The sequence below is a fragment of the Coffea arabica genome, chromosome 10e (genome assembly GCF_036785885.1).
Source record: "Coffea arabica cultivar ET-39 chromosome 10e, Coffea Arabica ET-39 HiFi, whole genome shotgun sequence".
Taxonomy (NCBI): Eukaryota; Viridiplantae; Streptophyta; class Magnoliopsida; order Gentianales; family Rubiaceae; genus Coffea; species Coffea arabica.
The window spans coordinates 9934283-10005675 of NC_092328.1; the positions used below are offsets into that span (position 1 = coordinate 9934283).

General features: G+C 36.0%; 5 protein-coding genes, 2 long non-coding RNA genes and 2 pseudogenes across 9 annotated transcripts in view; 1 reads left to right on the forward strand and 8 right to left on the reverse strand.

Moving 5' to 3' along the window:
• Positions 1-2183: 2183 nt before the first annotated feature.
• On the reverse strand, positions 2184-2973 carry LOC113711249 (protein NRT1/ PTR FAMILY 5.10-like; annotated as a pseudogene).
• A 1955-nt stretch (positions 2974-4928) lies between these two features.
• Positions 4929-10607, reverse strand: LOC140015525 (uncharacterized). Its single transcript, XR_011822168.1, has 3 exons — positions 10059-10607; positions 5839-8076; positions 4929-5763 (listed from the first exon to the last, which is right to left on the reverse strand). It is a non-coding gene; the product is annotated as an uncharacterized lncRNA (long non-coding RNA).
• A 198-nt stretch (positions 10608-10805) lies between these two features.
• On the reverse strand, positions 10806-11766 carry LOC140015526 (uncharacterized). Its single transcript, XR_011822169.1, has 2 exons — positions 11327-11766; positions 10806-11119 (listed from the first exon to the last, which is right to left on the reverse strand). It is a non-coding gene; the product is annotated as an uncharacterized lncRNA (long non-coding RNA).
• Positions 11767-12280: 514 nt separating this feature from the next.
• On the reverse strand, positions 12281-15895 carry LOC113712693 (protein NRT1/ PTR FAMILY 5.10-like). Its single transcript, XM_027236209.2, has 4 exons — positions 14948-15895; positions 14551-14768; positions 13777-14333; positions 12281-13297 (listed from the first exon to the last, which is right to left on the reverse strand). Exons 1-4 carry the CDS (start codon positions 15069-15071, stop codon positions 12484-12486), a joined length of 1713 nt encoding a protein of 570 aa, XP_027092010.1. The 5' UTR covers positions 15072-15895; the 3' UTR covers positions 12281-12483.
• A 3293-nt stretch (positions 15896-19188) lies between these two features.
• LOC113711250 (protein NRT1/ PTR FAMILY 5.10-like) lies at positions 19189-22457 on the reverse strand (annotated as a pseudogene).
• Positions 22458-25346: 2889 nt separating this feature from the next.
• On the reverse strand, positions 25347-29254 carry LOC113711251 (protein NRT1/ PTR FAMILY 5.10). Of its 2 annotated transcripts, XM_072068181.1 has the most exons (5): positions 29060-29254; positions 28360-28975; positions 27961-28178; positions 27194-27750; positions 25347-26701 (listed from the first exon to the last, which is right to left on the reverse strand). In XM_072068181.1, exons 2-5 carry the CDS (start codon positions 28454-28456, stop codon positions 25852-25854), a joined length of 1722 nt encoding a protein of 573 aa, XP_071924282.1. In that variant the 5' UTR covers positions 28457-28975; positions 29060-29254; the 3' UTR covers positions 25347-25851. The 2 variants fall into 2 exon arrangements, with proteins under 2 accessions (XP_071924282.1, XP_027090217.1); XM_027234416.2 differs by having other exon boundaries at positions 28360-29254.
• A 3708-nt stretch (positions 29255-32962) lies between these two features.
• On the reverse strand, positions 32963-35156 carry LOC113711252 (protein NRT1/ PTR FAMILY 5.10-like). The gene is made up of 3 exons (XM_027234417.1): positions 35064-35156; positions 33839-34593; positions 32963-33236 (listed from the first exon to the last, which is right to left on the reverse strand). The coding sequence occupies exons 1-3, from the start codon at positions 35154-35156 to the stop codon at positions 32963-32965; spliced, it is 1122 nt and encodes a 373-aa protein (XP_027090218.1).
• A 24665-nt stretch (positions 35157-59821) lies between these two features.
• Positions 59822-63312, reverse strand: LOC113711763 (protein NRT1/ PTR FAMILY 5.10-like). 2 transcript variants are annotated; one of them, XM_027234958.2, is made up of 4 exons: positions 62835-63312; positions 62382-62599; positions 61773-62311; positions 59822-60725 (listed from the first exon to the last, which is right to left on the reverse strand). In XM_027234958.2, exons 1-4 carry the CDS (start codon positions 62974-62976, stop codon positions 59894-59896), a joined length of 1731 nt encoding a protein of 576 aa, XP_027090759.1. In that variant the 5' UTR covers positions 62977-63312; the 3' UTR covers positions 59822-59893. The 2 variants fall into 2 exon arrangements, with proteins under 2 accessions (XP_027090759.1, XP_071924081.1); XM_072067980.1 differs by having other exon boundaries at positions 61773-62268; positions 62835-62975.
• A 5316-nt stretch (positions 63313-68628) lies between these two features.
• LOC140015021 (uncharacterized) overlaps positions 68629-71393 on the forward strand; it is a 5326-nt gene continuing 2561 nt past the window's right edge. Inside the window, exon 1 of the mRNA XM_072066820.1 lies at positions 68629-70046. Coding sequence (XP_071922921.1) covers positions 68853-70046 — 1194 coding nt within the window. The 5' untranslated portion in view covers positions 68629-68852. The remainder of the gene's footprint in view (positions 70047-71393) is intronic.

Consider the following 71393-nt stretch of genomic DNA (forward strand, 5'->3'; position numbering starts at 1 on the left):
CTTTAGAGCTGGTGGTAGGTAGGATGGAAGCAGATATTTTAATTTGAAGAGGTGAAATACATGTATATATAAACTTCTGAAATAATATATAATTTTTTTTTGGGAAAATGACCTGTTTCATCCCTCACATTTCGTAAAAATATTCTTTTCGTCCCTCACATTTAGAACGAAGCAAATTGGTCCTTCACATTTAAAAATCCAAGCTTTTACATCCTAGAAATAAACTCTCGGTTGTGAATCAAACCATCTAACAATCCAGTTACAAATTTTGGGGGTAGAATTGGTAGATCACTCGCAAAAACATATTTCCAACAAATAAATTAAAATAATTAAAAAATCTTAATTAAAACCCATTTGCTTCTTCAAAAGAACGAAATAGTGCTAAAGCTCTCAAGCACTAAACCCTAGCACTATTTCGTTCTTTTGAAGAAGCAAATGGGTTTTAATTGAGATTTTTTTCTTGCTTTAATTTATTTGTTGGAAATATATTTTTGCAAGTGATCTATCAATTTTATCCCCAAAATTTGTAATCGGATTGTTAGATGGTTTGATTCACAGTTGAGAGTTTATTTCTAGGATGTAAAAGTTTGGGTTTTTAAATGTGAAGAACCAATTTGCTTCGTTTTAAATGTGAGGGACGAAAAGAATATTTTTACAAAATGTAAGGGATAAAACAGGTCATTTTCTCTTTTTTTTTTTTAAAAAATAATTTTGGGGGCAGATAGTATAAAATTCGTAAGAAGTACTTTTCAAAATTTCTAAAATTTTAAGAAGAAAAATTGTAAATATCTAAAACTTGGGGGCGGGGCCCTTCCTGTCCCTCTAGTAGATTGGATCAATTGGATATCTGATATAATTCCATTATTCATTTTTAATTTTTATTTTGTAGGTCTTAAAAACTAGAATGAGACCATAAGAGTATAGGCATACCCCAAAAATTATGTAAATGATTTGTTACTAATAATATGGATTTTACTGGTCCAATTGAATTAACCAAATTTTTGTCAAAATGCAAAGCATTTTTAATATATATTTTTTGTTTTTTTTCACAGAGTTGTATTCCAATTCAAAACAAATAAAAATGAATACTTCGTTTATGATTTTTATGGCAATATTTACAAATTAACTTAATCCCTCACACAAAAATGCTAGCATAGAAAGAAAATTTAGACATAAGCAATGATAGCAAAGTGATAAAGCTAGTATAGATTAATGAGTATTAACGTTAAAATTTTATTGTATAAAATAAAAAAAATAATAATTAAGAGAATTGGATTCGATATCCAAGTATCCAATCATGTAAGCTTGCCATCCATATGTGATCCAATCCCATGAATTGAATATCCGTATGGAATAGACTGAATTATGTAGACTGTGATTTTACTCTAAAGAGACTAGATGCATAACATGGTATTTTTATTCAATATTCATCAAAATCCATTTATGTTAAAAAGTTTTAAACTAAAAGAATTAATCAATGTGTTTATTGGAAGTTGTCAAGAACAGATAAAAAGGAGATGTTGGAATTGACTTTGCTGCCATCATTCGTTCGACCTGGATCTTTCTCCAATCTCCAACTCTTTCAATTCTAGATGAAGAGCCAGCCAGCTTTGCCTCTCAAAATTTGAGGCTTCAGATGGATAAAGTTATGAGAATATCATAGCAAAATTGGCTGCTTTTCTCTTTTTGATAGAAAAGATCATTTCATATAAACAGATCATGCTGTTGAAAAACGCAAAATTTGTACTTGAGCGTTCCTTTTTGGTTATACGATGATCAAATGGTTGAATCTTGCCCCATAACAGATCATGCTGTACCGCAGTGGTAACCTTGATAACAGCATTTCACGGTTGCCTAAATAGAGCAGTGTCCAGAACTCCAAATTTACAATCATTTCTTGTTTTCCAAAGCTCAACCGCATTTGGGGATATAGCCAACCTTCTAACTTGACAATTATATTGTTTGAACAATGATGACCATACCATTGAATCTCCTAGTGCCAAGCAGACGATCCGCTGGACTGCAGCAGAAATCGATTGAAGAATAAGCACTGCAAAGATTGTGCTGCAGCTCCAGAGTAAACACATTGAGGACCGGTATTAGACATAATCCTCAATGCAGCAATCTATCTATCCTTTCTGCATAGTCTACTTTAATACATCTACCATTATTGAATTGAACTCCTAAGAGTCACCGATTGGCCTACCCACTAAACCTGCTTGAGAAAACTTCTCGCCATCATTTTGCCCCACATAGCTGTAAAATTTTGATAGACGGACAAAGACAATTAGAGTCATTGCACCTATTCCAGCAAGCAGCCGGTGGAAGTAATCAAGATGTGCATGGTTCAGGTTATCTGTGAACCAAATTTCTCTTCCTCTGTCTTGTAGCTTTGTCAATCATTGAGACTAGAAAACTGCTCAAGAAGTTCCCTATGCCCAAGGCACCAGAATAATATGATAGGCCTACACTTCTAGTTTCATCAGGGAACTGATCATAGCAAAACTCTTGCATGCCTACCTAATTGAATACATCTGCAAGTCCAAATAGTATGCATTGAGGTACCAACCACCAGAAGCTCATAGGAAGTGTTGCATTGGGAATATCTACAAAACCATGACCTTGAGCAGTTTTGAGTCTTTTCATTTCGACTAGAGCTCCAACAACCATGTTAATAACTGATACGCCCATCCCAGCTCCTATTCGTTGCAGCATCGTTATACCAGTGGGGTATTTTGTAATCTTTTTGGCAATTGGGACGAAAACTTGGTCATAAATGTTGGATTGAATTGTAATTGGTATCAGATAAGATTCGTGAATATTCTTAATGTTTGAATGTATATCAATTAGAGATATGATAGGAATGATTGTTATCTATTAGTGGTTGATAGATATCTGTTAGTGATTGATAGGTGATAGGATAATCAATGACCTTCTTGTGTAAAGCCTATAAATAGGCATCGGTACCATCATTAGTCTGCATCAGAGAAATAAAGAAAATCTTCCCAAAACTCTCTCTCTCTAAATTTCGTTCCTTCAAACATGGTATCAGAGCAGGGATTCTAGGATCTCTGCTCCAAAGTGTTACTCTGATAATTTCTTCAACAACCAGCCATGGCCGAATCGTCTACGCTCACGGACGGTGGGAAAGGACAAGCTGATGTAGTTCTAGAGGATTTTGCCACTCGGATGGTGGAAGTCCTGAATAGCTGCCAGAAGTCTACACCGAGCATGGATTCGTCTTCGGCTCAGATCGGCATCAAGTTGGATGATACCAACTATGCCTTATGGTCCCAAATTGTCGAGATGTATATCTCAGGGAAGGACAAATTGGGGTATATTAATGGTGAACTCCCTCAGCCGTCACCAACAGATCCAGCGTATCGACGGTGGCGAACTGAAGACTCTATCGTGAAAGGGTGGTTGATAAATAATATGGCTCCATCCTTGATCGGTACCTTCGTTCGTTTTCCCACAGCAAAAGCGGTATGGGATGCTATTGCTACCACATACTTTGATGGAACCGATACATCCCAACTGTATGATCTGAGGCGGAAGGTGACTAGACTGAGACAAGCTGGTAGGCTGATCGAAAAGTACTACAACGATTTGCAAGGTTTGTGGAGGGAGATTGATTTTCGTCGGCCGAACCCGATGGAATGTGCTGCCGATATCAGCAGGTATAATTCTCTCATACAGGAAGAGAGAGTCTACACTTTCCTCGATGGGTTAGATGACCGACTGGACCAGATTCGCAGTGATGTTCTGCGGATGAAACCATTTCCAACAGTAGAAGAGGCATATGCCTATGTCCGACGAGAAGACAGCAGACAATCGGTGATGATGACAGGGGGAGACCACTCAATCGGCTCTGTCATGGCTTCCAAGGGAAGGAAGAATGAGCCGATTTTAGTACCCCGAGCCGAGATGCCAACTGAGGAAGTTAATTGTGCCCACTGCAATAAGAAAGGGCACACACAAGATACGTGCTTCAAGCTGCACGGATATCCAACATGGTGGAAAGAGCGCAAAGGGCGAAATTGGCAAGCTGATCGACTGAATGTTGCTGGTCAGAACGGAAAGGTGGCCGTTGCAGTTGCTGATATCAATATTGCCCAGGTGCACTCTACGTCTTCTACCAATCAGCATCAAGGTATGAACTCCTCACATCGACGCGATAGTAATTGGATTGTCGATTCAGGAGCCACTGATCATATGACCTATGATCCAACTGACTTCTCATCCGTAACTCAACCACGACGGTCGAAAATTTCCAATGCTAATGGTGTGCAGTATCCAGTTACAGGAGCTGGAACTGTTACTTTATCTCCGTCTTTATCTCTACCGAATACTTTATTGATTCCCTCACTGTCAAATAAGTTACTATCAGTAAGTCAAATAACTACTGATCTTAACTGTATGGTACTGATGTATCCAACCTTCTGTCTTCTTCAGGAAATTCTCACAAAGGAGATAATTGGTCGTGGTACTAGGAGGGGGGGATCTATATTACATTGATGATTTCAGTATCGGTAGAGCCAATCAGACAAGGAGTACCGATAACACCAAAGAACGAGAGATTCGACTGTGGCATCAGCGACTAGGACATCATTCTTTTGGGTATATGAAGCACCTTTTTCCAGCACTTTTTTTCGAGTATCAAAACTGCCGATTTAAAATGTGAGACCTGTGTATTAGCCAAAAGTCATAGGGCCTCATATCCTGTCAGTTTGAATAAGTCGAATACACCTTTTGCTTTAGTACATTCTGATGTTTGGGGACCATCCTCGATCACTTCATCTACTGGAGTCCGTTGGTTTGTAACTTTCGTAGATGACTGTACTCGAATGACTTGGTTGTATTTGTTGAAACATAAGAATGAAGTTCTTGATATTTTCAAGTCATTTTGTTCCATGATTCATACACAGTTTTCAGCAACAGTCAAGATTCTTCGATCTGATAATGGTGGTGAGTATGTTAATCGGCCACTACAAGAGTTCTTTAATATCAATGGTCTTATACATGAAACATCATGCACCCAAACTCCACAGCAAAATGGAGTAGCTGAAAGGAAAATTCGACATATCCTTGAAATAGCAAGAGCATTACTGATTGGTGCCCATGTTCCTCGCCGATATTGGAATGATGCAGTCACAACAGCAGTCTATTTATTGAATAGACTGCCTTCAAAAGTGATCAACTTCCAGACACCGCTGCAAGCACTGTCTCAACATTTCACTCTACCATCGGTTCTAATGCTTCCGGCACGGGCGTTTGGTTGTGTAGCATTTGTTCATCGGCACAAGAATCAACGAAGTAAGCTTGATCCCTGTGCTGTTTGTTGTGTCTTCGTGGGGTATGCAGTGCACAAGAAGGGCTATCGGTGCTATGATCCAACCACTAGCAAGATGTATGAAACCATGGATGTTACATTCTTGGAGTCGGACACATTTTTCTCCTCGGCATCCAATTCTTCCCTTCAGGGGGAGATAAGGGATACAGAAGAAAAGAATTGGCCAGGATTAGCATGGCCGTGCTGTCCCACTGATTCTGTCGGTGAAGCTACTGTTTCTCCCATTGCCGAGCCCACGGAGCCCACTGCCGATGGAACCGATAAAGCTGCTGATGAAAGTACGGTTGCTAGCTGTCCTATTGATTTTGTCCGTGGAGCCGTCGATGGAGGAGCTGTCGATGGAAATGCTGATGCTACTGATGAAATTGTTGATATAATCCCTCCCTCTTCAGTACCTAACTGCATGTCTCCTGAGAATGTTCCTGAGGTAAGTACTCCTGCTGATTCTAATGTTATGTTAGATACTACTGCAAGATATGTATTACCTGACAGATCCAATCGAGGTAAGCCACCGACTCGGTACTCTCCAGAAAGTCATGCAAAGCGATCAAAGTATTCCATTGCCAATTATATGTCCACTCACAGGCTATCTGAACCTCTTGAAGCCTTTGTGAATAATGTGTCGTCAACTGACATTCCAAAAGATGTGCATGCTGCTTTCAAAGATCCAAACTGGACTCAAGCAATTAAGGATGAGATGTCGGCATTGCAAAAAAATGACACGTGGACTTTGGTCCCATTACCAGATGGGAAGAGGACGGTGGGATGCAAATGGGTTTTCACAATCAAGTATAAGGCTGATGGATCAATCGATAGATATAAAGCTCGTCTCGTGGCTAAAGGATACACTCAGACCTATGGCATCGATTACCAAGAAACTTTTTCACCAGTGGCTAAATTGGATACGGTCAGAGTACTGATATCTCTTGCGGCAAATTTGGATTGGCCGTTGCATCAGTTTGATGTGAAGAACGCTTTCCTGCATGGGAATCTGGAGGAGGAAGTCTACATGGATATCCCACCAGGGTGTTCTACAGTATCGAAAACAAATACTGTGTGCCGATTACAGAAAGCATTGTATGGACTCAAACAGTCACCACGTGCTTGGTTCGGCCGTTTTACGCTAGCTATGAAGAAGTATGGTTTTCAGCAGAGTAATGCCGACCATACTCTTTTCCTAAAACATCGGCATGGAAAGGTAACTGCCTTAATAATTTACGTCGATGATATGATTATCACAGGCAATGATGAAGAGGAAATCTCCAAACTACAAAACCAGCTGGCGGCTGAATTTGAAATGAAGAGTTTAGGGAATCTCAAGTATTTCCTGGGAATTGAAGTGGCAAGATCGGCACAAGGCATCGTCCTATCCCAGAGGAAGTATGTACTTGATCTGTTGGCAGAGGTTGGGCTCCTGGATTGCAAACCTGCTGACACGCCAATTATGCTAAGCCACAAGTTAGGAGAATATCCATATCAGAAACCAACTGACAAAGAGAGATATCAAAGATTGGTCGGTAAGCTGATCTACTTGTCACATACTCGGCCCGATATTGCCTATTCTGTCAGTGTGGTCAGTCGATTTATGCATTCACCCAGTAATCGGCACATGGAAGCTGTGATGAGAATTCTTCGGTACTTAAAGGGTTCTCCTGGGAAGGGTCTCTTATTTTCCAAAAATGGTCATCTTAATATTGATGGTTACACTGATGCCGATTGGGCAGGAGATGCTACCAATCGAAAGTCAACCTCAGGTTACTTTACATTCGTCGGTGGTAATCTAGTTACTTGGAGAAGCAAGAGACAAAAGGTGGTAGCATTATCAAGTGCAGAAGCTGAATTTAGAGGCATGGCTAGAGGTATGTGTGAGCTTCTGTGGCTCAAACGGCTGATGGCCGATATCGGTTTTTCTCCTAGATCTGAGATGAACTTATTTTGTGACAACAAAGCTGCTATCGATATCAGCCATAACCCAGTTCAACATGATCGCACTAAGCATGTTGAGGTCGATCGGCACTTTATCAAGCAGAATCTTGAAGAAAAAATAATACGGCTTCCGTTTGTGAGATCTGAAGATCAACTAGCTGATATACTCACAAAAGCCGTGCCGACTAAGGACTTTTACAACTCACTCGGCAAGTTGGGCATGCATGACATCTATGCACCAACTTGAGGGGGAGTGTTGGATTGAATTGTAATTGGTATCAGATAAGATTCGTGAATATTCTTAATGTTTGAATGTATATCAATTAGAGATATGATAGGAATGATTGTTATCTATTAGTGGTTGATAGATATCTGTTAGTGATTGATAGGTGATAGGATAATCAATGACCTTCTTGTGTAAAGCCTATAAATAGGCATCGGTACCATCATTAGTCTGCATCAGAGAAATAAAGAAAATCTTCCCAAAACTCTCTCTCTCTAAATTTCGTTCCTTCAAACAATAAATTGGAATACAGAACATTATGGTGAGGGGGGGGGGGGGTGAAAGTATTAAGTGTGGCAGCTGGACGAAAATTTTTGCCCTATTGATTTGTCCAAGGTTGTTGCTTGCTTGAGAAATAATGTAGTGGCTTGAGCATACGCAATTGTATATGCTAAACAAGTGATCCATATAGGTAGCAGGCTCAGAACACTCTTTTGCTCTTTTGTCTTGCTAGGGAGTGCCATAATATCAGTTGAACAGTCAATCTGCCCCAGGCAATACATCCTTCAGAAACCTGTTGAACAAGCATCAGCAAATTTGACCAGAAATTGTAGGAATTAGCAACCGATAATTTTGTTGTCAGTAAGGCACTATTACAGACACTCAAATTGTAACGCATCCTTAAAATTGTGGTATGTAAGAAATTTGCATTTTAGAACTTTAACGGCTTCTCTATGTAATCATTTGTTGAATGACATAATTGAATGTGAAATACTAAAGGAAAGGAATAGAAGATTCTTGAAAAGGTTGGCTACAAAACGCAGAATTTCTGTTCACAAAAGAAATTGGACCTATTTGTTGAGATATGCAACTTTTCCTACATATTTTGCTAGATTATGTTTGATATCAAAATAATTTAGTTATTAGAAAAATAAGGATATTTGTTAACAAAAGATCATGTTGGTTTGTTAACAGATATTTTAGATAAGATTTGCTAGTAGAAGGAGATTATATTTTGTTGAGATTTCTAGGATAATTGTTAGTTGGATATTTTGCTAGTTTGTTTCATGTAATCACTATAAATAGTGAGTTGATGAATGTAGAACAAAAAGCTCATTTTCTACCTTCAATACAAGTCTCTTATAAGCTTTTTTTGCAACACTAAGGTGTTGTTTCTTAGTTTATGCCCCAAAAAACCAACAAAGTGGTATCGAGAGCATAAATCTTAAGGGCATGTTTTTTTTAGAGTGAGTGCATTGGTGAGAATCCTTTATAAGTTCAAAGCCATGACAGGAAAGAACTTTTTGTCAAATATTTCAACTTTTAGTGGTGAAACTTACCAAATTTGGGCCATAAAATTTTGGATTTATTTGGTAGTCAATGATCTACGGGATATGGTGGAGACGAATTTTGTTTTATCAGCATTTGAAGAGCTGATGGACACACAAATTAGAGACCACAGAGTTGCAGTCAGACAGATATCCAAGGCCAGCATTCACATATCAGTTTTTGATGCCGTTTTCACAAAGAAAATGGCTGATGATTTGATTGAGAATAAATTATTCTCAATTAAAATAGAAAGGAGAAGTTTCACTATGAATTGGTCAGATTTTGACAATTCTAAAGTGGAACATGATGATGAAATCAAGAATCCAGATCCTGAAAAAAATTCAGGAGGAGATCATTGATAAGTCAGGAGATATCAGATTGATTCCTGATATTTATCAAGATTATAACATTTCTGTTTTTGGGTCTACAGATTTTGATGGTGATGGCAAAATGAAGAATCATGCAAAATTTCATATTTTCTATATAGGTTCAAACATCGTCAAAAGATGTTCCATTTTAAACCTATGAGAAGGTTATTTGGAAACATTAAAAAAAAATCATCTTTTATGTGGAGTTTGGCATGAGAAGACAAAAGAAGAAGTTCATTGCAAGGCTAATCATCAATTGCAGAATTTCTTACAAAAGTCTCGTCCAAAACAAGATTCAAAGATTTGAGAAGACAATTCAAAATCTACAGCAAAAGTGGCAAGGAGGAGTGTTGATATATGCAACTTTTCCTACATATTTTGCTAGATTATGTTTGATATCAAAATAATTTAGTTATTAGAAAAATAAGGATATTTGTTAACAAAAGATCATGTTGGTTTGTTAACAGATATTTTAGATAAGATTTGCTAGTAGAAGGAGATTATATTTTGTTGAGATTTCTAGGATAATTGTTAGTTGGATATTTTGCTAGTTTGTTTCATGTAATCACTATAAATAGTGAGTTGATGAATGTAGAACAAAAAGCTCATTTTCTACCTTCAATACAAGTCTCTTATAAGCTTTTTTTGCAACACTAAGGTGTTGTTTCTTAGTTTATGCCCCAAAAAACCAACACTATTTCGTTTTCCTTTCTTAAAGGGTAAAACAATGAGTTACCTTTTCCGCTAATTGGATAAGTTATTTTGGAAGATTTATTTAAGGACTCCATAATTTATTGTATGGTCAGAAAATCCACTGATTTTAATGGATTTTCTTTCTGGTCCGGTAATATTTCCTTACCTGTAATCTTGAGATCTTTGTTGAGTTTTCGACAACAAATGTTCTTGACACTCTTCTTGACTGCTTGATGCCTGTGCACTATTGCTCAAAGCATCACCCCCTTTAGCTATGTCCCACTTGATCCTCCCATAAGGGCTCTCTTCATCACCTCTTTTAACATAAAAAAAGTAAGTTCTATGTCCAAGTAAAAAGAGAATTAGCCCAAGAATCATAACAAGACATGGAATCCCAAAACCAAGTGCCCAACTAATATTGTGTTGAATATAGTGCAAGATCAAATGTGCTACTACAGAACCAATGCATAGGCCACAGAGCCACCAATTAAAAAATGTGCTCTTGGCTTTGCTTTTTTCCTGATGTTTTCCGTTGAATTGATTAGCTCCGAAAGCTTGAACACAAGGTTTATATCCTTGAGCCAATGCAATCAAGTAAAGTGAGACAAAAAAACAAAACTTGGTTTCATGTATCCAGTCCTGATTTCTTGGTTATGGCTTGATAGCTTGAGCTGCTGAGAAATGTTGGACTAATTAATGCAGACAGACCCAAAAAACCAAGTCCCTGCAACATTCAGCATTCTAATGACCATAGAGCTCGAAGTATGTACAATTCCAAAGAGATGGAGACTTGCTATTTTCACCCCCTTATTTGTATTTGGCTCTCCGTTTGAGGTTTTGATCCTCTGAATGGAATTAAAGTACCCATATACTTCATTGCATTCACAACCACTCCCTTCTAGTCACATTGTAATTCGGGTAACAAAAATGCAGATAGTGTTATCTTTTTGTATGAGTAGAAAAGTGCACAGGAGTTACATTAACAAACAAGGAAATGCTTGTAAACTGACCAAGATAAATAAAATGGAAGCAATGATAATTGATTGATAGCGGCCAAGGAAAAATCAGGCAAATATGCTTCTAAAACTGGTACAAGTGAAACTACACCAATCCATGTATTGACATTTGCAGCAGCCGTTGCCAGGGATTCTCCAAGTGGTCCGGTAAGATAGCTAATCAGATTAGATTCTACTCCATGATAGGCAAACCTCTCCAGAGATCCTCCTGCTGCAGATTAATAAAGCCAACTCAATCAAATCACAATACAATCTTAGGAAGTTCTGAAGATGATCAGGTTGAATTCTGCATAAACTTTATTTTGCTTCTTAATAAAAACTAGTTCTTAGAACATTTGGACGAAAAGAGAGTAATGCTTGAAGAACTTTAGCAATCATTGGGAAAATACTTCAGTAGTACTTTTATATGATTACAAACCTAGCATGAAAGATGCTGATCTCCATCCACCTCAACTGCCCTTGTAAATGCTTGTATCGGTATCGGCCGATATGACGAACCATGCTTGTAATAGATATGAACCTGGACTGCTTCGTTGTTGGTCTCCAGAAATGGAGATTGAGGCTCAAAAAGTCTGCTTCCGCTCATCACAGTGGAGATGATGCCCATACCAATGAAATCTAGCAGAACATTAGGAATATAATGCCATCTTAGCCTTGTATTATTTGGTGAAGTAGATGAGCAGCATATTTGTGATAATAATTAATTCAGAATGGGCGTAACTACTCAATCTTGCATAAAACTTCAGCCTTCTTAGACTCATTTTAATTAATATGACTCAGTGTGCAACGCTAAAGATTTATAGGGAAAGGTATCGATGGTTACTTCAGTCACCATCTTAAACAAAAAAAAGTTGTATATCCTTGACCAGGGACTTTTTAGGTTTGGCTAAATTTCCTCGTGGATCAGGAGCTTGTTTCTTCTTGGTGTTAATGTTTTCCACATGAATCAGGAGTTTGTTTTGTCGTTTCTAGACTTCCTCGTGAATCAGGGGATGTTGGAAATGGAAACATAAGAGAGTTCACTCAATAAAAGATTCTCTACAAGGTTGTTTTCATATCTATGGTGAAGCTGAAAATTACCTAATAGCTTTTCAGTACATCAAATTACAATCTCATGGTGAAGCTGTGCTTTTGTTCCTATGCACAGTCTCCATTTCCTATCCCTTCAGGTAAAATTGGTCTGAGGGGCGTTCATTGCTAAGCTTCTTGAAACTAAGCCTGCAGAAATATTAACCATTTCTTGGAGTTGGCCGCCACCCATTCTTCTTTGGAAGTTAAAAACGAATGGAGCATTTAAAGGTAATAATCTGTGATATCGTTCTGGCGGAGGTGCAATAAGAGACTCAACAGGTGGCATATTACTAGTAAAAAAAAAAAAAAAGCATTGCTCATAGGAGCAATGGGATTTTAATTGATATTGATTACTGTGATTAAGTTTCATGAACAGCTAAATACAGAAGAAAGTTTTTCAATCTTGTGAAAGACTTCGCATTTGGAATGCCCTCCAAAACTATCATTAAAATTTGTAGTACAATTTCGATTTTACGGCCATGTCATGACTGCAGCAGAAACACGTTAGTCATCATTTTGCCCCACATAGCTGTAAAATCTTGATATATAGACAAAAATGATTAAACCCACAGCACCTATTCCAGCAAGTAGCCAATAGAAGTAATCAATATGTGCATGATTTAAGTTGTCTGAGAACCAACTCACTCTACCCGATTGACTTGTAGCTTTGTCAATCATTGAGACCAGAAAACTACTCAAGAAGTTCCCTATTCCCAAGGCGCCAAAGTGAAATGATAGGCCTACACTTCTTAATTCAATAGGAACCTGATCATAGAAAAACTCCTGCATCCCTACCTGAATGAACACATCTGCAAATCCGAAGAGTATGTATTGAGGAACCAACCACCAGAAGCTCATAGGAAGTGTTGCATTGGGAATGTCTACTAAACCATAATCTTCAGCAGTTTTGAGTCTTTTCATTTCGACTAGAGCTGCAACAACCAATGTAATAACTGATATGCCCATCCCAGCTCCTATTCTTTGCAGCATTGTTATACCAGTGGGGTATTTTGTAATCGCTCTGGCAACTGGGACGAAAATTTTGTCATATATTGGAATGCAGAACATTACGGTGAGGGGGATGAAAGTCTTAAGTGTGGCAGCTGGAATATTAAAATTTGTCCCTATTGATCTGTCCAAGGTTGTTGCTTGCTTGAGAAATATTGTCGAGGCTTGAGCATATGCAATTGTATATGTTAAACAAGTGATCCATACAGGTAGCAGCGTTATAACATTCTTTCGCTCTTTCCTTTTGCTAGAGTGTCCAATGTTATCAGTTGAAAAATCATCTGCTGCAGGCAATATATCCTTCAGAAGCCTGTTCAACAAGCATCAGCAAATTTGACCAGCAATGGTAGGAATTACCAACCGAAGTTTTGTGTGTGTGTGTCAGTAAGGCACTATAACAGACTCTAACTAAAGTCTGTAAAAGTATCCTTAAAATCATTATTATGTATGAAAAATTCATAGCAATGAATTTGCATTTTAGAACTTTACCTACTTCTCCATGTAATCATTTACTGAATGACATAATCGAATATATATTAATAAAGAAAAAGAAGAGAAGACTATTGAAGAGGTCTTGTAAACAATGCAGAACTGTTTTCTGCTCACAAAAAAGGAAAATAAAGGACCTATTTCATTTTGCTTTTTTAAAGGGTAAAACAGTGAGCTACCTTCTCTGGATACCAGACAAGTTAATTAGGAAGATTTATTTAAGAACTCATAGTTTATTGTATGGTCAGAAAATCCACTGATTTTGATGGATTTTTCTCTGGTCTGGTAATGTTTCCTTACCTGTAGCCTTGAGATCTTTGTGGAGTTTTCAACAACAAATATTCTTTGCACTGTCCTTGACTGCTTGATGCTAGTGGTCCATTGTGCAAGGCATCATCCACTTCTTCTCTGCCCCAATTTATCCTCCCATGATAGCTCTCTTCATCACCTCTTTTAACAGCAAAAAAGTAAGTTCTATTTCCAAGTAGAAACAGAATCAGCCCGAGAACCATAGCAAGACATGGAATCCCAAAACCAATTGCCCAATTTATGTTATCCTGAATATAGTGCAAGATCAAATGTGCTGCTATAGAACCAATACATATGCCACAAATCCACCAATTGAAAAACGAGCTCTTGGCTTTGCCCTTTTCCTGATCTTTTTCAATGAATTGATCAGCTCCAAAAGCTTGAACACATGGTTTATATCCTTGAGCCAATGCAATCAAGTAAAGTGATACAAAAAACAAAACTTGGTTTCCAGTATCCGGGTCTGATTTCTTGTTCATGCCCTGATAGGTTGAGCTGCTGGCAGATGTTGGAATAATTATTGCAGACAGGCTCAAAAGACCGAGTCCCTGCAAAATTTTCAGCCTTATCGCCAAAGAGAGTAATAGGTGGACTTCTTGTCAATATGAATTAAACAAGAATACTAGTATCGTCGCACTCACAACCACTCATAATCTCATTTTTTCTAATCAAATTGTAATTTAAATGGCAACTGAATGATAGTGCCATTAACAAACATAAGAATGCCAATAACAATTCCTAAAAAGAAAAAAATTGTAAACTAACCAAGATGTAGAGAAGGGAAGTAAAGATGATTGATCTATGGCGGCCGAGGAAAGAATCAGCCAAATATGCTCCTAAAACTGGCACAAGCGAAACAACACCAATCCATGTATTGACATTTGCAGCCGCTGTTGCCACGGATTCTCCAATTGGTCCGGTGAGATAGCTAATGAGGTTGGATTCTACTCCATAATATGCAAATCTCTCCAGGGATCCTCCAGCTGTAGATTGATTCAGTCAACTCAATCAATCCAGTTCCAAAAAACTTCTACTGGTGATCAGCTTCAGTTCTGAATACGCTTTATTTTGCTTCTTAATCATCACTAGTTCTTAGAATATTGGACTAAAGAAAAAAAAAGAATGCTTAAAAAACTTTAGCCTTCAATGATAAAATACTAACCTAGCATGAAAGATGCTGATCTCCATCCACCTGGGCTGCCCTTGTAGTCAACATAACCATGGACTGCTTCATTTTCAGTCTCCAGAAGTGGAGTTTGGGGCTCCAGAACACTGCTTCCGCTCATGACAGATGAAATCAAGAAGAAAATGAGACGGTGATGCGATCTCTGTCGTTTATTATTCAGTCAAGTTAGTGGACAAGGAATCGTTATAATGGAACTGGAGCCTCAATAATTACAATTGTACCTCACTGTTAATGCATGCTAAAAAGTTCAACCTTCTTTAAACTTATTTTAATCGGTATTCTTGGATAATATATTCCATCCATGTCCCAGTAGGCTTATTTTATTAATGCAGATTTTCATACTTTGTTAGGCCTGAATTGTGGATTCAGAAATCAGAACGGTTGGTTTCTTCTATCACTCTGTCCTGATTTTCAACGGCTTACATCAATTGTTGTAAACAAGTAGAAATTATTGATAATTTTTCCGAAAAAAACCATAAACTGGTTACTCAATTAACTAGCCAGACACCACAAACTCAACTCTACAGACCAAAAAATCATTAGAAGGCTTAGGTACTGCCAGATTGCAGAGAACAGTTCATGATCCAGATCTGGCCAACCCGAAGTCGCCGGATATTCGGCTATCATTTTTGAGAGCAAAACATTTTTTAAATTTGAATTGCATCGGATTTGGTATATGAACTGTACTCTGCAAGCAGCAAGGGAGTTGGAAATGAAGGTCGGAGGAGGGTTTTTTCCGATAGTGGATATGAGTATGGATTTATTTACGAGCTGATGGTGATCGTGGAGGTGGTGGTGCTCGCTGAGGCGGGAGTGCATTATCATTTTCTAAAGGGTTTTTTTTTTTTTTGAAGGACCGTTTTCTAAGGGTTGATGACACTTTGTGGCTTCAACCAAAGTGGGGTGTAATAACACTTTGCTGCGCTCAATGAAAACAATAGACACTTTACCCAATTGAACATATTTTATTTGGTATTTGTAGCAAGTATTTCATTCGAAAATGCAAAAAAATAGACTGCTTAAATATGTTGACAATTTTACCCTTCTGTTGTTGACTAATAACATACTGTTATACTGCTAATAAATAATGGTAATTTATAAAGACATTTATTGATAATAGAATTAGCACTAGAGGTTTTCTTTAGAAACAGCACTCATTTAGGGGTGTTCAAACTTCCAAAAAATTGAAAAATTGGCCATTCCAATCTAGATTAGATATCGAATATTAATATTTGATTACAAAATTCTCAATTACCGGCTCAATTATCGAATTTTATGTATTAATATATATTATATAACATATTACATAATAATATATATCATAGACTATTCTATTACATAATTGGTGTTATGACTTACGATTAATCTATAGAATCAATTTGACTAAAGATAAACTTACAAATTAAGGGTAGAAATGTCAACATATTTAAATAGTCTATTTTTCTGCCTTTTCAAATAGAATACTTGTTGCAAACACCGAACATAATATTTTTAAATGGGTAAAGTGTCTATTGTTTTAATTGAGGGGGCAAAATATTGTTATACCCCACTTGCAGGGTGAAGTGTTATTAACCCTTTTCTAAATCTTATTATATCCATAGAAGAAAGGGCAAAATGCCTAGTGGCTCTCAAATTATTATGAAATTGAACTTTTAACCCTCTAACTATTAACTACACAATTTTAGCCCTTCGTCTGATTAGAACGCATACTCTTAGCCCTTCTTTCCACTTGAGTTGTTGCGTCCAAAAATAGCAATTCGCACGAGGCACGAGGAGATAGATAAGGGGCTTTTTCATCTGCACATGATATGTGCTAGGTTAAAATCATTTTACTACCAAATAATAAACTAATTCACACAAACAACCCTCGACAAAAAAATTTTGGTTGCAGTTGGTTGAAGGATCAAAGATACCTCGAGTGAAACTAATGTTCGTTGATCCATGATGGATTGGATAATTAGAAGAGGGGATCATTTCTTTGACCCACATACGGTGTATGGTATGTCCTTACAAAACTCTTAAAGTATCTCTATTTAATCATTTTGTAGATTTGTATGCCAAGGTGGGAACAACTTGTAAAATGGTGTTTATTGTGGGTGGTAATGAATGTTGGGTCCGAGTGTTCTGAAAAGTGGTTGGTAGTGATTTTGATCTTGGGGTTTTGTAGTAAAAAATGACAAGTAATGCGGTTGTGACCTCTTCAAGTGAATAGGCCATAGAGTAGGGTTTAAGATAATATATTGATTCGTATATTATTAGTTGTTGATTAAAGCAGACAATTTTTAGTAGAAAAAAAATTAGAATCTAGTACAAATATAGGGTTTTTAAATTGGATTATTGATTGATTAATTAATTGATAATGGTTTGTATAAGTTTTCAAAATTTATTTTTAAATTAATTGATAATTGCTCGAGGCTTGAGCACCGAGTAGGTAAGATCATTCTTATCTATTTCATTTAAACAAAAAGAAGCACATTTGAAACAGTGTACTCAGTTCTTGTATGTCTTGAATTAGATCTGCTATCCAAATTTCCTTGTGCCTCTTTCCATTGATCTAGTTCCAGCAAGTGTTTGTTTGAGACTTCTACTTCTATATACCTCCACCTCTGTTCTGCAGCCTTCGCTAGTGCAAACTTGATAGCTTCAACTTGTTGCTCTGAGTGGCTTCTGATCACACCTTTTTTGTTATATCATAATCAAATGGTTGAATCTTGCCCCATAACAGATCATGCTGTACATTGTATAGGAATTATTTGCACAAAAATTATTTGCTTGTATTACAAATGGGCAAATTACATTTTAGCCTCCTGTGATTTTCGCAAAAACCACATAACCCCCCATGATTCAAAAAGCTATACATAAACTCTCTGTGGTTTGGATTGAACTGTCAAATATACGGAATGAAATCATCGTGACGGTTCGTGGGCAAAACGCGCTTGTACTACTGGTATCAATAAGAACCATTCCCATATTACCCTTTGACCCTGATGTGGACAGGATGCTAACTGTACACAAAAAGAATGCTAACTAGTTAAAGGTGGGAGAATGCAAGAGACAGGAGGCATATTCCAGCAAAAGGTTAAAGGTGCTATCTAGTTTGGACTGCGAATTTTCGCAGAAGAAACACACCGGAACCAACTCTCAAACGAATTAACAAGACCTGGCTCGATCTCAATCGTCCACCGGAACCAACTCTCAAATGTAGAGGAACAGGATCCAACTTCGGTTAAATCTTTACGCATGAAATTATGGTCTGATTCTTAAAGATCCAGACACACATCCCTCCCAGGCCATATGCGAATCATGAACGAATTGGAAAATGCAAGAGACAGGAGGCATTTGATGAAATGCGAAACGGGAGTCAAGAGGGGCTCGGGGCAGGGGAGGGTGGAGCCTTGAGATTGTAGCCCACCTGCGTCCACATCAGGGGTCAAAGGGCATCTCTTGTTTTGATTGACTGGTCCTTCCATTTCTGGTTCCAAGATTCACTCTCATTTCAGGGGTGGCACGAGCTTGGGTTGTCGGCGGCGTGAAGGATACGGTAGAATGTTATGGTGTGAAGACACAGAAGAAGAAGAAGAAGAAGCTGAAGCTGCTAAGTCCTCCGGCTGCGTCCTACCATATCTCCCCAGTGGCTGACAAATTCTTTTCACAACACAATTCTTCACGCTACCCATAAATAACAAACCCCTTCACAAAACTCAAAAGAAGGGAATAAAAAATAAAAGCGAAATAATACAAAAATAAGGAAAGGAGCTGTAAGAAGAAATCCTCAAAGCAGCCAAATTCCGCAAGCCAAGATCCGCACCACCCTTATCACTGCCCACCAGTCACCAAACCCTCTCCAAAGTCCGAAGGTAAAAGCCGATAACTCTCTCTTTCTCACGACAAAGGCCAGAGCAAGGGAGAGTCCGACTTCATCTGCTTCCTTTTTGTATTTATATTAGGGTAATTTGGACATTTTGCCCACGAATCGTCATGATGGGTTCTTTCCGTCTATTTGACAGTTCAACCCAAACCACAAGGAGTTTATGTATAGCTTTTTGAATCATAGGGGATTATGTGGTTTTTGCGAAAATCACAGGGGGCTAAAATGTAATTTGCCCATTACAAATACATTTTTCAACACAACTTTTTATCTGGTCTATTACCTTTTTATCTTACATACATCATATCGCAAAAAGTACTACATTAATTATTCTAAATAATATTTCAAATAATCTCCAATCCAAACACACTCGTTGATTGATAACAGCATCTCACTGTTGCCTAAGTAGAGCTGTGTTCAGAGCTCCAAATTTACAATCATTTCTTGTTCTCTAAAGCTAAACCGAATTTGGGAATAATGCCAACCTTCTGACGTGCTTACAATTGTATTGGTAGAACAATGACACTATACTATTCAATCACCTTGTGCTAAGCGGAAAACCCTCCGTACACGAGGCACGGACTTTGAACTTCACAGTGTACTGCAGCAGAAATTGGACACTTGGAGAATAAGTACTGCAAGGATTGTGCTGCAGCTCCAGATTAAACACATCCAGGGCTGGTTTAAGACATAATCTTCAATGCAGCAATCTATCCCTTGTGCATACTCTACTTTCATACATCTAGCCGAGGAGTTGAACTCCTAAGAGTCACCAATTCGCCTACCCGCTAAAACTGCTAGATAACACTTCTCGCCATCATTTTGCTCCACATAGCTGTAAGATTTTGATAGATGGACAAAGACAATGAAACCCACTGCACCTATTCCAGCAAGCATCCAGTAGAAGTAATCATTATTCAACATGTGCATGATTCAGGTTATCTGACAACCAACTTTCTCTACCACTTTGACTTGTAGCTTTGTCAATCATTGAGACCAGAAAACTGCTCAAGAAGTTCCCTATGCCCACGGCACCATAATACAATGATAGGCCTACACTTCTAATATCATCAGGGACCTGATCATAGAAAAACTCTTGCATGCCCACCTGATTGAACACGTTTTCAAGCCCGAATAGTATGTATTGAGGAACCAACCACCAGAAGCTCATAGGAAGTGTTGCATTGGGAATATCTACTAATCTTGAGCAGTTTTGAGTCTTTTCATTTCGACTAGAGCTGCAGCAACCATGTTAATAACCGATAGGCCCATCCCAGCTCCTATTCTTCGCAGCATCGTTATACCAGTGGGGTATTTTGTAATCTTTTTGGCAATTGGGACGAAAATTTGGTCATAAATTGGAATGCAGAACATTATAGTGAGGGGGATGACAGTATTAAGTGTGGCAGCTGGAATATTAAGTTTTGTCCCTATTGATTTGTCCAAGGTTGTTGCTTGCTTGAGAAATAATGTAGAGGCTTGAGAACTCGCAATTGTATATGTTAAACAAGTGATCCATATAGGTAGCAGCCTTAGAACATTCCTCTGCCCTTGCTCTTTTGTCTTGCTAGGGAGTGCCATAATATCAGTTGAATGGTCATCTGCTCCAGGCAATACATCCTTCAGACACCTGTTCAACAAGCATTGGCAAATTTGACCAGAAATTGTAGGAATTAGCAACCGATAGTTTTGTTGTCAGTAAGGCAGTATTACAGATACTAAAATTGTAACTTATCCTTAAAATTGTGATATGTAATGCAAATTTCTTACCAAGGAATTTGCTTTTTGGACTTTTAACTACTTGACATAATTGAATGTAAAATAATAAAGGGAAAAAAAAAAGATTCTTGAAAAGGTTGGCTACAAAATGCAAAATTTCGGTTCGCAAAAGAAATTGGACCAATTTCATTTTCCTTTCTTAAAGGGTAAAACGGTGAGTTACCTTCTCTGGTAACTGGATAAATTGTTCAGGAAGATTTATTTGAGGATTCCATAGTTTATTGTATGGTCAGAAAATTTCTTTCCGGTCTGGTAATATTTCCTTACCTATAATCTTGAGATCTTTGTTGAGTTTTCGACAACAAATATTCTTGGCACTCTTCTTGACTGCTTGATGCCTGTGCTTTATTGCTCAAAGCATCACCCCCTTTAGCTATGCCCCACTCGATCCTCCCATAAGGGCTCTCTTCATCACCTCTTTTAACATAAAAAAAGTAAGTTCTATGTCCAAGTAAAAAGAGAATTAGCCCAAGAATCATAACAAGACATGGAATCCAAAACCAAGTGCCCAACTAATATTGTCTTGAATATAGTGCAAGATCAAATGTGCTGCTATAGAACCAATGCATAGGCCACAGAGCCACCAATTAAAAAATGAGCTCTTGGCTTTGCTTTTTTCCTGATGTTTTCCGTTGAATTGATCAGCTCCAAAAGCTTGAACACAAGGTTTATATCCTTGAGCCAATGCAATCACATAAAGTGAGACAAAAAACAAAACTTGGTTTCCTGTATCCAGGCCTGATTTCTTGGTTATGGCTTGATAGCTTGAGCTGCTGAGAAAAGTTGGACTAATTGGTGCAGACAGGCTCAAAAAACCAAGTTCCTGCAACATTTTCAGCACCATATCACCATAGAGAGTAATAAGAGCTTGAAGTATGTACAATTCCAAAGAGATGGAGACTTGTTATTTTCACCCCCTTATTTGTATTTGGCTCTCCGTCTGAGTTTCTGATCCTCTGACTTGAATTAAAGTACCCGTATACTTCATTGCATTCACAACCACGGCCATCTAGTCAAATTTTACTTCAAGTGACAAACATGTAGACATCTTATTTTTTGTATGAGTAGAAAAGTGCACAAAAGTTACGTTAACAAACAAGGAAATGCTATAAAAGTAAAATTGTGAACTGACCAAGATATAGAGAATGGAAGCAATGATAATTGATCGATAGCGGCCAAGGAAAGAATCAGCCAAATATGCTCCTAAAACTGGTACAAGTGAAACTACACCAATCCATGTATTGACATTTGCAGCAGCTGCTGCCACGGATTCTCCAAGTGGTCCAGTAAGACAGTTAATCAGATTAGATTCTACTCCATAATAGGCAAACCTCTCCAGAGATTCTCCAGCTGTAGATTACAGCCAGTCCAGTCAAATCATAATGATCAGGTTGAATTCAGCATAAACTTTGTTTTGCTTCTAAATCATTACTAGTTCTTAGAAAATTGGACAAAAAGAAGGTAATGCTTAAAGAACTTTAGCAATCATTGGAAAATACCTTAGTAGGACTACGTATTTACTTTTATATGTTTACTAACCCAGCATGAAAGATGCTGATCTCCATCCACCTGGACTGCCCTTGTAATAGACATGAACCTGAACCGCCTCATTGTCAGTCTCTAGAAGCGGAGATTGGGGCTCAAAAATTCTGCTTCTGCTCATCCTCCACTGATGCTCATATCAATGAAACCTAGCAGAACATTAGTAGTCTTCTAGTATTTGTTCAAGTAGATGAGGAGCCATATGGGATAATAAATAATTCAAAATAGGCGCCACTAATTACTGATCTTGCTTAAAGTTCAAGCTTCTTCAACTCATTTTAATTCGGGTTAAATGCAAAAAATCCTATGAACTATATATTTTGTTGCAGTTTACCTCTCAAACTATTTTTATAGGTGCTTTGCCCCCTTTTATGATATAGTTGGACAAATCTACCCATTTTATCTTAAGCATTGTTATTTTTCTTTATTCCCTATTATTTTCTTTTTAGATTCTTCCTCTTTATTTTCTTTAAGCACTGTTTAAATCAGTATACTAGATTAATCAAAACTTATTTATTTCTTAATTTCTCATGTCAACATTTTATAAAAGAATTCTATGGTATAGAAGACTTTTTTTTTTTTTCCAAATGTTGAAGTCAATATCATTTAAGAAATTAAACTATTCAAATATATAAGAACAAAATAGAGATAATGATTAATCAATTATGAATAGTATTAATAACAAATAAAAAATGAAATACTATTGTTGTTTATTCTTATCTTTTTATTTCACTTCAAATAACAATTGTTAACTTTTCTTTCTTACGTGATATATAATAAGTAACTTTTGTTATAAATAGTTGAGTAATTGTAAACTCTAATTGGTTTATAGGTACTTAAATTATTGAATTACTGGATTAGTACACTTTACAATATAAGCTACATATATTTTATAATAACAAAGAGTTTATGATATATTATTAAGAACGAATTTAACAAATCAATGAATTAAAAAAGCAGTTCAAAAAATATTAAAAATTCTGATGTAAGTCTTTTAGCATTGGAGGGAAAAAAAATAAGAAAATAAAAGGAAAAAGAAATGGGAGAAAAGGGAAAAAAATAAAAAAAAGAATAGAGAAAAAAGAAAAAAAATTTAAGATAATAAGGGTAGTGTTGTCCAAACATATAATTCAAGGGAGCAAAATGCCTATTATTATAGTTTAGGGAGTAAATGGATCTACTAGTTTTTCAAATATTATAAAAAATTTTGAAAAATACTCTAAAAAGTATTTTAAAAAATAGTCTAAATTTTTTTAATATTCAAAAAAATCCCAAAATATATTTTAAAAACTCTACTACTCTTAAATATTCCAAAATATTGTCTAAAAATATCTCAAAATATACTCCAAAAATTCTGCTACAGTAAAATTTTTCAAAAATACTTTCAAAAACAGCTAATCTAAACAGAGCGTTCCTGGGATTTTTTTTGCATTTAACCCTTTTAATTACTATGACCATGTCTGCAATGCTAAAGATTTTGAGGGAAAGGGGTTGGTGGTTAGTCAACATCTCAAGGTAGCAAGAAAATGTATCAAAGCATGCTTACCTAAATATGATACTACTTGCCCAGGAAGGTTGAATTAAGACCATAGTATAATGATGTATTGCTGTCCTATCCTTGACCAGGGCCCTTTGAATACTTAGTTTAATTACTTAGTAGATCAAGAATTTAGTTTCTTTTTGGTGTTAATGATTTCCACATGAATCAGGAGTTTGTTTTTATCTTTTCTTGGCGTCCTCGTGAATCAGGGGATGTAGAAAATGGAAACACAAGAGAGATCACTCAATAAAAAATCTATACAAGGTTGTTTTCATATTTATGGTGAAACCATATATTACCTAATAACTTTTCAGTACATCAAATTGCAATCTTATGGTAATGGACAGGAAAACGTGCATTGCATCCATTGCTTTCGCGACAAATTTGAACGATACTAAAGGGAATGCATAAGTTTTTACCTCCTAAGGAGGGAAGCTCTGCATTTAGTGCTCAAAAAAAGCTGTGCTTTTGTTCCTTTGCAGAGTCTCCATTTCCTTTCTTTAAGGTAAAATTGTTTAGAGAGGCGTTCAGTGCTAAAGTTTCTTGATACTAAGCCTGCAGAAATATTTAATCATTTCTTGGAGTTCTCCCCCACCCATGCTTCTCTGCAAGTTAGATTCATCAAAGGTAATCCAGGATATCGTTCCCGGGGAGTTGCAATAAGAGAATCGACAGGTGGTTTATTCAGAGCCTTTACTAGTCATTACTAGTAAAATGCGGAATCGGAGCTGGTGCGGTTAAGTTAGGTGCAACCTGGACAGGTGGAGTTGGAAATTTGATGCAATTGTCCGGTTATTATATTTTTTTAGGGTAAAATACCAAAAAATTTCCTGTGATTTGTTGAATATTCAATATAACTCTCTCTGATTTGAAAACCTAGACTATAGTTCTAATTTCGAATAAATTAAAAATTGGGCCGAAAGCATTCAATCTAATGGCTGTGTGAGAAATGTCAATATGGTCTCAACTATACATGAAATGCTTGTCGTTCCATTTTCAATTTAATCGAAATTGCAGGGAGTTATAGTATAGTTTTCTAAACCAGCGGGAGTTAAATTGAATAATTGGCAAACTACGTGGAGTTCATTTATGTTGAGGTTGTATTGACATTTCACATATAACATTAGATTGGATGCTTTTCGTCTAATTTTCAATTTAGTTGAAACCACATAGAATCATAGTATAGGTTTTCAAATCAGAGGGAGTTAAATTGAATATTTAACAAACCATAGAGAAATTTTTTTTTTTTTTTTTTTTTTTTGTATTTTACCCTCTTTTTTACATAATATGATATACTTGTATGCAAGTTTATCGTGTACGACTCAATGGATTGTTATCGATGAAATACAACAACGGTACCTAACTGCTATGGTTGTGTTAGGTGGTGTTATCTACAATTGCTGTATTATGAGCATAGGAATTTTTCATTGATTTTTGATGATTGTGATTAAGTTTCAGCAATAGCGAAATATAACTCTTGCTGAAGAAAGTCTCAATCTTGTGAGGTTTGTAGTATAATTTTTCATTGATTTTGGGGTACCCTCCAAAATTATCATTAAGGTCTGTAGCATAATTTCGATTCACGTCCATGTCACGAATCTATATGTTAAACACTAAGGAGCATTAATCATTAGGTGATGGACGAGGAATCTAAACTTGTACCTGTTTATCTTGAAATCAAGTATGCCACTTTTTTTTTCTTTTGCAAAATGTCAATATATCATTAATATGAAAATATATCTGCATATTTGTACACTTAAAGGGTACATAACCTAGTAACTTTCCGTGCCTTTCTTCCAACCAAGAGGGGAAACCATATTCACACGAAAAGTTGTACATAACCTGGATTTTTTTGTAGTTGCAGAAAATGCCAACCTTCTGATTTTGTCAACAAATTTGTTGGTTGAACAATGATGGGTATATCATCGAATTCCCTCATGTATGAACCATGTAGAACCCCAAGACATAGACTTTGGACTTCACCACATTCTGCAGCAGAAACATGTTAGTCGAAGAATGAGTGCTGTAAGGATGCTGGTGCAGCTCTAGAAGAGGCACATTCAGGACTGATACTAGAAAATCGCCAGTGCAGAAGGTTATCCTTTGTGCATAATCTAACTTTAGACAGCTATCACACAAGCTAGTGATCTCCTACGGGTTACCAGTCAACCTACCTGCTAAACCTGTTTGAGAACACTTGCCACTATCATTTTGCTCGACACAGCTGTAAAATCTTGATAGATAGACAAAAATGATTAAACCCACAGCACCTATTCCAGCAAGTAGCCAATAGAAATAATCAATATGTGCATGATTTAAGTTGTCTGAGAACCAACTCTCTCTACCCCGTTGACTTGTAGCTTTGTCAATCATTGAGACCAGAAAACTACTCAAGAAGTTCCCTATTCCCAAGGCACCATAGTAAAATGACAGGCCTACACTTCTTAATTCAATGGGGACCTGATCATAGAAAAACTCCTGCATCCCTACCTGATTGAACACATCTGCAAGTCCAAATAATATGTATTGAGGCACCAACCACCAGAAGCTCATAGGAAGTGTTGCATTGGGTATATCTACCAAATGATAATCTTGAGCAGTTTTGAGTCTTTTGATTTCGATTAGAGCTGCAACAGCCATGTTAATAACCGATATGCCCATCCCTGCTCCTATTCTTTGCAGCATTGTTATACCTGTGGGGTTTTTTGTGATTGTTCTGGCAACTGGGACGAAAATTCGGTCATAGATTGGAATGCACAACATTATGGTAAGAGGGACGAAAGTCCTAAGTGTGGCAGCTGGAATATTAAAACTTAGCCCTATTGATTTGTCCAAGGTTGTTGCTTGCTTTGTAAATAATGTGGCCGCTTGAGCATATGCAACTGTATATGTTAAACAAGTTATCCATATAGGAAATAGCCTTAGAACATTCTTTGGCACTTCTGTTTTGTCAGAGACAGTTGAATAGTCATCTGCTGCAGGCGATACATTTTTCAGAAATCTGTCCAACAACATTTGACAAGAAATTGAGGGTATTAGCATGCATTGCACTTTCTATTGAGCACCAAGTTAACATGGATGCTAAACTTGTAAAGTGTTCCATAGCATAATTTATGATTTAAATCAAATCTACGAAGAAAATTCTTGTCAATGAATTTGTGTTTTGGGGTCACCCTAGTTGTCTATCTGACCATTTGCTAATGACATAATTCAAAGAGGAGTTACGATATTTAATGACCCAAAAAAACTCTTGAAAAGCTTTGATACATAATTTTGCTTTTATAAAACAAAATTAGAACTGTTTAACTTCCCTTTCTTTAAGGTTGAAACAGATAAGTTAATTAGGGTGAACTGAAACAGATGAGTAACCTTCATTCCAGTCTGGATAACTTTAATGGGATGAACTATTTAAGCACTCCATAGTTTGTATATATCATCAGAAAAATGATAAAGTTTGAGACATTTTCTTCTTAGTCTAGTGATCTTTCCTTACCTGTAGTCTTGAGATCTTTGTCGAGCATTTAACAACAAATCTTCTTGGTACTCTTCTTGACTGCTTGATGCTAGTGCTTCATGTTGTAAAGTATCATCCGCTTTATCTAAACCACACGTAATCCTTCCATATTGCCTTTCTTCATCACCTCTTTTAACAGGAAAAAAGTAAATTCTGCTTCCAAGTAAAAAAAGAGTCAGCCCAAGAATCATAGCTAGACAAGGAATCCCAAAACCAAGTGCCCAGTTTATGTTATCTTGAATATAGTGCAAGATCAAATGTGCAGCTGTAGATCCTATGCATATGCCACACAGCCACCAATTGAAAAATGAGCTCTTAGCTTTGCTCTGTTCCGGATGTTTTCCATCAAATTGATCAGCTCCAAAAGCTTGAACACAAGGTTTATATCCTTGAGCCAATGCAACCAAGTAAAGTGAGACAAAAAACAAAACTTGGAGTCCTGTTTTCGGGCCTGATTTCTTGTTCATGCCTTGATAGGTCGAGCTGCTGGTAGATGTTGGAATAATTATTGCAGACAAGCTCAAAAGACCGAGTCCCTGCAAAATTTTCAGCCTTATCGCCAAAGAGAGTAATAAGTGGACTTCTTGTCAATATGAATCAAACAAGAATACTAGTATCACAACCACTCATAATTACTCATTTTTTCTAATCAAATTGTAATTTAAATGGCAACTGAATGATAGTGCCATTAACAAACATAAGAATGCCAATAGCAATTCCTAAAAAGAAAAAAATTGTAAACTAACCAAGATGTAGAGAAGGGAACCAATGATGATTGATCTATAGCGACCAAGGACAGAGTCAGCCAAATATGCTCCTAAAACTGGTACAAGTGAAACTACACCAATCCATGTATTGACAGTTGCAGCAGCTGTTGCCACGGATTCTCCAATTGGTCCGGTGAGATAGCTAATGAGGTTGGATTCTACTCCATAATATGCAAATCTCTCCAGGGATCCTCCAGCTGTAGATTGATTCAGTCAACTCAATCAATCCAGTTCCAAAAAACTTCTACTGGTGATCAACTTCAGTTCTGAATATGCTTTATTTTGCTTCTTAATCATCACTAGTTCTTAGAATATTGGACTAAAGGAAAAAAAAAAGAATTCTTATAAAACTTTAGCCTTCAATGATAAAATACTAACCTAGCATGAAAGATGCCGATCTCCATCCACCTGGGCCTGCTTCATTTTCAGTCTCCAGAAGTGGAGTTTGGGTCTCCAGGACTCTGCTCCCGCTCATGACAGACGAAATCAAGCAGAAAATGGGACAGTGATGCGATCTCTGTTCTTTATTATACAGTCAACTTAGCGGACAAGGAATCTTTCTTTAAAATGGAACCGCAGCCTCAATAATTACATTTGTACCTCACTGTTAATGCATGCTAAAAAGTTCAACCTTCTTTAAACTTATTTTAATCGGCATTCTTGTATATTATATTCCATCCATATCCCGGTAGGCTTATTTTATTAAAGCAGATTTTCATACTTTGTTAGGCCTTAATTGTGGATTCAGAAATCAGAACGGTTGGTTTCTTCTATCAATCTGCCCTGATTTTCAACGGCTTACATCAATTGTTGTAAACAAGTTGAAATTATTGATAATTTTTCAGAAGAAAACCATAAACTGCTTACTCAATTAACTAGCAAGAACCCACAAACTCAACTATACCGACCAAAAAATCATTAGAAGGCTTAGGTACTGCCAGATTGCAGAGAACAGTTCATGATCCAGATCAGGCCGACCTGAAGTTCGTCGGATCTGCAGTCATCAATTTTGAGCGCAAGAAATTTTTAAAATTTGAATAAAATTTGAATTGTGCCAGATTTGGGCTATGAATTGTACCCTGCAAGCTGCAATTGCGAAAGCCAGTAAGGAAGCAATTAGCAATATTAGGGGTGGTTGGGAATGAAGGTTTCTCCTGGTTGTGGATATGGGCATGGAGTTAGTTATGGAGCTGCTGGTGGTGGTGGTAGTGCGGCCAGCTGCGGTGCAGCTGGTGATTTGGAAAATGAGCGTGCTGAGCTTGAAACGGGGTAAGTTACCATTTTCTCAATCTTATTATATCCATGTATTACTTTTTCCTAAGTTGGGTTTGTGACAATTATGTCACTAAAAAAGTCAAGATAGAGAATATGTTTTCATTCTAATATTGTCCATTTTAGACTCATAACAAATTTAGTTAATCCCTAAACTTTTGAAAATTTGACCGGTATGATTTTTTAATTAGGAATTACAATGTGTTAAAAAGGTTGAAAGACATATTAATAATTTTCCTTTCATTAGTCTACACAAGAAATATAATAAAATTTTGGGATTCTATTAATTTAGAAAACCCATAAAAATTATGTGAGAAATTTATAACAAGTTGCACATTAAAAACACTTCAAATAAATTTCTAAATATATAGTTAAGAATTTATAATTTTCAAGTTTTTAAGCCATTGATCTTGAGAAAGAAATAGAAAATTCAAAAAAACTTGTATATAATTCATAAATCTTTACTTCATACACAAGTACTTTTTGAATTAAAAATAATTTTTGTATTTGATAAAACCTCAAATGAGTTTGTAAACATAAACATCTTGTCTTTTATTTTTCTCATTTTCAATCCATCAATCTAAATAAGAAATTCTAAAAATTCTAAAAATTTTGAAAAACTCCTCAAATTGATTGAAAACACTTCAAAATAAAGGAATAATATTTTTGGCTTGAAAAAACTTTGAATACATTTTTAAAACTAATTCTTTTTGTACATTAAAATACCTATTGTTATATTGTGTTCATCAAAATTATACATTTGTACAATTTGTCTTCATTTTCAACCTTTTATTACATGCTTTCATTTTTTTGTTTTTTTAAAAAAAGATTAGGACAACAAATGGCACTTTTGGAACAAAAATGTGTTCTCTATTCGAAAATGAGTTTTTAAACAATATCTTTTGAAATGGGTTGACAATGTTACAAAAAGTTAAAAATAGGGGAGGCAAGTGATATTTTTTAAAGTTAAGGGGCTCTAGGTGAAACTGTCACAAACCTTAAGGAAAGTTTTTGAAATTATCCCTAAACCTCATATCCATGAAATTAGCTTTAGGAGAGAATTGTAGTTTCCGTCCCCCAATATTTAACCTATGTGTTAAATTAGTCCTTAGTGTTTCGTCTAATGTAAATTTGGTCCTTATAATTTCTGATTTTAAGCACATATAGGACAACTAATGGAATTTCAAGAAAGGCTAACTATCAACATCAAATTGCTATTAGTCAACAATTTTGAATTTGCATTTTTTGTCCCCAATATTTTGATTTTAAATAATTATATTTCCTTAAATTTTAAATCGTGATATTAAAGGTTTTAGGATGAAATTAGATGCAATTTATAACGAAATTCTATTAAATGGGTAATAAGAATTCTAATTAAATTTAATTTTTTTCCATTTTTATTTAATTTATTCTGCCATTGATATATGATATACTTATTCTTTTCTTTGAAAAATTAATCTCAATTTTGATATAATATAAGTATATTATTGTTTTATGCTATTAGTAATTAATTGACAATGAGTTCTATCATTTTTTGTAATGTTTAGTGATAGCTAAATAGTTTGGCATGTTAATGGATAGAGTTTAGATTGGATCCCTTTGATCCAGATCTAGACCCATTAAATTCAATTAGACTCAAATCCAGATACAGACCCTTATGGATTTGAAAAAATAAGTCTAAACCCAAACCTCCTGGATTTGGATATCCAATGGATATCCGTTACATTTTTCTAAACATACTAAAGTAAAAATTTATTAAAAATATGTAGATTTAAAAAAAACATAACGCTATCCAATTTTTATTTCCAAATAATAAAATTAATATTCGAGAAGTTGAATGCAATATGATGAATTCAAAAGAATAACTATTAGTGATTGCTTCTATTTATTTTTAAAACTTCAACTGTATCTACATTCAATCTTTCATTTATTTGTCTTTACTTTTTCTCCTTTTTCTAAAAAAATTTATACTGATTACAATGACAACTAAGATTAGTTTGAAAAAAAATCATGAAATCTTACTGTATTAGATCCAATGACCATAGAATATTAAAATATTTTATAAATTTACTAATATATATAATTTTAGTATATATACATGGGTCTGGATAGAATCCTGTATGGATTTGGATTTGGATATGGATATGAATAATAGAAAACCATACCCTACCCAGACCCATAACTCTTTTACAGGATCTGGATCTAGGTAGGGTCTGGGTATGAGGAATTAAATCCAAACCCTACCCAAATACATTGGGTTTAGATTGGATCTAGATAAGATCTGATCCATTGACATGTCTATAAACAACTAATGGAATACCCTTTAAAATATAGAAAAAACTATTCGTAAATTAAGTTTTTTTTATGAGTTTTTCTAATGAGTGTCGGTGCGGCACTTGTTAAGATATCTAAATTACATATAACTTATCATATGAATGCAAACACTAATAATTATTACCCTGCCATGCATTTTTAAACTTTCCCTATATAGCTTTTTATTTCTAAAATATTAAAACTTGAACTACATCTTAATGACTTGGCGCTTGTTAGATAATTTTTTGTTTTCGCATTTCAATTGGTTATCAATTGAGTTTGAAATGAATTTGGTTTCAAAAATTAATTGAATCATTAAATGATTATCTAGGTACCGGATATTAAAATAAATATTTTAAAACTATAGTAATGGAACATTTTATTTTAATTGCTAGGAAAGACAAGAAAATGGAAAACAACAGTGTTTCTAAATATTCTTAAAAGCACTTCGCGTTATTATTTACCTTGACTAGTTTTTATGATTATATTGACTAACTAGAAGAATTTGAAGCCCACATGCACAACATATATAAGAATTTATACAATAGCTACTATAATAAACTTGAGACTAATTATGCAAAAGAGAACAAGAATATGAGATTTAGTGCATGAATAAATAAATAAAAATAAAAAAGAGAAAAATAAATTTAATTAGAATTTCTATTGCCCATTTAATATAATTTCATTCTAATTTGCATTTCATTTCACTTTAAAATCTTCAATGTCACTATCTAAAATTTAGGAGAATATAATAATTTAAAATCAAAATATTGGAATCCAAAATTGTAGATTCAAAATTGTTGACTAACGGCAATGTGATGTTGACTGTTAGTCATTCTCGAGTTTTCCATTAGTTCTCGTGAATGTGCCTCCATTAGTTGTCGTGAATGTGACTAGAATAATAAACTTTAGGAGCCAGATTTGCTTTAGATGAAACATTAAGAACTAATTAGTACATAAGCCAAATATTGGGGATCAAAACTGCAATTTCCCTTTGTTCTAATGATTGATTCTTACAATTGATTATAATGATTGATTCTAGCGATTGAATACAACAAATTTCAGCACAAGTAACGGTACAGAAGTTCGGCCACAAGTTAATTTATACTTCGGAACCTTTTTCCATGCCATTTTGTTGGCTATAGGTGTAAGATTTTGCTAAATGGACAAATGAAATTAAACCCACAACACCTAATCCAGCAAGCAACGAATAGAAGTAATCAAGATGTGCTCGATTTAAGTTGTCCGAGAACCAACTTTCTCTACCGTTTTGACTTGTAGCTTTGTCAATCGCAGAGACAAGAAAACTGCTGAAGAAGCTGCCTATACCTGTGGCACCATGGTAAAAAGAGAGGCCTAAACATCTTAATTCAGTAGGCACCTGATCATAGAAGAATTAATGCATTCCTACGCGAATGAACACATCCCCTGGTCCAAGTAATAGGTATTGAGGTGCCAACCAGCAAAAGCTCATAGGAATTGTAGCAATTGGAATAGCAAGCAGACCAAAATCTTGAGCAGTTTTCAGTCGTCTCATCTCAATCAAAGCTACAATGACCATGTTTAGGAGAAATGTTGCCATGCCAATTCCTTTTCTCTGAAGCATTGTTATGCCAGAGAGATAACTTGTTATCCTTGCCGCTGGGACAAAAATTCGATCATAAATTAAACTGAAAGGAATCATGCAATGAATATCCGAAGTGCAGCAGCTGGTATAGTAAAACTTTGCACTATTGATCTGTCTAGTGTTGTTACTTGCTTGGTAAATAATGTCAAGCTTGAGCATATGCAATTGCATAGGATAAAGAAGTAATCCATATAGGGTGCAGCCTTAGGACTTGCTTTATTTCTTTGGTTATGCTAGAGGTTGCATTGTTGTCAGTTGAATCATCATCTGCAGAAGGCAATTCACCATTGAGAAACCTGTCCATAAAATGCTATTAGCAAAATTCCTAAAAATGATTGATTTGAAAACCAGAATTGTTTTGTGTACCAAGGTTATTACACAACTCTTCACAAACGAAATTTTCAATGCTTTTGTGTTAATGGTAGCATCATTTGTTGATAATTGGGTTCAATTCATTTAGATTTGATGAAAAAAACTAGTGTCTATTCGGGTTTTTGAATTCTGTGATTTTTGAATGATTTTCCTCCTGTTGTATTGTTGTTGAGCTATCTAAATCGCTTAGATGCCTGCTCCACAGTTTACAGGAGCATATCCATACAACAGAGGGGAGTAGCAAGAAAATAGAATTGAATAACTTTTTCTTACATGTAATTCTGAGAGCTTTCTCCACTGCTTGATGCTGGATCTACAATGTGCAAAGCACTGATGCCTTTCGCAAATCGCTTAGTAATCCTGCTACAAGGGCTCTCTCCTTCATCACCTATTGTGCTTGAAAATTGATAAGTTCTACGTCCCAGTAATAATAGGATGAGCCCAACAATCATGGCCAGACATGGAATCCCAGAGCCGATTTCCCAACTTATGTTGTCTTGGATGTAGTTTAAGATCAGGTGTGCTGCTATAGGACCAATGCCCATGACGCCAAGCCACCAGTTAAAAAATGAGCTCTTGGCTTTGCTTTCTTCTGGACGTTTTCCATCAAATTGATCGCCTCCAAAGGCTTGAAGAAATGTGCTATATCCTTGTGCTAGTGCAACCAAATATAATGAGCCAAAAAACAAAATTTGGATATGCATATCAGGCTCTGCTTCATTCTTGGTTCTACCAGGAGAGGTCGAACCTCTGCTCACTATTGGAGTAATGGTTGCTGAAAGGGTCAAAAACCTAAGTCCCTGAAATGTTACATTCTGTAAATTGCTGAAAAGATGTAAAGGGAAATAGAAAATTAAGGCACCAACTGAGATGTAGAGAATGGAAGCAAAGATGACTGATCTGTAGAGGCCAAGGAACGAATCGGCCAAAAATGCTCTAAAAACTGGTACAAGAGAAACTACGCCAATCCATGTATTGACAGTAGCAGCAGCTGTTGCCACAGATTCTCCAAGGAATGAGATTTGATTCTATCCCGAAATATGTAATCTCTCAAGATTTCCAGCACCTAAAATATCAATTAAGCCAGCACAATCAAAACAATTTCTAATTAAGCTTTTACTATCATCAGCTTCAATCGTGTTGACACTCAGGCAATGAATAGGAGGACAATTGTCCCGTTTGCAATGCTTAAAGTCTATAAAAGTGTTAATGTAAAAGTGTAAAAGGAGGACAATTGTCCCGTATGGTAAAAGTGTTAATATATGCGGATAGCTTTGTAAGTAGTGTTTCTCCAACTTGTACTTTCGAGAAAAGTTAATTTGGGTGGACAGCCTTGCCAAATGATCCCAGACTTCCTTTGCCGAACTGAACTTCCCTGGGTGCATGCCAATTGATGGCTTTGCAGAATTGTTTATCCAGGTAATAATTCTAGCATTAAATATATCCCACTCAGATTTTAACTTGGCATAATTTCAGTCCCTTCAGTTGGTTTCCCTACCGTTGAATCAACATACTTCCAAACTTCTTTACCTATTACCAAATTGGTGCCATCTAACTTCACCGAGATAACCTGACTTGAGTCAGAAGCCATTGCTTTGAAATGAACAGATCAGTACAATCACAAAGAAATGTGCAGATTCTTAGTTACCAATTACCAAAGTTGGCGAGCATATTGGAGAAGAGACTAATTTGTACAAAATTCTAATTCCAGAGAAAAGCATAGTTAAAGCACAAATAAGAAATAATAGTCACGGCACCAGGATCAAGTAGTCAAAGCTAATCCTTGAAGAAAACAAATTGGCTCTTGATACCATGCATGTTAATAAGATAAACGGACAGAAGCTAAAGAAACCTGGAGAGAACATCATCAAACAAGAGTTGTAGTAATACCTACATATAAATATAAACAAATAACATTTATTTTTTTCCGTACCGCCCAACTCATCCCTCCCCCTAACCAAATATCATAGATAACCCTACTTACAAAATTATATCCTAGCATATACATTAAAAAAAAAGTATTTCTTTAGAGCATCAATTGTCTAGTTAAAATTTTCCATATAGTTATCACCTACTGTGTTTTAGTGATAATGTTTGTGATTTACTGACCTAAGATCAAAGATGCTGATCTCCATCGGCCTGATTTGGACTGTATAATTGGACAGCCCTTACAATCAACGTAACCATCCGCTGCTTCATTGGCTGTAGCTAGAAGAGGATTTGTGGGTTCCATATTTCTGCTTCCACTCATCACACTGGAGTGGATGCCTAATATTCCATAAAACTAAGCATTAAAAAATTGTATGGTACAGGAAACTTGGAAAGCTTTGGAGAATTCAAATGATCTATCCTGTGCTCATATTTTGTTTGGATATGAGAAAAACTATTTTGAAGCATGTTCGTGTGTTTTTAGCTTACATACAATAAAAAGTACAAAATTATTGTCAGAATTAACTTCAGGTATATCCAGATTGCCAAAAAAAAAACCTCTTCAAGTGCCTCTTAAATCTACATTTAACCTTTCATAATCAACATAATGCTCGACTTCTTCGTTGTCAGTCTCCAAATTTTTGCTTCCGCTAGCTTATCACAATGGAGGTGATGCCAGTATGGAATGAAATCAATCAGAACAATCAGGAGTCTAAATAAACTGGAGTAGATGAAAAGCCATTTTGTACAATAAATAAAATGGGAATGGGGCCTTAATAACCAGAATGGACATCACTTCTCCAGCTTGCTTCCAAGTTCAAGATTCTTAAACTCATTTTCGCCAGTACCTCTGGTGGTTAATCACTGGCTTGCTTTGAAATTCAAGCTTCTTAAACTCATTTTAATCAGTACTTCTGGTGGTTAATCACTATCATAAGGTAACCAAAAATGTAGGAATGCATGCCTACTGTCACGGTAGAATTAATTAATACCGTAAGTATAATAATCTGTTGGTATCCTATCATTGACCAGGCCCGGTTGATTGTTTAGTTTTCCTCGTGGATTAGGAACAGGGGCGGAGGGAAGGGGGGGGGCCAGGGGGGGCAACCGCCCCCCCTCCAATTGTTAAAAAAAGAAATTTCTAAGTAAAAATTTTTTTATTACATTGTTTTGCCCCCCCAAATATTGATAAAAAATTTCACTTTGCCCCCCTCCAATTGTTATAAAAAAAATTTCTAAGTAAAAAAATTTTTATTATATTGTTTTGCCCCCCCAAAATATTGATAAAAATTTTCACTTTGCCCCCCTCTCAAGGATCCAAACAATAATATTTGAAAGTTATTTGGACTTGGTCCAAATAACAGAGACTCGCCCCCCCTAATTGCAATTCCTAGCTCCGCCACTGATTAGGAACTTATGGCTTCTTGGTTAATGTTTTCGACATGAATCAGGAGATCGTTTTCTTGACTTCCTGAATTAGGGGTTCTTTTACGGACTGAGTAAGGGGTTTGGAAAATGGGAATATAAGAGTTCAAGTAAACAATTCGCACACATGTTTTCTTATGTAAGTGTCTCTGTCATGTTTTATTATTATTATTATTACTATCATTTTTCATTCACACACATCTTATTTTAATTCTTTTTTATTTTCTTTAGTTCCAACAACTATCAGCAGAGTAAGAAATAAAATATAACAGGCTTAGGAAAAGAATATATAATAGAAAACAAAAACTACAGCAGAAAATTCTCTAGTAGATTATGACCTTGCTCTGAGTTGCTTTAGATTTTATAAAATCTGATTAAAAACACTGATTATAGAGAATAATCATAACCACAAAAGTTACTCTTTGAGTGATTATAGATTTTAGCTTTTTTGGTTATTAAAAAATCTATAATCAAAATGCAAAAACAATTGAGAATATCACAAAAATTTATTATCCAAAAATTAAAATCTATAATCAGTGAAAATAACCAAACGACAACAAGCACTATGTTCATAAGACTAGTTTCTATAATCAGTTAAAATAATCAACTGAGAACAAGCCCTATATTCGTAGAGCTAGTTTATACATCTATACCATGTGTAAAAGCAAAGTGACCTATAGTGTTTATATGTTGTGGTCAATTTTTGAATTTTCTTCTGTACCATTAGTTGAAATCCTGGAAATTTATATGATTATCTAAACAATCTTATGTGAGGACTCGTGTTTTTATTTCTTAATTTAGCTATTTTTATAATTAATTGCCCTAGTTATATTTAATAACCCTAGTAGTGCATGAATTTTTCTTAAGTTTCGATTTTTCGCGCGCACGTCTTAAGTCGCGCATTCCGCGTAAGTACGCGTGTTTCGCGTCGGAGCGGCTAAGTGGAGATTTAAGAAACTTATACTAGACTACTAAGAGTGAATAATTATAGTGTTAAAGGAAGTACACTGGAGGTTTAGTGCACAAGTATAACAAACAAGAGAGAAAACGGTGGTACGAAACCCGCGTGCGACAACTATTAAGAGTTGACTTTTTGCCCAACACTTATGGCTACTATTCCATTCTTTCTGCCCAAGTTTTAGCACACAAACCTCTCCCATCTCTCTCCATTTTTCGGCCAGCAGCCCCAAGGAAGAAGAAGGAAAGAAAACTCCATCCAATCTTGCACCATTTCACCTCTAAATCTTCACACAACTCACATACCACTTGGAGAGCAACTTTAGCTTGGAGAAGGGCTTCATCTTGCGGGTTTTCTTGGGAGTTTTTGGTACAAAATTTCTGGTTTCTTCAAAGCTAAGAGGTAGCCTTCACCCACCTTGAATCTTTCCAAATTTTTCTCAAAATTGGAGCTTTAATGGCAAGGGTTTGAAACCCAAGCATGAAACTAGGTAGAGGACTTGAGGAATCCATTTGATTTGCTTTAATCTTAGGTAGAGGTCTTGAGGTGGCCTCTAGGAAGCTGGCTTGAGGTGTAAATGCTTGAATATGATTGTTATGTGTGTAGATGAGTTAATTATGGATAGAAAATGAAGAGAAAATCGAAGGAAAGTTGGTGCATGGACTTGGCCGAATCTGTCCTGTTATTGCCTTGTCTTTATTCAAATTTTTGATGCTCAAATGACTTTGGAACTGATGTAGATATGTTGTATATGGTGTATAGAAAATTTCTACCAAAAATCATTTGATTTGGTTGAGCAAAACTTGAATTTTCGAAATTGAAAGAAATCTGGAATTGGGTTCTAGACAACCTAACAGTGCCCATTTGATCGAACATAACTCTTTGTACAAAAGTTGAAATCGAGTGCCGTTTGAGGCATTTGAAACTAGACATTCTTAGCTTTAAAACGGTATAAAAATCACTATCTAGTTCATTATTGTGTGAACTGCAGTGAACTGATAAAGTCGGATGTTCTGTTCAGCCTGTTCATTCGAATGGAAATGAGAAACTGTAACTTGAGGCCTGATTTGGAACTACTTGTGAACTGATTTTGGAAATGATTTTTTCTGATGAAATGTAGCTTTTGGACCTGATGAAATGTAGCTTTTGGAATCTAGTTTCCAAATCCACCAACCATTCTCAATTTGAGTTTGTATTGAGTGATATATGGCAAGATTTCTAAAATGCGACAAACCTGGAAAACTGGAAACTTTTCCTTTCTTCTTGGCCGAATGGTCAAATCTGATTTGAGAAGTTATATTTCGAAAATCTTGATGTTAATTACCTCTAAACTACTTATTAAGTGTTTCTGGACCCTTGGTTTCAAAATGGAATGACTTGGGACTGATTTCATAGTACTAAGCTTTCGGAAAGTAAGAAAAGGTTGAGATGGCAGATTTGCTTTGGGAATTTCACGAACTTTGATTATTTTGTTAACTGCATTTCCACGTGAGTTTTCACATGAAATTTGGTAGAGATGTAGTTCACATATGGAAGATTAAATGTACCAAATTTGATGTATTTTCAATGTCATTTCGATGACCAAATAGTACCTCAAAAATGCCTTCTCAAATCTGGAAAATGACTGGACAGGTCATGAAAGTCGACCAACTTTGAAATGATGTACCTCAATATTCAAAACTCCGAATTTAGTTTCATTTATTGTATTTGAAACCTTGTTTGGAACTCATATGGTGTTACTAATTTCGAAGGCTGATTCACTTTCTGTGAATTTTACCGAATTTCCAAACATCACCGAATAACCATGGTTGGTTCTGTCTTGTTAATAAGTCAGCGACTTTGAACTGAAAAATGAATGCTTTCTGTTTGGAATCTTGAAAAAGTGTCTTCTAGGAACTTTTAAACTTTGAACCTAGATTCCAACGGTGTAAAGTTTTCCATTTTTGGACATGCCAAATTCAAGATCTGATTTTTCTAAATTTGACGCACAAAACTGAAATTTTTCGATTTCTTGGGAAATGAGTTTTTGAAAACTCAACACCTTATCCCGATATCGATATATCGTTTTGGACCCGATTTCATGGAGGATACAAGTCTCCTTTGTGACTTTAAAATCCTCACTTTTGAAACTTACATGTCGATAGAGTAAAGCTCTTTAAGATATTTTCTTAATCCTAAACTAGTGGATATTCTTACTTGGGTGATGCATGATTGTGAATAATAGAAAATCGATATTTCTTCAGGCGCTCACGAGGACCTTCAAGAGAGTCTCGGAGCGGACATCTAAAAGCATATTTGCTCGTTTTTCACTTTTGAATTGGTGAGTGTTCCTTATAGGTGTACGTGACTTGAACAGTTTTGCTACATGTTTACTTCATAATTATTGTGTGTTTAAATGTTAAGTGCACCCTATAAATGCTCCTATGTAACTGTCCACCGTTTTAAGGCGAGTGTGTACTTTATCTCATTCGAACTACTAAAATAATAAATTTCTACCATTAACTGTGAACTACTACCATTTATCGATTTACTTGATTACTTGTGCATGTTGTAAGCTCTAACCTGAACTAGATCCTGCCCTTGGTTACTAACCTGCTCGAGCCAGGATTGGGATCGGTCGGGTAGGTTGGAACCCTGGGCCACCATTTCGGTATACTCGAGTATTACCACTGGAGGGATAAGGTGATGGACAGACAAACCGAGGGGATCATTGGAGTTATAAGGTGAAGTGGATTGAAATCGTTTCAAGTGAACAACGTATCCTTTCAATGTGTGTTTATTTCTGTACAATGATAAATGTCTCATTTTAATGTGTCAATGTGAAATCTTGAACCGTACATGTGTTATGCTCAATTTACTTGATTTATTAGAACTGCTTAGGTTTTGGAAATTCACTGGGCTGTTTAACTCATTCCACGCTTTTGTTTTCCTTAACAGAGTTCAAGACCGAGAGTGCTCGCGAATAGTACTAGATTTTTTTCTTTTGGAGACTTTAAATTGTATTATAGCATATGACTGTAGTAAATATTCTTTTGGATTGTATTTAAGTTTGAAGGTTATCTAATTTTAATTTTGAAATGTTTTGGAGTACTTTACTTATATACTGAAAATATTTGAAGTATTTCTGCCTTTTGAATTACGGATTGTAATGAGTCCCGACGAGAGTTGGGCAGGCGTTCCACCAATACCCTTGGATTCGCCCTTGGGAGAAGTGGGGGCGTCACAGGTGGTATCAGAGCCATTTCGCGTGGTCTCTGCGCGGGGTGAGTTTGGACCAAGTGGTGTTATGGTCTTTATTATGTGAATGAGTAAAGACTTAAGTACTCTTCTAAAGTGTAAACTGTGAATCATGAATATGATAGGTTTAAACCCTTTATCTTGATACTTGGGGAAATTATATATGTCTGTTGGGTAGGAATCTCAAATATGGTGATTTACTCTAAGGACTGGCCAGTTCGAGATGTGAATTATCTTATTTCGGATTCTTGTACCCGAATACTTAAGAGTTGAGGGCAATGCTAAGAACTTGAGATCTCCATTTGCAGGGAATAAGAACGAATCGATATTTCACGTGAATAGTTACAGGAAACCAATAATTGTTTGGCTAGGATGACACAACAATTAAGAGAGAGAGGTGGAGAAGATCGTGGCCCAGAGAATCCTAGTTGTAGGGAACGAGAATCATCTAGTTCCAATTAATCTAATGAAGCACTATTTTTGATCTTTTGTAATGGGACGATGAGAATAGGACTTAAGAGTTCGTGCCTTGGAGATGCATGTACTTTTGTTAATCACCTGTTTACTTTTGTTTACTGATCTTGACTTGGTATGTACTTTACTTGACTGTAACTTGTGTTATGATCTGATGAACTCTAGTTTGTGTTTGACTTGTACGGTGATAATGTTATTTGTGCAAGTGATTTCATTTTCTTTAGAATTGTTACCAGTATGTGTGTATAGTTCAGTTATGACTTAGTGTGGGGTTTATACATGTGCACATAGATTAGTTGTGAGTATGGAAACTAGAGTACAACGTAAGGGACGTCAACTCAGACAACCCCGAAATCAAAGGGTAGATAATGATTCTGCTATTGATCAAAACACCGAGCTAAGGGCTGGGAGAGGAGATGACCAAATGGGATTAGTTTTAACTCACATGACGGATGTACTAGAGCTCTTAGTAGCTCAACAGGGTCAGGGGGTTGGACAAGGAAACCAACGTGAAAAACCAATGTGAAAACCAAGAGATAGGGGAGGATCGAGTTTTGGAATGGTTTTAGAAATTCTTTCCACCCAAATTTTCTGGAGGACCTGATCCAGAAGTGGCTGAAAATTGGTTAGAAAATATAAGAAATATATTCGATGCCTTGAACTACACAATAAAAAGACAAGTCACCTTTGCTGTATTTCAACTTGAAGGAGCAACGCGAACTTGGTAGAATGTTATAAGAAACAAGTGGGAAAGAGATCAAACTCCAAGAACTTGGATAAACTTTGTACGAGAGTTTAATGAGAAGTTTCTTCCTCCACTAGTTCAAGAAAAGAGAGAAGACGACTTTATAAAGTATCGTCAAGAAACTTCGAGTGTGGCTGAGTACGAAATACAATTCATGAAATTATCTACATATGCTCCAGAATTGGTGGCAACGGAACGGAAGAGAATAAGACGGTTTATCCAAGGATTAAATTTAAAAAATCCAAATTGCCCTTGCTGCAACACAGATTGAAATATTTAGTGACGCTCTTGAGAAAGTACAAAGGGTAGAGAGCACCAAATCCCAACTGAGAATCTTTCAAGCGAGGAAAAAGATGTATCCGATAGTAGTAATTATCTTGAAGTACCAAGAAAAATCGGACTGCCACCTAAAGTTAGAAAAGGAGTGGATAGAGTAAGACTACCACTTCCTTCACCGCTTATGATAAAGAAATTCGAAAAAACTAGGTCACGAGGAGCTCCAGTAGGACAGATACAATCAAGGAAAATTTTGCAGGCAAGTTAAGTCACAACTCCTCATCTGACATGTGGATATTGTGGAAGGACGAATCATACTGAAAAAGACTTCTGGGTGAAGAGGCGAAAGTGTATGGGTACCAACCATAAAGTTCACGACTGCCCAAAGAGGTATCCACAAGAAAATACTATTCAACAAGGAAGACAAGTCAATGGAGGAGGAAACTGACCAGTGGCACCTGCAAGAACATATGAAATGATCACACAACAAGGTTCAGGGTTATCTGAGGTTGTGAAAGGTATGAATTTCGAGAACGAAATTCTTTTAAGGGGGAGAGGTTGTAAGGACTCGTATTTTTATTTCTTAATTTAGCTATTTTTATAATTAATTGCCCTAGTTATATTTAATAACCCTAGTAGGGCATGAATTTTTCTTAAGTTTCGATTTTTCGTGCACGCGTCGTAAGTTCGCGCATTCCGTGTAAGAACGCGTGTTTCGCGTCGGAGCGGCTAAGTGGAGATTTAAGAAACTTATACTAGACTACTAAGAGTGAATAATTATAGTGTTAAAGGAAGTACACTGGAGGTTTAGTGCACAAGTATAACAAACAAGAGAGAAAACGGTGGTACGAAACCCGCGTGCGACAACTATTAAGAGTTGACTTTTTGCCCAACACTTATGGCTACTATTCCATTCTTTCTGCCCAAGTTTTAGCACACAAACCTCTCCCATCTCTCTCCATTTTTCGGCCAGCAGCCCCAAGGAAGAAGAAGGAAAGAAAACTCCATCCAATCTTGCACCATTTCACCTCTAAATCTTCACACAACTCACATACCACTTGGAGAGCAACTTTAGCTTGGAGAAGGGCTTCATCTTGCGGGTTTTCTTGGGAGTTTTTGGTACAAAATTTCTGGTTTCTTCAAAGCTAAGAGGTAGCCTTCACCCACCTTGAATCTTTCCAATTTTTTCTCAAAGTTGGAGCTTTAATGGCAAGAGTTTGAAAACTAGGCAGAGGACTTGAGGAATCCATTGAGGAATTGAAGGAAGGGCACCACCAGGAGTGGAGCCTGCGGCTTAATTTGACTCAACACGGGGAAACTTACCAGGTCCAGACATAGTAAGGATTGACAGACTGAGAACTCTTTCTTGATTCTATGGGTGGTGGTGCATGGCCGTTCTTAGTTGGTGGAGCGATTTGTCTGGTTAATTCCGTTAACGATCGAGACCTCAGCCTGCTAACTAGCTATGCCGAGGAATCCCTCCGCAGCTAGCTTCTTAGAGGGACTACGGCCTTTTAGGCCGCAGAAGTTTGAGGCAATAACAGGTCTGTGATGCCCTTAGATGTTCTGGGCCGCACGCGCGCTACACTAATGTATTCAACGAGTCTATAACCTTGGCCGACAGGCTCGGGTAATCTTTGTTTTAATCTTAGGTAGAGGTCTTGAGGTGGCCTCTAGGAAGTTGGCTTGAGGTGTAAATGCTTGAATATGATTGTTATGTGTGTAGATGAGTTAATTATAGATAGAAAATAAAGAGAAAATCGAAGGAAAGTTGGTGCATGGACTTGGCTGAATCTGTCCTGTTATTGCCTTGTCTTTATTCAAATTTTTGATGCTCAAATGACTCTGGAACTGATTTAGATATGTTGTATATGGTGTTTAGAAAGTTTCTACCAAAAATCATTCGATTTGGTTGAGCAAAACTTGAATTTTCGAAATTGAAAGAAATCTGGAATTGGGTTCTGGACAACCGAACAGTGCCCCTTTGATCGAACATAACTCTTTGTACAAAAGTCAAAATCGAGTGCCGTTTATGACATTTGAAACTAGACATTCTTAGCTTCAAAAAGGTATAAAAATCACTATCGAGTTCGTTTTGTGTGAACCGCAGTGAACTGATAAAGTTGGCTGTTCTGTTCAGCCTGTTCATTCGAATGGAAATGAGAAGCTGTGACTTGAGGCCTGATTTGGAATTACTTGTGAACTGATTTTGGAAATTATTTCTTCTGATGAAATGTAGATTTTGGAATCTATTTTCCAACGCCATCAACCATTCTCAATTTGAGTTTGTATTGAGTGATATATGGCCAGATTTCTAAAATGCAACAAAACTGGAAAACTGGAAACTTTTCCTTTCTTCTTGGCCGAATGGTCAAATCTGATTTGGGAAGTTATATTTCGAAAATCTTGATGTTAATTACCTCTAAACTACTTATTAAGTGTTTCTGGACCCTTGGTTTCAAAATGGAATGACTTGGGACTGATTTCATTGTACTAAGCTTTTGGAAAGAAAGAAAAGGTTGAGATGGCAGATTTGCTTTGGGAATTTCACGAACTTTGATTATTTTGTTAACTGCATTTCCACGTGATTTTTCGCATGAAATTTGGTAGAGATGTAGTTCACATATGGAAGATTAAATGTACCAAATTTGATGTATTTTCAATGTCATTTCGATGACCAAATAGTACCTCAAAAATGCCTTCTCAAATCTGGAAAATGACTGGACAGGTCATGAAAGTCGACCAACTTTGAAATGATGTACCTCAATATTCAAAACTCCGAATTTAGTTTCATTTATTGTATTTGAAACCTTGTTTGGAACTCATATGGTGTTACTAATTTCGAAGGCTGATTCACTTTCTGTGAATTTTACCGAATTTTCAAACATCACCGAATAACCATGGTTGGTTCTGTCTTGTTAATAAGTCAGCGACTTTGAACTGAAAAATGAATGCTTTCTGTTTGGAATCTTGAAAAAGTGTCTTCTAGGAACTTTTAAACTTTGAACCTAGATTCCAACGGTGTTAAATTTTCTATTTTTGGACATGCCAAATTCAAGATCTGATTTTTCTAAATTTGACGCACAAAACTGAAATTTTTCGATTTCTTGGGAAATGAGTTTTTGAAAACTCAACACCTTATCCCGATATCGATATATCGTTTTGGACCCGATTTCATGGAGGATACAAGTCTCCTTTGTGACTTTAAAATCCTCACTTTTGAAACTTACATGTCGATAGAGTAAAGCTCTTTAAGATATTTTCTTAATCCTAAACTAATGGATATTCTTACTTGGGTGATGAATGATTGTGAATAATAGAAAATCGATATTTCTTCAGGCGCTCACGAGGACCTTCAAGAGAGTCTCGGAGCGGACATCTAAAAGCATATTTGCTCGTTTTCTCACTTTTGAATTGGTGAGTGTTCCTTATAGGTGTACGTGACTTGAACAGTTTTGCTACATGTTTACTTCATAGTTATTGTGTGCTTAAGTGTTAAGTGCACCCTATAAATGCTGTGAGAACCCTAAACCTTTCATACTTTCTAAGTGTTTTGGTTTATTCCCGTTTCCCGTGTAATTGAAGTTTTGTCCACTAATCGTTTCAAAAACGGGAAGGCCTTTTTGTTATGTGCAATTATGTGTGAGATATGTAAGTATGTGTACGTGTTAGAAGTACGGTTGAGCGTGGCATTTGAATTTCGGAAACGGAGAAAAATTTTGGAAAAAGGGGAAGGGCCGAATCCGGCCGGAAATCCGGCCAGTTCTTGGCCGGATTGATGGCCGGATTGTTGGGGGTTTTTGAAAAAAAAACGAGTTAGCTATTGCCTTGAATCCGGCCAGGAATCCGGCCGGAAATCCGGCCAGAAACCGGCCGGATTCTGACGTGGCACAGCCGGTCAGCAGCTTTGACCGGCTGTTTCTTTCCTTCTTATCTCTTTGGTTGGCCAAAATATCTTCATTTTCTCTTCTTGTTCAGCCGTGAGCTTTGAGAGCTAAGAGAGAAAAACTCTTCAATCTTCATCTTTAATTTTTGCTTCAATCTTGAAATTCCACCGATAGATTTTGAAACCACTCCGTACAAGTAAGCTTCTTGGAAGGTTAAAGCTTTTGGGTGGAGTAATTTTTAAAGGGGAAGCTTGGAATTGCTAGTCTTCTTGAGTTGTGAGGTAAGATGATTAAGAAAGTTCTCTCTTGCATTGCTAATGGTTAAATTGTGAATTGTAAGGGTTGGATATGTTATTTTGTGAGTTATATCTTGATTTGGGTTGATTATGGTGAAGTTTTCTATTTAATTATGATTTTTCTGTTTGCATATGATTTTGTCTATGTGGCCAAGTATGATGAATGGTAATGGTTGATAATGACTCTATGAGGTGTATTGGATAGGCAAATGCAATCAATTTTGGATTTGGTTGGAAATTTGAAAAGTTAGGGTTCTTAAAATCCCAATTCTGTCCGGTTTTAGATCACTGGGTTAGAGGCCGAATTAGACTTTTCTCAAAACATGAAAGTTGTAGGTATTGATGAGTTTGAAGTGCCTGCAAAATTTCAGGTCATTTGGATTAGTGTAGAGTGAGATATGACGAAATTACTGTAGCTGTTCTGCTTTGGTCAGAATGCGAAAACTGCGATAGTAATTGGCCATTTTGACTGGAATTGGTTTGGATTTTGGAGTTGGTGTCTTCTGACGAAATGTAGCTGGATGTCTTAGCTAACTTATGCCTTTGGAATTTCGGCATTTGGACCTGTGTAGGCTGAGATTGACGTATTACAGTTTTGTGTGTTTTGCAAATCTGTTTTGGTAATTCTGGTTTGGTATTTGGCACTTTTGACCTAGTTGTGCTAGGATCTGGATTGAGTGACCTTCTACATTGTTGTAGCTCTGTTTCATAGCTTCGAAACGGTGGGTCTTACACCCCCAACCGATAATTGTAGTGAGAGTTGTGCCATTACCGCATTATGACGTCAAAAACCGGTTTTCTTATCAAGGCCAGCATTAAAGCCTTTCTTAATTTCTGGTTTGCTTTCATGCTTGTACACCCTATTAGGGTTGTGAATTGGTGTTGTTTATGGCTCGGTATGGTTTCTTGTTTTATGATATTGTGAGCTCTGGAACGGCTCTTGACATGAAATGCTTATATGTGTATTGTTGGGTTGTGATTGAAGAAAAATAATGAAGCCTTATGGCTGGAAAATTTGGTAAACACAAAGGGCATGCTGCCCGCATTTTTACTCGAGATTTAGAAAACTATATTCTCGACTTGAGTAAAGGTTAAGTATTGAACCCTTGAATTTCCATGCATGAAACCCTATTGGGCGATAATTGGTTTGACTTTATGACTCGTTATCGAGTCTTATGGTATTTGTTTACATGTTCTAGGGCGTGACGATAACTCACGACATTCTCCTGACGGAAGTGCATGAAATAGCACTTAATTGATTGGTGAGTGTACTACTCACTTGTGTGCTATTATATGGCTTTGATATTTGAACTTGAGATGTTGTATGTTAATGGATTGATGTGAGAGTGTACTTTATCACTCTCACTTATTGTTTCACATGTTATTGAAAAGTTATTGGAAAGTTATTGGAAAGTTATATGAACTGATATATGAAATGAAATACATGACTTGGTATCGATTGGACAAGTATCCAACGACTACAAATGTTATCATTGAGCTCAACCCCATTGGTAGTTGATTGAATCGAGCCGACAAGGGTTTGGTCGTGACAATTAATGAGCCTTGGGTAAAGTTATAAGGAATCTTGTAGTATGAGAGACTCTTGATTCCGGTATACTCGAGTAATACCACAGTGCAAGTGTTTGGAGTACGGGCCCGGTAGGGGGATGTTTGGTGGAAGGAATGGGAGAGAAGAGGAGTCTACGGTTGGTTACTCTTCAACATTGACGGAGGGTCAATGAGGTTGGATCAAGAATGGAAGCGTGGAAATGGGCTCTTGAGAGCCGTCCGTATCCTTTTATCGATGTGTTTCATTCCTTAATTGTGTACTTGAAATGAAAGGTTATGCTATATGCTCTTAGTTGCTTATGTGGTAGTAACTCACTGGGCTTTAGCTCATCCCGTTCCAATTGTTTTCCTTACAGGGATGTAATTACTTTTGGGACTGATTTGGATAGTCGATTGCCAAGTTGAGCTAGTGTAAATGGCTTTTGTTTAGCTTGTCGAATGAAACCCTATTGTGTATTGGGTTCATTTGCTTTGATTGGCAAACCGAGTATGTATATTCATGATAGATGGTTTTTGGCATGACACTATGGTTGTAAATGTTGGATTTCCATGCTTATATGTTAAATTGATGTTTGGATGAACTTCGGAACGATTCGGCTTTCAAACGGCAAAAGAAAAAATTTGGCAGAAGCTCACTGGACTGAATCCGGCCAGGAATCCGGCCAGAAACTGGCCGGATTGTCGGCCGGATTGTTTGAGAAATTTTGAATCCGTGAAGTTTGCTCACTGGACAGTATCCGGCCAAGAATCCGGCCGCTAATCCGGCCAGATTCCGGCCGGATTCTGACGTGTCCGTTACTGTTCATCTTCAGCTTTGATTTTCGTTTTTTTATTTTGCGATTTTGACTTGTTTACGTGCAATGGGATGTTCCGGAATGTTATAGATCGACGTAATCTGTACCGTTAGTCCTGGCGAGAGGTGGTCAGGCAGTCCGCTAACCTCTTTGGTTCGCCTTAGGGGAAAGTGGGGCTGTCACAAATGCTCCTATGTAACTGTCCACCGTTTTAAGGCGAGTGTGTACTTTATCTCATTCGAACTACTAAAATGATAAATTTCTACCATTAACCGTGAACTACTACCATTTACCGATTTACTTGATTACTTGCGCATGTTGTAAGCTCTAAGCTGAACTAGATCCTGCCTTTGATTACTAACCTGCTCGAGACAGAATTGGGCTCGGTCGGGTAGGTTGGAACCCTGGGCCACCGTTTCGGTATACTCGAGTATTACCACTGGAGGGATAAGGTGATGGCCAGACAAACCGAGGGGATCATTGGAGTTATAAGGTGAAATGGACTGAAATCGTTCCAAGTGAACACCGTATCCTTTCAATGTGTGTTTATTTCTGTACAATGATAAATGTCTCATTTTAATGTGCCAATGTGAAATTTTGAACCGTACATGTGTTATGCTCAATTTACTTGATTTATTAGAACTGCTTAGGTTTTGGAAACTCACTGGGCTGTTTAGCTCATTCCACACTTTTGTTTTTCTTAACAGGGTTCAAGACCGAGAGTGCTCGCGAATAGTACTAGGTTGTTTTCTTTTGGAGACTTTAAGTTGTATTATAGCATATGACTGTAGTAAATATTCTTTTGAGTTGTATTTAAGTTTGAAGGTTATCTAATTTTAATTATGAAATGTTTTGGAGCACTTTACTTATATACTGAAAATATTTGAAGTATTTCTACCTTTTGAATTACGGATTGTAATGAGTCCCGGCGAGAGTTGGGCAGGCATTCCACCGATACCCTTGGGTTCGCCCTTGGGAAAAGTGGGGGCGTCACATCTTATCCATTCCTTTAACAATTCTAAACCATAGATACTTTTATAGTTATCCACCAAAAAAAAAGGTTTTTTCTTCATCTATTTCGTTGAAAATTGCAAAAAAAAAAAATTCTTTATCCATTCCTTTCACAATTGCAAAAAAGTTCTTTCTTTGTCCACACCTTTCACTCACTTATACTTTGACCAAAAAAAAAAATGTTTCTTTCTCTATCCACTACTTTCATAATTACAAGCCACTTCTACTTCTACAATTATCTATAAAAAGTTCTTTCTATTATCTTGAATTCTTATAGACTTTTGGTGCTCTGTTCTTTATAATTTCTATTTTTTATTTCAATTTTTTGTTTCATTTTTTACTATCAAAATAGATTTAACAAATGAATTTCCTAATAGTTGCGCACGCATCAACTATCTTAAAACAATAGTTAAAATTAGTAGTCCCTCCGTCTAAAAAAATCAGGCCTACTTCCATTTTTACACAAATTAAGATGTTTAAAACAACATAGTTAAAGTAATTATTTTTGCTTAGTATTCACCTAATATACCCCTTCATTAATGCAAGATGACTCGAATTAGTGCAAATCAGTGGCTCATTTGGAACATGACTTTTCTTTTTGGGTTAGAGATTTACATTAAATATGGGCATATTATTTAGCTTATAATTTAATACCGCTGTTTAAAAAGGAAACATGCCTATAATTTAGCACAGAATAAAATAAAAGTACGCCTAATTTTGTAGGATAGATGGAGTATGTACTTACCACTTCACAACCTCTCGCAAGATATGTGGCTTAAAAAACAGAAGATGCTTGTTATTATGCATAATTTACACTGAATTTATAATTTATTTCTATGGTATCTAAAATTTTAAATAAGCTATTTTAGTGTAGATTTAGTGAAGCATATTCGACTTGTTATCAACAAAATAAAGTTTATCGATAAGTTTATTAATGTTCTTCACATATTCCTAATCTTTTTTTTTTTTTTAAGTTACTTGTACCTAATCTTCAATCAACAACATTATGTAACACATATTGTGCTAAAGTTTTTTGAAATAATCTAGTATTTCCTATGATACATGAACATCCTAAATTAGTGACTTTCAAATGTTATTATACAAGAAAATTTATTCTTAATAGATTAATTAATCCTATAGAAGTATATGTTATAACTCATAACACTTTTTTTTTGAATGTATAACTTATAACACTATTTATTAGTATCAGTATACGAAGTAATATAGTGGTAGGTATATAGCAAATATAACGTGTAAATTTGTTAATTTAGCCGGTAAATGGGGATTTAAGAATTGAATTTCAAAAACTATTTCCAAACTATTTTACAAAACTCTAAAGATGGATATTATTTAGTTTTACCAATCCACAGACATTTGATATCTGAGTTAGATTGGATCAACTAGTTCTTTTTTTTTTTTTTTTTGGGGGGGCTCAAGTTTGAACGTCCCTAGCTTTGCACCCGTTACACAAAGCCGAAAGAGATTCATTCCAAGAAATTTTTGCTAGGTTGGAGTTGATTTTTCCGCTGTTGCTAACATATCTTGTGGAAACAAAGTCCGTGAAGGCTGGAGGACCAGTTATTTTCTATATTAGATTATCATGTGGCTATAACTTACAAGAGAGATTCACGCTTGGGCAACCTTCATTTGTTATAATACGACGATCAAATGGTTATATCTGTGTTCGGAAATAGGTCAAGAGGTGAGAAGTATTTTTGGAGTAAAGGTTAAATTCATTAATTTATTCCACCCTTTCTGTTTTTCATTTTGGTACTTAAAAGAGTCACAGACATATATATATATACACACACACATAGGTCATACATATATATATCTATGACCTATATATGGATGAGAAACATTGGGTCTGTTTGGTTTCCATAATTTACAAAAAAAAAATTCTAAAATATTATTCAACTTGTATCATAAATATAATTTTTAACTTTATTTTTATTTCACAAACATCACATCATAGAAAAATATTATAGTGTTCATTGAAATAATTTTTTTCTAAATAATCTAAGAGAGAATTTTAGACAACTCATTTTTTTTTTATTTTGTAAGTGAGAGGTCTTGAATTTAGGACCATCTATTTACAATTCCTTCCACCTTATCACCCAATCCAACCCTTACCCAGCTCACTACTTAACTAACTCATTAACAACACTTCAACTTATTAAATAACTAAGTAGTACGGTGATAGCTTTGAGGCGGAATTTCAATTTACCAAATGTTTTCATTCATACCCTCCAGGGCACAATAAAGTCCTAAAAAACTCTCTCAAATAATTCATCTTTGGAAAAACCTTACCGTTGATATTACATAAACAGCTTCGAAACAATAAGATTTGCTGTCAAGTAAGACTGCAAACGAGTCAAGTCGAGTCGAGTTTTGACCTAATCGAGCCGAGTCTTAACTTATTTTTATTGAACTCGAACTCGAGCTCGAACTCGACGAGCTGACAATCTAAAACTCGAGCTCGAGCTCGACTTGATTTGAGCCGAGTTCGAGATCGAAAAAATAAAAAATAATTTTTTTAAAAAATAAATAAAATAATATTTTGTTCTTAAATAAATAATAAAATATTAAGGATATATATGTAATTTTACTATTAAAATAAAAAATAAAAAATATATATATACTATTAAAAAACAAATAATATATATATATATATACATATATACACACATACACTCGAGCTAGCGAGCAGACTCGCGAGCTAACGAGCTTAATATTGCTCGAGTCCAACTCGAGCTCAATATTGATCGAGCTCGAGTCGAGCTTTACTCGAGCCGCTCGCAAGCGGTTTGGTTCGTTTGCAGCCCTACTGTCAAGTATGAAACTGTAAAACACCCTATAATTCCAATTTCTAATCCAATATGGATTAAGTTAAATGTTTCCCTAACATTTCCTATTCTGAGACTTATTTTCTCCTCCTTGTCTCTAAAATTCATCCGGTCAAAATTTTCTCTAGCTTTGCCATGGGAGATAGACTAGACAAATCTGGTCTCTTCCTATCCAAGGGAGCCCTCTCTCTAATTTTTAGTTTTCTTTATTTAAATAAATTCTTTCATAAGGGCTTTTGGCGGGATAGTCTTGTTTCCTCCTAATTAGAGATTCTTCTCTCATAAATTGTTCTAATGAGAGTTTTATTCTCTCTAACTAAGTTTTTCATTATGAGAGTTTTTTAATTTTTTTTTTGTGAAATCTGATATTTTATAAGCTTAGTATCTTAGATCTAAATTTTTTTGTTTATTATTGCTAGATTTAAGATTCTTTTGGACTTGAACCAGTTTTTAATTATATTTGAATGTTCAAAAACATGCGCAGACCTATTAGATTACAATGATTCATCTGAATGAAAGATATATTGGAGTATCAATGCTGTCTTTAGTTGTATTGATTCTTTAGATCAGTTATATCCATTGATTTTTACATTTATATATATCTGTGTTGTGTTTGATTTGATGTATTTTCTCCATTAGTACAGATTTTTTTTTTAAATTATTCTTTCTATATATATGAAAAAAAAATAGTGGTTTAAGCTTTGCTGAACTCTTGATTGCGTACTTATCAAATAAGTAGCTGTTTCAAAGAAAGACAATTCAAAAAAAAAAAAAAAAAGAGTACGTTGGTGTACTCTGCACTTGAGTGCTCATGGTACATGATACTTGAAGCTTAATGGAGAAACTATTTTCCCTGTTTCATGATGACAAGAAAGAAAACGATTGCAGGACAAGCCTTAATGGAGAAACTATTTCCCCTGTTTTCATGATAACAAGAAAGAAAACGATTGTAGGAATTTTTAGAGTTGCGGATTTATCACTATATTAAAATCATGGAGGTGATGATCACCCGATCACAATATTGTATGTCAATGTCTCGCATACCTAGGGGAGTAGCTAAAGCAGTTGACAGTTCAATTGAACGGTTTATACGGGAAGCGGTTATTGATGCTAAAGGAAACCATTGGAAGTCTTTTTTTTTTTTTTTTTTGGTCAATTGTCACCATCTACATCTACTCTTACTCCTACTTCTAATCTAGCCTATACTAGGGGGTGACCCAATATGGTCACGGAAAACCGACGGAACTAAACCATCATCGGACCATATAGACATGGATCTAAGTAAAGCCACATTAAGTGACAACTTTTTGATAGGAGATAAGGTTTGAATTTTTAACCTCTCACCCCTATATTAGGGGGTGACCCAATACGGTCACGGAAAACCGATGGAGCTAAACCATCATCGGACCCTACAGACATGGATCTAAGTAAAGTCACATTAAGTGACAACTTTTTGATAGGAAGTAAGATTTGAATTTTTAACCTCTTAGCCCCGTACTTAAAGGTGGTGGCCAACTCCACTGAAGGAAACACTGGAAGTCATGGAAGCAATTATGTGATTCAAAATTCAGAGGAGGATTGGACCTACTGTCAGCAGAGGAACAGAATGGAGAACTACTATGCATGGAATCCTACGTATACCCTATGTACTTTTAGGCCCTAAAATTTTAGCACGAATCAAATGTATGATATGTTTCACACAAATACTTCAAAGATACTAAACTCACACCCCTCTATTATTGTCTATCGAGATCTTGCATAATTGGTAATATTAATGGTCAATATTATTGATTCATAGCACGTATTGCATAGCGTAAAGAATACCATAATTTTTTGCCCATTTAAATATATTTACACAATTATTAAGGGGTCTAAGTATGTTGGTTTTATTTGGGATATTAATGAAACATTTTAAGAATATACAGAGTGCTAAATGCTTGTAATTTTTGCATCCCGTCAAAGTTATCAAGCCGGACCTACTCTATGTTATCATGCATGAATCAAATTAATGGAATTTATTGAACACAATATTAACTAATAGATTTCCTTGTTTTTTTTTCTCCATATTTGCTATTGATTAATTTAGGCTAAAATTATATGATTTTTTATTATAGAGTCCAAAATGGTTAAACATGAAAGTCTTTTATCCAATTAATTTCCTTTTCTCATACTCTTGTTAAATTTAATTTCTACATGGTATTCTAATGCATTCTTTTCTCTTTTTATTTTTTCTAGAAGTCATCTCAAAAAAATCCAAATCTGAATTAGTCTCCCAAAAGGAAAACAAATTTCCAATTTGAAGTCTCCTCTTGAAAGGCAAACCATAAAGTTTCCCAAACACCATCTCTAGATTATTTTGTTCCAAATAAACTTAAGAGAAAAATGCAATTTTGGTACCTAAATTTTGACGCACGAGTGCTTTTAGTCCCCAAATTTTGGACGAAAACAAATTTGATACCCGAACTTTCAAATTTTGAGCACACTAAGTACCCTTGACGATTTTTTCCCAAATTGTTACCGGAAAAAGCCATGTGACAGTCACGTGTCCGGCCAAACTGGAATAAAAAAAAGGCCAAAAATGCAGTTTTGGTACCTAAACTTTGACGCACGAACGGTTTTAGTCCCCAAATTTTGGACGAAAACAAATTTGGTACCCGAACTTTCAAATTTTGAGCACATTAAGTACCCTTGACGATTTTTTTCCAAATTGTTACCGAAAAAAGCCATATGACAGTCACGTGTCCGGCCACAATTGTATAAAAAAAAGGCCAAAAAAATGTCAAATGCCATTCTAATACTAAGTATTAAATTTAAGGACTAATAGCGTAATAAAGAATAAATCCAAGGACTAAATAACATCACACGAGTCAACAAAACCCAAGAACCGATACAAATGAGCTCCAATTCCAGTACATTAATCCCACCTGTTTTTTCATTGTGTCAGTATCCCCTTCTCATTTTGTAGTTTCTTGGCTGGTATTGTTTCTTTTCTCAATATGCACTAGTCCACAGCATCATTCTTCCAAGATCGGAGTGTGCCGCTGGGACGGCTTATAGGAATAAGACCTGCGAGCCGAGGAAGTTCGCAGTTCCCGAGTACAAATGACTTCAGACAGCATAGGAATTTATCTAGTGGAAGATCAAATGCAGAGGTCTCCAGAAATCCTGGGGTAGAAACATCTCAGGAGGTTTGTGTCCCGTTATTACACAATGTCATAGAGAAGATGAGCCGAAATAAAAGCACCTCAAGGCATTAATTTGAGACCAAACATCTATTTTTGGTCCATACTTGAGTTCCAAATTATCGTCATACACCTTTGATTGCTTCCCTATTGGATGACCCATTTGTAATTGTTCTTCTGGAAATTTTTCCGAATCAGCTGCTTGCTGCTTTGTCCCGAGGACTAGTTCAAGTTTCTTGTATCAAGTTAGGTAGCAGAATACATGACCAGCTCAAGTTTCTTCAAGTCAACTTAGGCAAGAGAAATAAAGGATTACGCATCATTATTTACACCTTTGTGACTTGATTCTTAGATTAATGTACTGGAATTGGAGCTCATTTGTATCGTTCTTGGGTTTTGTTGACTCATGTGATGTTATTTAGTCCTTGGATTTTTTCTTTATTACGCTATTAGTCCTTAAATTTAATACTTAGTATTAGAATAGCATTTGACATTTTTTTGGCCTTTTTTTATACAATTGTGGCCGGACACGTGACTGTTATATGGCTTTTTTTGGTAACAATTTGGGAAAAATTGTCAAGGGTACTTAATGTGCTCAAAATTTGAAAGTTCGGGTACCAAATTTGTTTTCGTCCAAAATTTGGGGACTAAAACCGCTCGTGCGTCAAAGTTTATGTACTAAAACTGTATTTTTGGCCTTTTTTTATTCCATTTTGGCCGGACACGTGACTATCACATGGCTTTTTCCGGTAACAATTTGGGAAAAAATCGTCAAGGGTACTTAATGTACTCAAAATTTGAAAGTTCGGGTACCAAATTTGCTTTCGTCCAAAATTTGGGGACTAAAACCGCTCGTGCGTCAAAGTTTAGATACCAAAACTGCATTTTTCTCTAAACTTAAACTTGATAAGGAAATTTTGGTCAACCAAATTCTATTTCTTAAAAACAATCTTAAGGTCTGAGTTACATATAAAAGTTGAATAATATGAATTCCTGATTGGGAACGTAAGAAAGTCAATATATTTTTTAGAGCAAATTACAAATAACCCTCTGTGATTTCATCTATTGCCACATAGCCCTCCTAATATTTTAAAATGTCCATTTCACCCTTCTATGATTTCATGTAAAGTAGAAATTTGATAAAAAAAAAAAAATAGCCCATGTAATGTCCTTAGTGGAAATACCCATAATGCCCTTACTTAAATGGTGAATCAAATGATGACTTAATCACCTTATACAAAATATAGAAGGATTAGACAGATAAATGCAAAAATCATAGGAGGGTAAAGTGCATATTTATGTAAATCATGAGGGGATTAAATAGATATTATGATTTCATCACATACACTTTTGAAATGCATCTTACATAATCTCAATAACTAATTGTGCATTCCATCTATCTTTCACTTTATACAAAATCATAGGGGGACTATATGGCTATTTTGAAATCTTAAGGGGGTCATCTAATGTTACACAAAAACTACAAAAATTTATATGTAATTTGATCTATTTTAATTCAATTAAACTTTACATGTCATCCCTAAATGATACCTAACTGCATTTTATTCTATAATATAAGGAAATTGACTGCAAAGAAAATATATTCCTAAACAATAATCTCAAAGTTAGCATTTCCTAAATATCATGGCTAGAAATTATAGAATATGCATTCAAATTAAAATTATAGAAATAAATGCTCAAATAATTCATAGGTTTGTGATCTTATTGTTTTTTAATACAACAATGTAGCAATAAGAGATTTTAAAAATGATATCTTATATTTTAATTTGTTTCATGCACAAATTTATCTTTATCAATAGCCAAGAAGTTTTCACTTTACACAAGAGGTAAGGGGTTAGAATACAAAGCCAAATAGCTGACTTGAAAATTTTGTTGCGAGAAATCCCATCACAAACTCATATCCTAATTTTCCTTGATGTTTGGAACATTTCTTCAAGAAGCCACTAATCTCCTAATTCTCCTTGGTGTTTGGAATGTTCCTTCTAGACGCTACATATAGACGACTATTTATCTCAACTTTTTTTATTAAATTTGTCGGACAATGATTTTTGAAAGTTTAACATATTCGTAATACATTTAACACTATTCGACTAATGATGGTGTAAATATGCTGTAGTGTTTATGCCTTTTAAGTTGCCTATTCACTTTTGTGTTTATTGAAATTCCATTGGTATAGTTTTGTATGTCCGCATTGCTTAATTTTTGGAGAGTACGCATGTTTTTTTTTTCAGCATCCTTCTTAATCCTTATGGCCTTTTAAGCGCGGGGTTAAAGAATATTTTGTAATTAATTAGAGTACTGAAGCATTGTTAGGGTTCAATTTATGTATTAAAAGTTTAACCATGAGTGAATTTTAAATTAGTACTTCTATTTATTGTGTAATTTTGTTTTTACTTTAGCTTATAATGAAACTACATGTATACTCTTGTAGATTTAATTTATATAATCTTTTATTGTTACTTTGATATTCAACATGGAAAAATCATTCAAAATATCCTTCACATTTTGTCAAATCAATTTTTTTTCATCTTTTACCTTTAAAATAGTAACTTTACATCCCACACAAGATCAAGTCAGTAAAATTTGGTTCCAACTTAGATTTTCGACCACCTTTTACCTTGAATCCATCACGTGACCCATACATTGTCTTTTCTTAGGGATTAAAAGATTAAATCTCATTTGTAGTTTAAAAAAAAGGAGCTAATTCATATTTATTTTTGCCCCTAAAAAAGTAGAATCTGACCCAAACTATATTTATTTACCTTTAAAAAAGTGGGATCAAACTCAATTCATATTAATTTTGTTTCCAAAAAAGTAGGATTTGACCCTTTTCTATATAAAAAAGACTGCAGGTGGGTCATGCGGTGATTTCAAGTTAAAAAGTTGTCAAAAATTTAGGTTGGGATCAAATTTTGTTGATTGGAATTTGTAAGGGATATAAAATTAACATTTTAAAAATAAAGGGTGAAAAAATTCATTTGGCGAAATGTAAGAGACGTTTTAAATGATTTTCCCATTTAACATTATAAAGCAACCGCATTCCATATCTAACTATATTTTATGAGGAAGTTTAGTTCCATAAAATTCTTTTCCTAACACAAAACGTCATCATCAATAGTATACAAATACCCATGCTAATGTTAGAAACTGGATTTGAATACATATTGTAATCCTTATTATTTATGACAAGGGTATTATTGGAAAGTGAAAATTAAATTACTAAATTACCAAACCATATTGATGCCTTTAATATAGTATATAGATTTTTTTGCAAGAGAAGGGTGGAATTTAAAAAATGAGGAACGAGTAGGGGATTAAAACCTGTAATTCCTTGACCCTTAATTTTAACCATTAGACTAAGGCCTTTTCGGTCACATAGCTATTCCAGCAAGTAGCCGATAGAAGTGGTCAAGACATGCTCGATTTATGTCTTGGATTCAAGTTGTCCTTTTCTCCTATCCGTTTCTTCAATCCCATCCCTCCCCTACTTATTTAAAAAAAAACTTTCACTACCCTCATGACTTGCAGCTTTATCAATCGCAGAGACAAGAATACCGCGTAAGAAGTCCCCTACGCCTATGGTACCATAGGAAAAAGAGAGGCCGAAACATCTTAATTCAGTAGGCACCTGATCATAGAAAAATTTCAGCATTCCTACTTTAATCAGTACATGTAAATCTATACATCAGAATCGTTTTTGATATTATTTGGTTCCCTATAAATGTAAGATTTTGCTAAACAGACAAATGGAATTAAACCCACAACACCTATTCCAGCAAGCAGCCAATAGAAGTAATCAACATGTGCTCGATTTAAGTTATCTGAGAACCAACTTTCTCTACCCCCTTGGCTTGTAATTTTGTCAATCATAGAGACCAGAAAGCTGCTCAAGAAATCGCCTATGCCTATGGTCCCCTGGGAAAAAGAGAGGCCTAAACATCTTAATTCTGTAGGCACCTGATCATAGAAGAATTCCTGCATTCCTACGTTAATCAACACATCAACTAGTCCAAATAATAAATATTGAGGCGCCAACCACCAAAAGCTCATGGGAACTGTTGCATTAGGAATGTCGAGGAGACCAAAATCTCGAGCAGTTTTGAGTCTTTTCTTCTCAATCACAGCTGCAATGACCATGTTCAGGACAGATATTGCCATGCCAATTCCTATTCTCTGAAGCATTGTTATCCCAGAGGAATATCTTGTTATCCTTCTCGCAATTGGGACGAAAATTCGATCATAAATTATGCTACAGAACACTACAGAAAGGGCGATGATAATCCGAAGTGCTGCAGCTGGTATACTATAACTTTGCCCTATTGATCTGTCAAGTGTTGTTGCTTGCTTCGTAAATAATGTGCAGGATTGAGCATGCCCAATTGTATACGTTAAACAGGTTACCCATATTGGAAACAGCCTTAAAACTTCCTTTATTTCTTTAGTCTTGCTAGAGGTTTCATTAATGTTTGTTGAATCATCACCTGCAGGAGGCGAATCATCCTTGAGAAACCTGTCCAGAAAATGCTACATTAGCAAGGATGATCAGAAAACGTGGATATTGGCAAGCACCGACCACATGCAATGAGTACCGCAAGACAGCATCAAAGGAATACGGGAAGGGGTTGCCTGAATTTGGAACTAGGATCTGAATATGGAGCAACAATCCAATGCAAGTTAAAAGTTTAATCCTTGGTTTTAAAGGGAATTTACTGCCAATCAGCTCAAAATTTTGATTATCCTTATTTTGTCTAGAAAGGTGTATTTCTAAACAAGAATTGTTTTGTGTGCCAAAGTTATGAGTGACACATTTTTTCAGTGAGATGGATGATACAATCATTGGTTGATAATTGGGCTCAATGCATCAGATTTGAAAATAGATTTAGGGCAAATTACACTTTACCCCCTGTGATTTAGTGTTTTTGTATATAATCCCCTCATAGTTTCAAAAAATATACATAACTCCCTTATGATTTGGATTAAAGTGTCAAAGTAACGAAATTTGCAATTTATAACGGAGTCATCTAAAATATCAAAAATACCTCTATATAAAGTTAAAAATTATTTATCAACCACATGGGAATTATATGTATATTTTGACAACCATAAGGGGATTATATGATAAAGTATTAAATCATAAGGGGGTTTTATCGTAAAATATAAAATTATACGGAATTAGTGCGTCATGCATATTATGTTTATATATTTTGGTCATTTCAGCCATTTTAATTTTTAAATAAAGATAATTTCGACATTTTTAAAGATTCCTTTACGAACAATCATTTCCGTTATTTTGAGACTTTAATCCAAACCATGATGTGAGTTATGTATAGCTTTTAAAACCATATGAGGGTTGTGTACAAAAAACACTAAACCATAGGGGGGTAAAATATAATTTGCCCATAGATTTACAATAAGGGAACTTGATTTTCTTTCGGATGTGCTGTTTTGGATTCGAGCTTAAATCAAATGCCTGCTTCATATGTCGAAGAGAATAAATCTATGAGATCAACTTTTAATCAGATCAATAAAAAAAGAAAAAAGAAAAAAAAATCCTTACTCGTCATGCAGAGGGCTTTCTTCACGGCTTGATGAGGGAGCTACAATGTACAAAGCACTGATGCTTTTCTTGAATCCCTTGTCCTTCTTCCCATAACGGATTTCTACCTCTTTATCACCTATTGTGGCAGGAAATCGATACGTTTTGTTTCCCAGTAAAAACAGGATAAGCCCGACTATCACGGCCAGACATGGAATCCCAAAACCAATGCCCCAGTTTATGTTGTCCTGAATGTAAGGTAAGATTAAATGTGTAGCTATTGCACCCATGGCCCCGACACAAAACCACCAGTTGAAGAATGAGCTCTTGGCTATGCTCTCTTCCGGATGTTTTTCATCAAATTGATTGGCTCCAAAGGCTTGAAGAAAGGTGTTATATCCTTGCGCCAGTGCAACCAGATACAGTGATCCAAAAAACAAAGCTTTGATATACTTATCAGGTGATTCAGGCCCTGATTCATTCTTGGTTCTATCTTGGAAATCTGAAGCTCCGGTAACTATTGGAGTAATCGTTGCAGAAAGGGTCAACAATCCGAGTCCCTGGACCGTTATATCCTTGGTATCAGTGCAGAAAAGATGTAAAAAGGAAAAAGAAAGCAGAGACACCTACCAAGATGTAGAGAATGGCAGCAATGATGATTGATTTGTAGCGGCCAAGGAAGGAATCGGCCACAAATGCTCCAAAAATTGGTACAAGTGAAACTACGCCAACCCATGTATTGACATTAGCCGCAGCTGTTGCAACAGATTCTCCAATTGGCCCGGTCAGATAGTTAATGAGATTTGATTCTATTCCAAAATATGCAAACCTCTCAAGACTTCCTGCAGCTGTAAATCAATTACGCCCACACAGTCAAAAAACCATTTCATATTAAGGCTCAGTTTACATTTTTCCCAAGTCTCAGCTGCAATAATCACTTCTTCTTCCTCTTAAGTCGAGTGGAAGTTCTCCGTTCCTGCTTCTTAATTCGCAGAATAAACTACAACAAAGACAAAAGAAAAGGGGAAAAAAAAAGGAGTTGATAGCTGAGTACCTGTTGCAGTAATATTAGTGTTTACTAACCTAGGATGCAAGATGCCGATCTCCATCCACCTGATTTGGATCGTTTAATTGGACAGCCCTTGTAATCTGTATAACCATCCAGTGGTTCATTATCAGTGGCAAGGAGTGGAGTTTGGGGTTCCGTGCTTCTGCTTCCACTCATCACTCTATAGGGGATGCTCCAATTGGAATGAAATCAAGCATTAAACTATTCAATGATTGCATGAACAGGACTTAAAGGAGCAGCTTTGGGGAGATTAAAATGGCATCTCTGCCTCAGTTTTATGCAGGCTGAGGAGTTCTATATTTTTTGAAAAATGAAATCCACAAAAGCTAAAGTGAGAGAGGACGAACAGAATATTTTTCTACAAGTATGGGATTCTTTTTTTTAATTTTTGATTTTTGATTCAAGAAAGACTTTACAATGAAGGGGGAAAAAAAAAGAAAGGCAAGAGAAGAAAGGTTTGACAGTCAGAATCGCATACTTACCCAGCAGAGCCAATGTACCTTTTTCTTTTTAACCAATATTTTAAAATCCGAACCGTTGAATGAATTAGTTCAAAGATTTTCCTTTTTTATTCTTTTATCATTATGTAAATTGAATGTCTTTAAAAGTAAAAAATAAGCAGAGAAATTTAGTAGGAACTGGTTACAAAATTCGGGTTTTTACCCATTTTGACCAATTCGAGTTGGACTATTCAAATCATGAATTGGCCATGACACTAGTTTTTAAAGAGGTTTGACTGGTTTAATTGTTTTTTTTAAAGACATTCAACGTGATTCGAATAGTTCAATAGGCTTGTCCGATTCAGTTTTTGAAACACTGCTTTTAACTTGAAGGATAAGGGGTCGAACTAAGTATGATTTGCTTGGCTGGTAGAGAGGTAGCTTTACTTTTGGGAGTAATTTGGAGGGATGGTACAAATGAAGCCAGGACAATAATGGAGAACATGGTCCTAGCTAGCTGACTCATCAAAACTAGGCCAGATTAAATAGAAACTGCTGGTTCAACACTCAAGCTTCACAGTATGAATTTTGACGCTAATGATGTTATTCTCTTGGCTAAATATGTTCAAAGGTTAGTTTGATTACGTTTCACAAAAAGAGAGGAGAAAAAAATACTGAATTGTTGGCCTTTTAAAGACATATTTCACTACCGAATTTGGTAATAGTTGTCATTAACGTAATTTTGCTGTTCAATTTCACTTCTTCTTGTATTCAAGAATTGAAGTTCCAAGAATTAGAAATTTTTAGGATCAAATCCCTTTTTTCCTTATTGTTTCTTAAATTCCGTCTTTTCCTACTAAAAACATTATAAAAAAATCAAAAAAAAATTGAAGAATAGCCCAAAAAAGTTGATTTACTTTGGCATTAATTCTTTGACGATTTTTCACTTGTGAAAAATACACCAATTCTTTAAGCATAATTCTTAATCCCACACGCAAGCTTTTAACTTCTCATGTAGAATTATTGTTCCTCCAATCAATTCTCCTTCCACTCCTATCAGATGTCAAATGAAAAATACACTACTAATTCTTTAAGCATAATTCTTAATCCCACACGCAAGCTAGCTTTTAACTTCTCATGTAGAATTATTGTTCCTCCGATCAATTCTCCTTCCCACTCCTATCAGATGTGAAATTGATCTTTTATCGCATATTCTTGTCACCCCTTTAAAGATGTTGGATGTGGACGAGACGAGGATGGTACAATCACTGAATCAATTCGTTGGTTCTTTCGGATATTACACATCATGTGTAGAGGCATCAGGCTTTCCACTCCTATTGGCCTGTTAGACGTCGAATTGATCTTTTATCCTATGTTCTTGTTACGGCTTACGGAAGCTGGATGGACGTTGAATATGTGGACGAGGATGGGACGGTAATTGAATCAATTAATTGGTTGGTTCTTTCGGATATTGCACGTCATAGATAGAGACATCAGCTGTCCAATGAAAGGGTGATATGCAACTTATCATATGGCATTTAGTACTCCACATCCAAATTCTATTATGAACACACAAACAATTATGATCACTTATTCCCTTTCCAAGTTGTTGATATTCTGCAATTTTATTGACAATTTAATGCAGAAAAACCAAACAAGAAACCAAACAAATTAATTAATTGGAGGGATTTATGTTACACATGTTAGTTAGCTTCATTATACGTAAAAAAAAATATGCGTTTCATTTATGTTTTGTTTCTTTTTTTTCATGCAGACTAGTCTCCATGCTGATGAAGATTTTAAAGTTGTGAAATTGATGCTGCTCACGACTGTCTACCTTAGTCATTATCTTAAGGGTAAGTACAAAAAAACACACCTATAATTTTGATGTGTATAGTTTAATTCCTGTGATTTGAAAATTTATAGTTTAACCCTTTGTAGTTGTAGTTAGAGTGAAACGATTAGAAATTTTATTAGATTTAAGGGCCAAGTTTGAAAAGTCAAAATTTTCAAATAAAATTATTATAGAATTACAAAACCTCCCTTTAATATAAGGTTAACATAATCTTTTAAATAAAATTTCAAAGCAAACTATACTTTTAGAAAATTTTGAGATAAGAAAGAAATTTTAGGAAAAAACTCTTTTGCTTCATCTTAAATACTGTCTAATTATTGCTACCACTGTGACAAAAAAAAAAAAAAAAAGGTTAAAGTGTACATATGCCAAACTATCCAAACTAGGGAGAGATTTATTCAACGCTTATCTTAATTTGCATTCTGATGTGGATGCACTCATTCTACCGTAGACATTTTTGCGGAATGGAGAAAAAGAAGGTCCCATCTTTTGCTATTGACTACAGTCCCAGAATTATAGAAGTTCCGTAACTTAACCCAAAACTTTCATGACCCAAGACTTTACAGTGCTGGAAGGCACTTCAGTCAGCTACATAATTTTCGCTTATGGTCAGCCAAGGGAGTGCTACAGAGACTAGACTGACTAATTGCTGTGATAGGTTGAGGAGTTGCAACTAGAGCCGCTGCTCTTTAATCAAAACTCGCTTGAACTCGATTAACATTTGAGTTTGAGCAAATGAAGTTGAGCTATTAAAATAAATTCTAGCACAAAGAAATTTAACTGATTAACTCATGAGTTAATTCAAATACACACATATATATATAATTTTTATTTTTATTTTAATAGTAAAATTGTATATATATTCTTAATATTTATTAAGCAAAAATGGCTATTTTATTCACTTTTAAAATATAAAATAATTATTTTTTTTATTTTTTTAAAGTTTGAGTCTGAGTTCAACTAGACTTGAATTTGAAGTTGAGTTCGAGTTCGAATATAATAAAATTGAGTCAAAACTCGATTTGATTAGGGTAAGACTCGACTTGATTAGGGTAAAACTCGACTCGATTAGTTTAAAATTCGACTCGATTCATTTATAACTCTATGGCCCTAATTTTTCTGGATTCTTCTAAGCTCTGGTAATTAATGGAGTAATTGTTGTAAAAGGGGCCAAAACCCCGAGTCCCTGAATTCTTATACTCTGTCTTATAATGAAAATTACCCGGTATTGATAACTGAGATGTAAAACGGACGAGGAAAGGTAGACAAAAAATGCTCTTAAGTCCGTGGAGGCTAACAATACTTCCAGCCGAGACTTTGAACCACTTGCAACAGATTCTCCAATTGGCCCGGTAAGATAGCTGATGAGATTTGATGATATTCCAAAATGTGCAAACCTCTCAAGACTTCCAGCACCTGTAAATCATTAATGTCAACTGCCAACTGATGAATCAAAACCATTTTCAAAGCACACAATTGTTGCACTTAGTCAATGGATACCATACAATTGTTGCGTGGTCTAAACATTTTCCTCCAAGTCTCAACTATAATAAGTGTAGCACTTCTGTTTTCCTGATTCTTAGTTCTTGGAGAAATTATAAAAAAGACGAGAAAGAAAAGTAATGTTGGTCTAAAACTATTGTTTACTGACGTAGGATGGAAGGTGCTGATCTCCATCCACCTGATTTGGGTCGTTTAATTGGGCAGCCCTTGTAATCTGCATAACCATCCACTGCTTCATTATCAGTGGCAAAAGTGGAGTTAGAGATTCCAAGTTTCTACTTCCACTCGTCAAACTGGAGGCCATGCCCAATATGCAATGAATGAAACCAAGCAATAAGCAAATTTAGTGACAGTATGAAACCCATTTACCAAACATATCGTAAATATGCATTCAATGTTATGTGTCACATCAACAATATTAATAAGTGGAACTACGTAATTTTGCATTGAACAAGAAAACTGAACGGATATAATGGACAGAGGATCTTGTCAGAAAGAAATGGGGGAAAAAAATCAGAATCCTGCCATGATGCTTGGAAGGCTAGTAAATTGACCACATAACCTTAGATAGCTATGCCAACCTCGCTCTCATCTCAAATGTACGTGAGTTGTCTTAGCATGTGTTGGGATTTGGTTGATACTGTATGCTCACTGTGCAGACAAAATAGGACAAATGGGAAGCCAATGCCCGTGTACAAAATATATAGGGACATGCCAAACCAAGCACATATAGTTCGAGTCTCATAATTGATACCTAGGTATGAATACGAAAATGAAGCTTGGATTCGATTACCAACTCTATCAATAGGAAAAGATGTACAACATAAGCTACACAGCATCATGTAAATTACTCTGATTTAGAACTATAAAACATGAAAACCTAAAGGACAAATGGAAAAAGTGAAGTCAAGTGAGGAGTCCAACGGTTCAAATGGTAAAGTAGAAAGGAAGCAAAAGAAAGAAGGGCAAATTACACTTTACTCTTCTGTAGTTTAGTATTTTTGTACATAACCTCCATATAGTTTCAAAAATTATACATAACTCCCTCATTATTTAGATTAAAGTATCAAAGTGATAGAATTTGCAATTCATAATGGAGTCACCTAAAATATCAAAAATACCCCTATGTAAAGTTGAAAATTATTTGTTAACCATAGGAGGGCTATGTGTATATTCTAAAAACCATAAGGGGGTTATATGATAAACCATTAAACTATAAGAGGGTTATATGGTAAAACATAAAACCATACGAAATTAGTGTGTCATGCATATTATATTTATATATTTTGGTCACTTCACCCATTTTAATTTTTAAACAAGGGTAATTTCAACATTTTCATGGGTTTTATTATGAATAATCATTTCCATCACTTTGACACTTTAATCCAAATCATGAGGAGGTTATATATAGTTTTTTAAATCATAGGAGAGTTATGTATAAAAATACTAAACCACGGGGATAAAGTGTAATTTGCCCCCGAACGGATAGAGATGATGGAAGTAATAATGTTTGTTTTGTAGAGGCTAGGAAATGAATAAGCAACAAATGCTCCGCAAATTGGCATAAGGGATCCTAAACCTATCCACTACATTTCCAGCTGCAGTTGCCACAGATTCTCCGAGGGGTCCCCTGAGATAACCGATGAGATTGCATTCTACCCCACGAAATACAAACCTATCAAGACTTCCACTACCTGTTCGATTGCATATTTATTTTTTTCAGTCATTTCATCACAATTTCAGTTCATTTTTCACACATAAACCTATTCAGCTTCTTCCAATAGGTGTCTGCCAACTTGAAAATTAAATGAACTAACCAAACCAGCAGAGGAAAATTGGTTGAAAAATAGAAATTTTTGTTTTTGCTTCTTCTAATTAAAGGCAGGACACAACCAAACCTGAAATATTGTGGTCCAATTCAACACGAGGATGGTCTGACTATCTGAGATTGTACACTAGCTCTTTTGATTCCTACTGACCACTAAAGTTGTCACATTTGATGAAATTACCCTTTTTCCTACTTTTGACCACTAAACTTGGCAGACCCCTGCCTCCCCTGTCTCCAAAGAGCCCAGCAAAAGAACTCACTCTGCATACTTACCGCAGGACCACCCAACCCCCCCCTTTGACTTCAGCCTTACCAAACCAATCTACCATTGTTTCTAGGGCCTCCACCACTGCTAATCCAAAGACTACTTCGTTCCAGACTAGTAACCATCAACCCCAACGACCAAATGTCAACCTCCCACCATTTCCATCCGTACCTTCTCTCGTACGGTCTGAGGGGGAGACCTCCAAGGGAGAGACCTCCCAACCAACACTCAGCCCCAACACCACCCTGCAACCGACCCACAACAGCACCACAAGCACCCCAAAATTGCCCTTCATCCCCCAACAATCAACCTGCCTTTCGCCGTACAAGAAGAAATCCCCGACAAATGCTTCCTCAAAGGCCACATCAACAACCCCAGCCCCAGAACCCAGCTCAGCTGCCTCACCTTTCTCCTCCTCGAGGGAACTTTGCTCAACCTCTCTGTCAAGAGGAAAATTGGACCCTCCAGAGCTCCTTTCCTATGATGGAGCCCAAAGTCCCGGAGTTCCTTCTGAAAAGCAAACAAAACTCAGAGATCACGCTGGGATTGGTCCACTTTTGGACTGCAGGGCCAAACATAGCGGTAACCATGACTGCGGATCCGTACCAACAAGTTCGCAGCTTGAGGAGGGAGAATTACATGAGAGCAGTCAAACACATCTCGCAGGAAACCTATTCCTTCTGGAAGGATATGAAAGTGATGACCACATCCAACAATCATGCAGGGGAAGCCATGGGCTCAAACCCAAAACCAGATTCAAAGGCCCTTGGAAACATGGTTTGGAGGATAGAAACTCTGACTTTGAACCCCTTAAGCTTAAGGCTGGGTACTCTAGAAGAAGAAGGGGTCATCTTTCTACCAATCCCAGATATTCTGGGAGTAAAACTAGCTCTTTTAGCCTTCGACATCCCAAGGGCAGACTGCAAAGAGTTTCTAGTAGAACTTTATCCAAAACAAGTAAAATCTCAGGGTTGGAAGAATGGTCTAAACATAGACCAGGAAAGGCCACGGTGGTTGGCCCAGTGCAGTTATCAAAACAACTCCTATAATCCCATGAAGATTCTCATGTGGAATGTAAGGGGGGCAGGTAGCTCCGCCTTTAGAAGTCATCTTATGCAACAACTAGACATTCACAAACCCAGCATAGTGATTATCACGGAGACAAAAGTTTCTGGTGACGTTGCCACCAACATGTGTAAAAGCCTTCCCTACACCAGATTTTCCATCATGGACGCTATAGGTTTTAAGGGCGGAATATGGATCTTGTGGGATGACCATGAAGTGCACTTGGATATCCTTCAAAAGACTGAGCAGGAAATCCATGCTCTAGTCAAGGTACTGCCCTCTTCCCCCTCCTGGCTTTTAAGTGCAATATATGCTAGTCCTAATCTTGAATGTAGAAAAATATTGTGGAACAACCTATGCTCTGTTGCTAGTACTTTTTCCTTTCCTTGGCTCTGTATTGGGGACTTCAACGAAGTCCTAAACTCTTCTGAAAAATTTGGGGGAAAAGGGGTTAATTCAAAAAGAATCTCTCTGTTTAGAGACTGCATCAACAGCTGTGGCCTCATGGACTTGGGCTTTGTTGGGGCTAAGTTCACTTGGCTTAACAAAAGATATGATGGGGGTTTAATTTATGAAAGAATTGATAGGGCCCTTTGTAACACGGAGTGGAGAACCCTTTACCCTGAAGCCTCTGTTTACCATCTGGTTAGAACACGTTCTGACCACTGTCCTATCCTTGTTAAACTGCACAATGCTACCCCTCCTCGAAATCTGAGACCTTTTAGATTTGAAAAATTCTGGTTTTCTAACCCCACCTTGGAGGACATTGTTCTCTCTTTCTGGACAAACTCAACTGACTCTCTTCATGCCATTATTCCCCCTTTCCAAGAGAAATTAAAAGTTTGGAGCAAAGTGTCATTCCCCAACATTTTCAAAGAGAAAAAAAGGCTTCTAGCCAGAATTTCAGGAATCCAAAAAGCTCTCCAAATTAGACATTCTAACTTTCTGCTTTGCCTGGAAAATGAGCTTCAAGCCCAATTTAAATCTATTTTAAGCCAGGAAAAAGACTTGTGGGCTTTAAAGTCTCGAACCGATGCTGCCCTTTGGGATGATTTGAACTCTAAGTTTCTACAAACTACCACCATTTGTAGGAGAAGAGCTAATAAAATCTTGGGGCTGAAAAATACTGTTGGCGATTGGACCTCTGATGATCGCAGCCTTAAGATGCTTATCACAAACCACTTCAACAATGTCTACACCACAGATTTTTCCTATTCCTATTTGTCTCCTCAATCCTCCCCCAGTAGCACCCCAAAAGTTCCAGCAGATGCCTTACCCACTCTTCTAGCTCTTCCTTCTGAAAGGGAAATCAAAAAAGCTGTCTTTAGTTTCAAGCCTTTCAAAAGCCCAGGTCCGGATGGGCTCCACCCTTTCTTTTATCAAAAATTCTGGTCTGAAGCCAAGAACCCCATCCAAAAATTCATTCTTGACTCCTTCCAGGGACACCACTTTCCTGTTGGAATTAATGATACTTTCATCTGCCTCATTCCTAAATGTGATTTCCCTGTAAGCATCAACCAATACAGGCCTATTAGCCTCTGTAACTCCTCTTTCAAGATTTTAACAAAAATTCTGGTGAACAGGATTAGACCTCTAATGAACTCCCTTATTTCCCCC

Excerpts from the sequence above, each read along its gene's own strand:
- LOC113711252 (XM_027234417.1), bottom strand. The coding sequence starts at position 35,156 with ATGGCTTCTGACTCAAGTCAGGTTATCTCGGTGAAGTTAGATGGCACC. Across the intron at positions 34,594-35,063 it reads GGAAGTATGTTGATTCAACG|AATCAAATCTCATTCCTTGG; the intron begins GTAGGGAAACCA and ends ATTTCGGGATAG. Across the intron at positions 33,237-33,838 it reads GAAAGCTCTCAGAATTACAT|TTTAATTTATGATCGAATTT; the intron begins GTAAGAAAAAGT and ends GATTCCTTTCAG.
- LOC113712693 (XM_027236209.2), bottom strand. The coding sequence starts at position 15,071 with ATGAGCGGAAGCAGTGTTCTGGAGCCCCAAACTCCACTTCTGGAGACT. Across the intron at positions 14,769-14,947 it reads ATCAGCATCTTTCATGCTAG|CTGGAGGATCCCTGGAGAGA; the intron begins GTTAGTATTTTA and ends ATCAATCTACAG. Across the intron at positions 13,298-13,776 it reads CAAAGATCTCAAGGCTACAG|GCTTCTGAAGGATATATTGC; the intron begins GTAAGGAAACAT and ends CTTGTTGAACAG.
- LOC113711763 (XM_027234958.2), bottom strand. The coding sequence starts at position 62,976 with ATGAGTGGAAGCAGAAGCACGGAACCCCAAACTCCACTCCTTGCCACT. Across the intron at positions 62,600-62,834 it reads ATCGGCATCTTGCATCCTAG|CTGCAGGAAGTCTTGAGAGG; the intron begins GTTAGTAAACAC and ends ATTGATTTACAG. Across the intron at positions 60,726-61,772 it reads GAAAGCCCTCTGCATGACGA|GTTTCTCAAGGATGATTCGC; the intron begins GTAAGGATTTTT and ends TTTTCTGGACAG.
- LOC113711251 (XM_072068181.1), bottom strand. The coding sequence starts at position 28,456 with ATGAGCGGGAGCAGAGTCCTGGAGACCCAAACTCCACTTCTGGAGACT. Across the intron at positions 27,751-27,960 it reads GTTCCCTTCTCTACATCTTG|GGACTCGGTCTTTTGAGCTT; the intron begins GTTAGTTTACAA and ends AAAATTTTGCAG. Across the intron at positions 26,702-27,193 it reads CAAAGATCTCAAGACTACAG|ATTTCTGAAAAATGTATCGC; the intron begins GTAAGGAAAGAT and ends GTTGTTGGACAG.